A 72,089-nucleotide genomic window follows, 5' to 3' on the forward strand; every position below is an offset into this window, starting at 1 on the left:
CGAAGTTATTTGCGCCAAGAAATTGATTCGCATACCTCGAGAAAATGGTGATCTTCATATTTACGGCGAAAAACCCTCCAGTGGTCTTAAACTTATGTCTTGCGCCGAAGCCCAAAGACTCATGCGGAAGAAGTGTGTTGCATTCTTAGCCCATGTGGTTAAACCTGCTGAAGAGAAGAAGCTTCGCGATATCCCTGTTGTGCGTGATTTCCCTGAAGTTTTTCCTGATGATCTTCCTGGTATCCCTCCCGCTCGTGAAGTCGAGTTCCGTATTGATCTTGTCCCTGGTGCTTCCCCCGTAGCCAAATCTCCTTACCGTCTTGCGCCCGCTGAGATGCAAGAATTGGCAAGTCAACTTCAAGAGTTGACCGCTAAAGGATTCATTCGCCCTAGCTCTTCGCCCTGGGGTGCTCCGGTGTTGTTCGTTAAAAAGAAAGATGGATCGTTTCGCATGTGTATTGATTACCGCGAGTTGAACAAACTCACCATTAAAAACCGGTATCCCTTACCGCGTATTGACGACCTCTTTGATCAACTCCAAGGTGCCTCTTGTTTCTCGAAGATCGATCTCCGCTCTGGCTATCACCAGTTGCGCATCCGCGATGAAGATGTTCCGAAGACTGGTTTTCGAACTCGTTATGGCCATTTTGAATTCTTGGTCATGTCCTTCGGTTTAACCAACGCACCCGCCGTTTTCATGGATCTAATGAATCGGGTGTGTAGGCCTTTCTTGGATAAATTCGTGATTGTGTTTATCGATGATGTTCTGGTGTATTCTAAGACCAAGGCCGAGCATGAGCAACATCTTCGGTTGGTGTTGCAAAAGCTTAGAGCCGAGCAGCTTTATGCTAAGCTTTCCAAGTGTGAATTCTGGTCTGATGAAGTACAGTTTCTTGGTCATGTTGTCAACAAGATGGGTATTCATGTTGACCCATCCAAAATTGAAGCAATCAAGAACTGGATTACGCCATCCTCTCCTTCTGAGATCCGTTCCTTTCTGGGCTTAGCTGGTTACTACCGGCGATTCATTTCGAACTTCTCAAAGATCGCTTTGCCTTTAACAGCTCTGACGCACAAAGGTAAACCGTATATTTGGGGCTCGAAGCAAGAAGAAGCCTTTCTAACGCTCAAACGTTTGTTGTGTGAAGCTCCTGTTCTTGCGCTACCTGAGGGTAATGATGATTTTGTCGTGTATTGCGATGCATCCAACCAAGGTCTCGGTTGTGTTCTTATGCAACGAGGCAAGGTTATCGCTTACGCATCAAGGCAACTTAAGGTTCATGAAAAGAATTATACAACTCACGACCTCGAACTAGGTGCAGTTGTTTTTGCCTTGAAGATCTGGAGACACTACCTTTATGGTACTAAGTGTATCCTCTACACTGACCATAAAAGCCTTCAGCATATCTTTGATCAGAAGGAACTTAACATGAGACAACGCCGATGGAACGAACTCATCAGCGATTACGATTGTGAGATCCGGTATCATCCTGGTAAGGCTAATGTGGTAGCCGATGCGCTCAGCCGAAAACCCTGCCAGCTTAACTGTATCTTGCCGCGCACCCAGCTTCACTTCGCGCCGATTCAAAGCAACCTTGAATCGCGTATTCGTGACGCGCAGCGCGCATCCATCAGTAATGGTAACCTTCGCGCCGAGTTAGCGTGTGGCGCGGAAGCACTCTTTGTCCCTAATCTGAGTGGAATTCTCTGCTACCTCAATCGCATCTGGATTCCCTTTGATGAGAATCTTCGCGCTGATATCCTGAGTGAAGCTCATAAATCTCGATATTCTATTCATCCCGGCGCTGATAAGATGTACAAGGATTTGCGCATAACTTATTGGTGGCCCGGTATGAAGAAGGATATTGCTGTGTTCGTAGCTAAATGTCTGACTTGTTCTAAAGTAAAAGCTGAACACCAACGCCCATCTGGTCTGCTCGAACAACCAGAAATTCCTACGTGGAAATGGGAATGTGTAGCGATGGACTTTATTACCAAGTTACCTTTGACAGCAAGCAAACATGATAGCATTTGGGTAATAGTGGATCGTTTGACTAAGTCTGCTCACTTTCTGCCCATTCGTGAAAACTACCGTGTTGAGCAACTCGCGCAGCTTTATGTCAAGGAAATTGTCTGCCGCCATGGTACTCCTTTGAGCATCATATCCGATCGCGATGGCCGTTTTATATCTCGCTTTTGGAAATCTCTCCAATTTGCGCTAGGAACTCGCTTGGACATGAGTACGGCATATCATCCCCAGACTGACGGTCAGTCTGAGCGAACTATTCAAACTCTTGAGGATATGCTCCGATCTTGTGTTCTTGATTTTGGAGGTAATTGGGATTCGCACCTGCCTTTGATCGAGTTCTCTTATAATAACAGCTATCATTCCAGTATTGGTATGGCCCCATTTGAAGCACTTTACGGTCGTAAGTGCCGCTCCCCGATTTGTTGGAGCGAAGTGGGTGAAACTCAAATCACAGGACCCGAACTTGTTCAAGAGACAACCGATAAAATCGCCAAGATCCGTGATCATCTGCTGACTGCCAGAAGCCGACAGAAGAGTTACGCAGATCGTAGGCGAAAGCCTCTCGAATTTCAAGTTGGTGATCTTGTTCTCCTCAAAGTGTCGCCTTGGAAAGGTGTTGTCCGCTTTGGGAAGAAAGGTAAGCTTGCTCCTCGTTATGTTGGTCCATTCAAGATTCTCGCGCGTGTGGGAAAAGTTGCCTACAGACTTGACCTGCCGCCCGCGCTCAGTAATGTGCATCCAACGTTCCATGTATCCAATCTCAAGAAGTGTTTAGCTGACGAGAACCTTCACATTCCACTTGATGAAGTTCAAGTTGATGAATCTATGCATTTCGTTGAGAAGCCTGTTGAGATTATGGATCGCGAGGTTAAGCAAACCAAGCGCAGTCGTATCCCTATCGTGAAAGTTCGCTGGGAGTCCAAGCGCGGAGCCGAGTTTACATGGGAAAGGGAAGATCAAATGAAGATCAAGTACCCGCACCTGTTCTCTGCGCAACCTACTTCGAGATAAATTTCGGGACGAAATTTCTTAAAGTAGGGGAGACTGTGACATCTGCCCGATCCGACCCGACCCAGGTACCCGTTTCTCTGACCCGATCTCTTTCTTTTATTATTTAATATTTATACTTATATTTTATTTTTAATAATAATAATATATATTTCCTTCCCGCCTCTTTCTCTCTCTTTCTTTCCGCCGTCCCCTCCCTCTTCCTTCTCTCTTTCCGCCTTCTTTTCCCTCTTGTCGCCGTCCCGCCCTTACGCCTTGTTTCCCTTTTTCTTCTAACTCTTTGCTTGTCCTTTGTTCCTTCCCGCCTAAGGTTGTCTGCGCAGCTCCACGCGCCAGACCCCTTACAAGGAATCCTGCGTGAAGACCACCTGTTTCAGCGATACGCGAGATGAACTCTTCTCGCAGCGCGCAAGAATTGTAATTCTTCTCGCAGCGCGCGAAGAACGGAAGTTCTTCCCGCGACGCGCTAAGGATTTGTAGTTCTTCTCGCAGCACGCTAAGAATCGTAGTTCATCCCTCGACGCGCGAAGAATTATAGTTCTTCCCGCGGCGCGCTAGGAATTTTAGTTCCTCCCGCGGCGCGCTAAGAAATGTGATTCTTCCCGCGGCGCGCTTAGAAATGTAGTTCTTTCCGCGACGCGTTAAGGTTGGTTCTGTCTACCTTCGCGCTCGCGCTCTCTTGACCTTCTGTGTCTGCCTTCGCGCCTTAGCCTTCTCGCGCTGAATCCTTCGAGTTTTCTTCTGTTTAAATCTAGCCGTTTGCTTTTGTATTGTCTTATCTTTTGAGCTGTTGACCTAATCTGCTTTATGTCTGAAAAGTTACTTTCGGCGCAGCATGCGCACCAACCCCATTGGTTGGCAGAAAAAGTGACTGACATTATCTTTAGAGATCTGCTTTTCCATGCTTGACCTGTACCTTTTTCTGAACCGCCCATGCTTTTTTTTACTGTTCCCTGACAGCTTTATCTTGCCTCTGCAGCTGCCATATCTTTCCATATCTTTTGCTTGATCCTGTTAAGATCCTTTCCCCTTTTCTAGGGATTATGTCTCCTAGGGTTTCTCTATAAATAATAGTATTATTTTTCCTAACACTACACACACAAAACACTTACTCTCTCCTGTTTTCCTTGCTCTCTCTGCCGCCTCCCTCCTCTCTTGCCTCCGTCTTCCTCCCTGTTCTGCTCTGTTTTCCGGTAATATATTATATATAATAGTTTACTTATTAATTATGCTAACTTATAATCAAGACTTAAAACAAATCATTAAAACAATAATCTTATTTATAGGTTAACTTGTGCTTGTTTAAAGTTGGTTCTTGCTTTATCTTACACCGCATCCTTATCAAGTGAGTAATCTCGTACCTAATCCCTTTTTATTTTTAATGTTTTGGGATGTTCATGTGTTCATACAAACTTAGAGTCTTAAACTTGTTTATGAACTTTAGTCGCGCAGTATCCCATGTGTTGAGGACGTAGACTTGGCTGTTTATTTGTATGTGTGGATCATTAACCGTCTTGTCGGTCTATTCCGCAGTTCTCATGGTACCATTAGATGAACACGGGAGAACTATCGTTTATGATTTTCTCTTTTGTTTGCACATACACAGTTTGTCTTGTTTGTGAGCTCAATTGTGAGCACTGGCAGTCTTATGAATCTTAGAGTTGGTCCCGATCAGATTACACCCTTGTTGAAAACCAGACATACACATGTTGCGCGCAGATTTATTGTTATCTATTATTATCTATTAAACTTGATTTCTCACCAACACGCAAGTGTTTGACGTTTATTTTAACACATGTTCAGGTTTGCAGTAGCTGTTTTGGAGCTTGTGGACACATAGGAAGTTTTCTTTATTTTGGACCTAGATTAAAATGTATCAAGACAAGTTATTGCTGTTCGAATATTTTGATTTATAATATATTGATTTATGTTGGTTTATTTATATCTTATGTATACGTTGCGCATGCGTGAATGAATATATTTATTAAATATTGACACCCAATAGTGTCACGAGTAATGAAACAATATGTGGCGCCCCGATGTATAATCCGCCTTTGGTTGGGGTGTTACAGTCTCCTCATCCAACAGTCATCCCAACGACTCCATTCCTTGGTTCTTACCCAATCACACGCGTGATGGCCATCACGCAAAGTTCCTCCATCAAGCTTGATAAGGTAGTGGCGGCGGTGTTGAAAAACCCATCACAAGTGATGGGTGCTCCATCACGCGGTGCCCCGGGTGCTCTTAGAGTAAAGTGCTATTTTCGTCCTTGAGATTTGGTCATTTGTGCGCGTTTCGTCCAAAAACCTTTTTTTTTTTTGCAACTGGAACCTTGAGGTTTCACGATTCATGCCAATTTCGTCCAAATTGTTAACTCTGTTAATTATGTATCATTAAGTCAGGGGCATTTATGTCTTTATACCTTTTTTTTTAAATTTTATTATTTGTGTATAGAAAAGACAAGTAAATTTATAATAAACAAAGATAAATTAAAAAACTAAATAATATACATATTCCAACACTTCCCCTTCCCTATGTCCACCTGCAAATTCCACAACCTCACTCAATATCACTGTAACTCCGGCGAGTCCATTGGCACCGGCCACATCCACCTTTGCCTTCCTCCGATTCTGTTAAACTACTCAACACCACCATCCAAACAGCCTCTGTTCCTTGGCCGCCATCACCAATTCAATATTTTCAGATCTTCACTAGAATAGGATAAAGGGTTTTTGCCTTAATAATTATCTTCAACCTTCAACCCATGGCGATGGTGGTGAACTGGTTGTGTCAGATCAATAAAGGGTTTTTTCCCTAATAATTCTCGTCGTCGTCTCATTTCTAGGGTTTTGTTGGAAAAAAGAAAGAAGAAACACCATCGATATTCTTTACCATCGATTACAATATCAATCGAGAGTGGGTTCGGAGTGACCGCTGCCGGTGGCAACCACTCATTGCGGCGTTCGATTTGTAACCTATTAAACACCACCGCTGGTCACTACGGATCTAGTAGCGGTGTTAAGTAGGAAGACGGTGGTGGTGTTCGTAGCGATGGGGGTGCGTATGTAGACTGTAGAGAGATGAGAGAGAGAAAAAGAGAAATGTTTTTTTCTTTTTATTATTGTTATTAGTTTTATAGGATTTTATAAAAGAAATTTGAATTTTCTAATACTACAACGATTTTAAATCGATAAGGGTATTTTGGTCTTTTTCAAATAAACTAACAGAAATTTTATATGGAGTTAGTGATTTGAACGAAATTGACATGAATCATGAAACCTCAAGGTTTCAATTGCGAAAAAAAAAGTTTTGAACGAAACTCGTATTAATGATCAAACCTCAAGGACGAAAATGGTACTTTACTCTTGTTATTATAATTGTGATCATATTATTTATTTTTTATTTGAGTTATTGAGTTTATATTTTGAGACCCATTCTTTGCTCGTTCAGGGTACTTGAAGTCTTTGAGATTCTCGAAGACAACCCTTCTAGTGGTAGTGAGCGTCGAAGAGGATGGTTAGAATTTAGGTGGAAAGAGAGGGTTTTTGTTCATGGCGGCGATGTTTGTCTGAGATGGTGGTGGCGGCGCCTGTTGTTGATGGTGGTGGCGGCGTTCATTGTAGATGGTGGTGGTGGGTTGTTGGTGGCGGTGTGTTAGTGGTGGAAGAGTAGTAGAACATAAAGAAATATAAAGTGAGTTTAAGAGATTAGCGTATACGTATATATATTCTTACTAGTTTTTAGCCCGCGTGTTACGCGGGTTTATTCAGTTTGTTTTAATATTATTGTAAATATATAACTTTTTTATATTAGTGAGATTGCATATTTCAACAGAAAAACTCCTTGTATACGACTTGTTTAACTGATGCTAACTGTTCTACCCTTTCTAAGTTCAATGGTTGTTCGGAAAAAAAATACTACTTGTGTAATTAGTAGGGAGGTTCCTTACAATTAATTATACACATTTTAAGAAAGGTTAACATCTACCTTAGGAATTCGTCAAATGCATTCCAGAATGGTGAGTTGTCGTTGACCTAAGCAACACGGGTAATACAAAACCGTGTAATATACACTGGATAAAGTATAAAGGGACTAATAGTCTAATATGTAAGTTTATTAACTAAACAAACTTCCCTACAAACAATACCGCACTTCGGTTTAGGTGTTAAAGTTGTTCAAATACACTTTTAGACTTATTTCACTCTAGACCTTAAAAAAACTAATCATGCAAAATGCTAACAGTTTTGATCATATCACTTTCTTTATGCAACTCCTCATCCTCTGCTTCAGCGTCATCCTCACCCTGAAACACATGATTCAATATTATAAATAACTTAAATATGAAATGCTGATGTCACTGATGATGTAGCTTTGGCTGCTCAAAATTTTACTTTCTTGCTATAAGATACTAAAATAACTAAATATAAACTAAGTTCTATAATAATAATAATAATAATAATAATAATAATACTATCAAAATTAAATATTTTCCTTTCTCAAATTTATAAGTCTTTACTCTGTCATATACCACAAGTAATCCGAATTCCAAAGAATCTCTAGTGACATTAAGCTGGTCCGTATAGTTTTATGGCTCTATGCGGATTTTTCAGATGTTGCCACTTAGCTTCGAGTTTTATTCCTATAATAAGCATTCCAATAAATCTTAAATTTGTTCAAACTTAGTAACAATATCAAATGTCTTCTATCAAACTTACACTTCAAAATTACAAGTTTATCCTTAGGATGATATAAGTTGTTTTCAGTATGTTGAGTATCTGCATCTGTTAATGAACGTACGTTGTTTAAATAAGTAATCCCAAACAGTCCCTAGATATTTTTTTTCTAAGTTGTGGTCATGTTGATGATAACTAAAGGTTTTCCTACGTGAAATGTCCAAAATACCCTTTTTATCAAGAGTATCAAAAAGAATCTTAGCCCATAACATACCAGATTCATGAAGGGGAGCACCATAATCGTAGCTTGTAGTAACAAACGGGTATCCGCGGTCCATCCAAAATTAGTTCCTCCATGATACTGTCAAAATACAAAGTATATTAACTTTTATGCAATATTAATTAACTTAGCAATTGAATACAAAGTCTTCAGCTGATCTATAAAGAACTGCATCTTCATACTTAGTGAACCATTGAACTTGATTCATTCTTTCTTTTTAAACATAAATCAACCAAATAAAAAAAAGATAAATTGTCATCATGTCTAGGGCTTCGGTCCACATCTTTGATTTCTAATTTTTGTTGGGAGAAAAGTAGTCGCCCTAAAACCATTGCAGGTGTTAATCTGTCAATAAAAAACATCTAACTATTGTTACAATTACAACTTATCAAGATTTGATCTCTTTAATAGCATGCACTATATAATATTATTTTTCATTTCATGTATGGATAATGAAAAACCGCCCATGTGCCATTAATAAAGATCCCACTTGAAACCATTCCTCATATCTGATGTCTTCAACCAAAAAACTATATTACAAATATATGCAGCCATTCTTTATTTTTATTTTTTTTGCTTATCAAAAAGCATTCAAAATCTGAATCGCTAACCCACAACAATATCAATTATAGTGCCAAAGTTGATTTAAGCTTATGAAAACAACAACTCACATGAATGGCTCGCATGCATAAACTTCAAAAAGTACATTTGGTCTGATGCATAAAAGAAACAATGAAATTTGGAGTAATATTAGCATTCAACCAATCTTTAATACACACAAAAGTAGTATTTAAAATGTTGTTTTAAATAGAACCCAACATGTTGGGAGTGTCACATAAATAAATATTGAACTAAAAGTGTGAGAAAAAAAAAACCAAAGAAGTACATAAAGTTACCTCAGTCTCATTCCCACAGTAATGCAAACAGCTCGCACACAACTGACCTTTTTTAATCTTGTCTCCAATCTGGAAAATACTTCTCTGTACCTGTCAAACTATCCTCTGGCCCTCTCGTCAGTGATAAAACTTATAACTATAGTTGCACCATCTTTTTCTTGTTGCACTTACCATTGACAAACCTCCAAATCTAATCAAGTTCAACCATAAGTTCAGAAACATCACCCACCAAAAGAAAAGGAATTATAGTTTTATATCGTTGAATATGAGAGGTCATTATTTGTAATTAGATGAGTAAGGCACCTTTAGTGAGCTTATACACAAAAATAAGAAAATTCTCAAAAACACTATAATACGATGAAAAGACCGATATAGTTGATTGTTAAACCAATGTTACACAAATAGAAAAGAAGAATATCCTAGGGTTGCAAACGAAAAAATGATAACATTATTACATAACAAATGACATATGACAACATGGCCCTTAAACGACAACCTAGACACATCAATTAACAATCGAGATCCATCGATTAACATAAAATTATTTCGGCCACAATAGTCACGCAAATATACAACAAACCTTAAATGGTAACCTATACACCATAACAGTAGACTGTAGACAGAATGATCAGGACTTCCTAATGCATTGAGCCACTAACTAACTAATTAACAAAACATAGACAAAAATTGACCTACATTAAGAAACATAAGCTGCGATCAAATCTCAACAAAAAAAATGCCCAATACAGCAAAACATATATATATATATATACATATATACGAAGCAATCAAGCACTTATTATAACAATTATAGTACCTTAGTAATTGTCCTGCCACCTGCAACAACAATTAAAAGGCAGAGACAATTAAAATAAAACCCTAATCAGAATGAAACAGTAATAAATAAATCAGAGACGGACCGGGATCACCATTACATCGGGTAAAGTTACCTCAATTTCATTAATCAACTTCCACGACATAGAGGCGGAGAAGGGACGGACGGAGGTTTTGATGAGAGGGAGTCTTATATAAGATAAGATGGGTATTTGATTACATGTTTGACAAATAATAAAGAGAGCTATTTGAGATGTTATACCCGTGTAATAGTCATTCGGGTCAAATCGGGCTAAATCACAGAGAGCACTCTATTTATAAATGAAGCAATCTGGTTCATTTCCTTAAAGCCAACAGCTCGGAACTGAAAAAACACAGCTGAAACAGTGACAACGCCTCATCCACATAAAATTAAAACAAATATATCTTGGTTGAATTTAACCTTAATCTGATGCTTTAGAAAACACAAAATCAACAATCAACAAAATAGAAATTATTAAACAAAATTCGAATTGAATTAGGGTTTACGTAAGATTAAGTGAGAAAACAAACCATAAACGAACCTTTTTCGGTTAATTGAAGAAGAGTTGATCCCAAATGGCTATTGCAGAGGGCGATTGAGCTTGATGAACAATAATTGATTGGAGACGGGTAAAGTTCCAAATCGAGTGAAGCTAGCACACACACCTTGGGCTGGTTCGGTTCCTTCGAAGAGAGCAGATAGAGCTTGATGATAATTGCAATTGAAGAACAATTTAGGGTTTCATGAAAGGGGAGGAGCGACTGAGAAGCTGAAGAAGGTAGCGGTGGACTGTTTAGAGAGATTATGTGATATAACCCGTTTTGAGATATTTGGATCCAGAACCCCATGTATACCCACGAAATTTAAGGGTTGAATGGGAAGTCTTTATTCATAAATCTGGTGACTTGAAATGAGGTGGGGAGCAATGTAAGATTGACACGTAGGATCTTCTGGTAGGTAATTATATAGATAGTTAGATTTCTTTAGTTTTAATTATATAAATACTTTTCTTTAACATAAATAGATAAAAGATCAATTTACCCTACGTGCGCATTACTTATGGTATGATTTAACGGAAAATAATGTAATGTGCAAGACTTTTAAACAATATTATATAAACGGCCAATTTTAAAGATAAACAACATGCCTTTAAAACTTTTTATAAACATGATTATTTTTGTTTTTAATTTATTATCAACTTGTATAAAAAAAAATTCAACGCGTATAGATTTCCTCCCCTGTATATATCTAATCTAATGGTATGGTTTAGATTATAATTGATATTCAAGATATCTCAAATTCAATTTCAAATGGATATCGAACCTCCTTTACAGCCACTATTCTTCTCCAACAATGGCGGCGTTTCATATTCATCTTCTCCGTCGCCGTCATCGTCACCGTCTACCGTTTTTTGACTACCGATATCTTCAGCATTCATAAGCATTAGAGCCGTAATTTTATTGATAATGACCTTCTGCGCCGTGTGCTACGACTAAACTCTCCGCGGCAACACCTCGTTGCGTACTACGCTTTCGTATCCTAACCACATCGTTCAGGAAAATCGAAACGAAGATGAACTTGCTAGTCATCACGTGATAACTATTGATGACAACGATGAATCACTTGACTGGCTACCGGTAGTCACTTATTCATCAATAATAACCGAAAACAAACCCTGCGGAGACTGTTGTGTAGTTTGTTTAACAAAATTTGAAGCTAAAGACCCTCTCCGACAGCTTCCGTTATGCTGCTGAAGAAGCGTGTATCGACTTACTTGTATACGATCAACGTTCCTCGGGTACGAGTGTGCTATATCACCGATGGTTTTCCGAGATACGAGTTCTTCCACCTACAAAACGAACAGCACCGTGAGCTTACCCCTCAGAAAGGGACAGATGGGTCCTCTTTGGGGTAACCCTCCGGTGTGAGAATCAGGTATTGTAGGAAAAGATAATCAAGATGTGAAAATGAGTAAAGGACTTAGAGTATATTTTCTTGCCTGCCTCCAACTGTGGAGGTGGTGTGGTATTTATAGTATTAGGGTTTCCAATGATTTGGCTCAGACCCAATTAGGGCCTTTTTGGCCTCCTCCTATTGCTTCGCGCCACGTGTACTTAGGACACCTGGTGCTTTTTTATTGATTATTCTCTGACCAATGTATTTCACCTGACCCATGTGTCATCACGTGGTGGCACATGGGCTTTGCTGAGTTGTCCACCCTTCATTGGCAGCTGTCAACATCAGCACATTCTTTATTCCTTAAAAGATACCTTCTGGAAGGTTGCCTGATGAGTACAATCATGGTTGTTCTTATCCTGATTTGGATTAGACTATTGTCTCATTTGTTGTGTGTCGCTTACGCGCGGCCTTTATGCGCCTATCCTGGGGATACGCAAGGTCTTCTCTTTATTCTCACAGATGTTTCATGCGCTTGCGCGTATGTGATATGCGCCACGCGCAGATGTTTCATGCGCTTGCGCGTATGTGATATGCGCCACGCGCAGATGTTTCATGCGCTTGCGCATAGGTTTTGGCTTTGTGTCTTCATGACATCCTGATTCCAAGCCTCTTGTCTATATCTTGTGGGTTGACCCGCCCCGCTCGATGTTAAGGCGGGTGCATACCCCTTCAAGCCCCCCCAGTCTAATGTGTGTCTTGTCTCGCGCGAGCGAGGTAAGATAGATATTAGACTTAATAGTTTGCTTTTTCAATAGGGCTTGTTTTTCTTTTTCTTTTCTTGTTTGCGCGTTGCGCGAAATTCCATCCCTTTGGTTAAAACGAATCGTCAATGCATGTGGTTGGTTGGTGTTGACATGCATCAGAGATAGAGACGTTATGTGTCAGACCTTTCGTGTGCTCGAGGTGCTACAGTGGCCTTTCACGTCTCCTCATGCAGTGTCAGGAACACGTGTCGCGCTTATGTTGGCCTACGCCTGCGAGTGGGGGCGCGTGAGCGTAGATCTGATTATTACTTGTTTCTCTTTCTCTCCCCTGGGCCTATAAAACCAAACCTTTTGAACGGTTTTTTCTTCATCTCCACTGTCATTTTCAGAGCTTTTGCTTATCATTTACATTCCGATTAAAAGCTTTCGTCTTCGTCCCTGAATTTCGTGCTTAAAGTAACCATATTGTTCGATTTGCAATTGTATGTCTGATAACCCAGACACCACAATTTCCCCTAGTAAAGGCCGTGTAAAATCAGTGGTTATGTCTACTTTGAAGAAAACCGGCAAGGGTATTCGGTTGTCGAGGCTTCATCGGAGGAGGGGGGAAAGAATAAAACGGCGAAAAGATGGGACGAGATCCCCTGCAAGTTGAAACAGTCTGAGCTTGATAGTCTCATTGCTTCACAGGGTTTTCTCCCTGAGTATGGTTGTCTGCTCCCGGCAGCCGGGCAGACGGCGGCGGATCCTCCCGCCGGCTATATCTCTTTATATTCTCACTTTTTCACCCGCTGTAATCTTCGTCTTCCGATGACGAGGTTTATAGGTGCGCTCCTCCAATTTTACGGGATTCATATATCTCAAGTCCATCCCTGTGGATTAGTGCGCATGACTCATTTTGAGTTCATGTGCAAAGCTCAGCGCGAGGAGCCCACCCCTCGGCGCTTTCAATTTTTTTATAAGCCGAAAATCCAAGATTCTTAGTTCTCATTCACACCGCGCAGTCAGAAGGTTAAGTGCTGCACTGTTACCTTCAAAAGCCTTCATGACTGGGCTGAAAAATTCTTTTATATCAAGGCTGGTGTTATTCCCATTCGTATGACCATGCGCGCGATTACTTCCGCGCCCGCGGATGATGACGTTCTTAAGAATCCATCTGGCGCGTGGGTTAAAAAATTAACTGCTGAACCATCCCCCGCCAAGAATATTTGCGAGGAAGCGTTGGTGGGGGTTGGTATGAGCAAGAGGTGGACTGACAGCGAGACTGAGCCTGTCATCCATGTTGATGGCTCAGGTGGGTTGTTTGTTCATTGCATTAATTTTGCGCGAGTATAATTCGTTTTGCTGATATCACTTGTCTTGTTTTATGCAGAAAGCAATGAATACATCCACGCCGCCTATGACGAGCATACAGAAGGTGGCTCTGTCGCCCTGAACGCTGGGGAAGTTGCTTTCCCTGATCGCTTCGATGATATGTTCATCCCTGTCGACTTAGAATTTTGCTTTGACAGCGATGCGCCTGGTAAGCCCTTGTATTTGTGTTTAGGCCCTTAGAATACCAAATTTGGTTTTAACATTACTGTTGCGCGTATTGTAGATGCGCTCGCTAATTATGAGTTGGAGCCTGTGGAAGAGGAAGGGGAGGAGGAAGAAGCTGAAGCGCGAAAACTCAAGCGCAAGGCTAAAGGCAAGACTGGCGCAGGGGCCAGTAAAAAAAAAGATGATGCCTCTGTTGCCCATAATCTTCCTCCTACTCAAGTGAAGGGACTTGAGAAAACCAAGGGTTTTACTTCCAAGTTTTCCTCGTCTTCTTTGCCTGAAGGTGTGGGCACTCCCCCAGTCCACACGAGGTATGGTGCTGCCACATCATCTCTGCGCGCGGCGGACAAGGGAAGCGGTGCTGCGCCTGCTGTTTCGTCTTCTCCAACAGGTATACTTTGTTTATATTTTGTGGTTTTATGAGCGTGATTCCGACAGAGTTATTAATGAAGCTTTGTTCGCTCAAATGTTTGTAGAGCCGGCAACGTTGGTGGCTCAACCTCAGGCGCAGCAAGGTGCCAAGGCTATGCCGAAGGTTGTTTTGAAGTCCTCTGTTTTGCCCTCAAAAAGGGGGAAAATGGACTTCATGGCGATGCTTAATTCGCGGACTGCGGTGCGCCAAGGTATTTATTGCGCTTTGATTGTCTGATTTTTTCCTTTAGTTCAAGTCATGAATCATTTCTCCTTGTTGGTTTTTTCATAGGAATTATAGCTGGCACACAAGCTGCTGGTGGCACTGCTAGCGCTGGCGCCGTTAGTTCTGCTCCTGCTCCAACAAGTACTGAATCTCCCCTTATTGGGATCACTAAGGAGCAAGAGACTGTATTTCGCGCTACTCTAACAGCGTCAAGACCTCCCTCACCTCCTCCTGCGCGCAGCCCTCCTCGTGAGACTATTTTTGATTCTTCCAAGTCGCAGGAGAAGAGACCTGTTATAGAGGATGATGAGGAGGTTGATTTTGAAAATTCTGATGGTGGCCGCGTAAGCCCTACAGCGCCACGCAATTTCGTGGCGCAGCCTTCTTCTCATGGGGCAGGCAGGAGCTCATCAGCTGGCGCTAATCTTTCTGCCGGTTCTCCTCAGGTATAAGTTTATTTTGCTCCGCTGTGCAGACTTCCAAGTTAGTGTTTAGATAACTAAAACGTTTCTTTGCGTTGCTTTGTGTTTGTAGGTAGCCGGTCACATATACCGCCCGAGCTGGAGTATCACTGAAGAGAGCTCATTCCAATCCTTGGGCGTATGTGAAGACTTTTGGGCTCACTCTGTTCCTCCAGCTGAAAGGAGGTTTCAAGAGGACCGCGCTCGCGTGGATTTGCTTAATGACCACCTTTTTGCTGGGTCTGTGTTTTTTGCTGCCTCCCAAGAGCTTCGCAATGATTATATAAAGGTACGTGATGCCCTTGCGGAGGCCAAGCAAGAGGCTAAGGTTTCTGCTTAGAATCTTTCTGATGCCCGAGAGAAAGCTGAGAAACTCCAAGCAGAACTTAGCGAGAACCGGGCAAGTTCCAACGCTGCTTTTGTGAAGCGCGGGCTTGAGCTGCAAGATGCGCGGGAGAAACTGCAAGTGGCAGAGGCAGATGTGGCCAAGTACGCGCGTCAAGCGCGTGACCTGGAGTTGGCAGTGGAGGCGCGTGACCAAACTATTGCGCAGGTTAATACTGAAAAATCTTTATTAGAGACTGAGGTTGCGCGCCTGAAGAAAGAGCTCGATGCTGCGCGAGCGGAAAAGAATGAAGCCTTAGCGGCAGCAGCGTCTGACAAAGAAGAGCTAGAACAAGTCAAGGAAACTGTTAAGTTATTAAACTCTCAAATCCCTGCTCTTGAGACGTCTGTTTCTTCCCTCGCGCAGGACCGTCAATGGCTGATTTCACAGGGTGTGACTCGTTGCGCTTATGCCATGAAATACTCAGACGAGTTTCAAACCCTTGTGATGGACTGTAATGCGGCGTCGCGCTTGGTGGGTCGGGCTGAGGGGTTTAAGGATGGTTATGAATATGGCATGCTAAAGAAGAATCCATCCGACTACCCTTATCAGCTCGACGCTGTCTGCGCTGACATGGCTGAGGTGGGGGAGAAGTACTTGAATACTCCAATTCTCATCCTTGAGCAGGTATGTTAACCTTAATGAGTTTACTTGACTTATTTTCATAATCTTTGGTACTTATACTGTTCCTTGTGACTTGCAGATAGCCGCGCTTGCTGACTAGCCCGATCTTGGCGCTTTAAAAAAATTACTTGATGAATGTGAAGGGACTAGTGGCAATGATGATGGCGCGGGCAACGCTACCTCTGCCAGCGGCTCTGGCGTGGCCAAAGGACCTACTCCTGACGCTATCATGACAGAAGACGACTATATTCAAGACGAACAGCTTGATTATGGTCAGTTTGGAGATGGTGAGGAGCGGGTTGCGCCAGATGCTGAGGGAGGGAATAATGATGAGGAAGATGAAGAGGCTGATATTAACTTAGAGACTTGAAAAGCCCCTCTTGTTTTTTTTTAGTTGTGTTTGTAGTTTCTACCTCATCATTTGTAAATTTGTGAACTTCTATATTTTGGAATGAAATTTTGTTTTTCCCTTATTCGCATCTTGCGCATTCCCAATTCATCTCTTTATATTGCATGTGTGTACTTGTTGAATATAAGGTATGCTTACACATTGAAACTTGAACAAGGTTGTAAGGAAATTATTTTTACTTAATCCTTAACAGTTGTCATATTTCAAGTTTTTTTTTTTTTTGATATTCTGAATATGCTGACACGTGCCTTGGCATTTCGTTATTCCTCTTTTGCGCGCCATTATCGTGCATTTATTATAGGGAATTATGAATGAGTTTTTTAGCCTTTACGTGTCAGCATGTGTTACTCTGCTTATATCCATTATGATCCTATGCGCGGCCCCGACTTGAGACCTTAACAACTATGCTTTGGCATGTGTTTTGCCTTAGTTGTGCTTAGGTATTTTTATGGTCCAGCTGCGCAATACGTAGGATGGATGCTATGAGTAATTTGAGCTAAGGCTCATATTATTGGGCTAAGGCCCTGACGTTTTAGAGTTAAAACTCGTTAACGCGTCTGAGCTTGAAGCTCGCGCATGTATGTTTTACTTCGTTTTATTTTTAGTTTGATGTCAATACAATGTTGTCATATTACTCAAAATTAATAAAGGGAAGTGTGAAACATGTATGCAAAAGGTAATAGAACGCATAGAGCGTATCATTATTCATAATGTCTTAAAAAGCCTTGATTACAAACTTGACAACTTTTACATGAAACATTTTCTAAGTTGTGCTGCGTTCCATGTGCACGGGATCTTCTTTCCATTTAAATCTTTTAAAGCGTATGCGCCTTTTCCCAATTCTTCCGAGACTTGATAAGGTCCCTCCCAGTTGGGAGACATCTTTCCCGGGGGTATTGCGCGACTAGCTTCATTGTTCCGAAGGACAAAATCATTCTTCTTGAAGTGGCATTCTTTCACGCGCTGATTGTAGTATTTTTCTAGCTTTTTCTTGTATTTGGTTTCACTGATGATAGCCGCCTCTCTGCGTCCCTCAAGCAAATTGAGATCCAACCTCCTTTCTTGCTCGTTATCCGTATTACTCATCATGAGCACTCTATAGAATGGGCATCCAATCTCTGCTGGAATCATAGCCTCCGTTCCATAGGTTAGGCTGAACTGGGACTCGCCATTGCTGGTTTTGCTTAATGTCCTGTGCGCCCACAGGACATTAGGTAACTCCTCGACCCATGCATGGGACTCTCCCTCCAACCTTTTCTTCAGCCCATTCAGCAAGCTTTGATTCGCGCGTTCACTTGACCATTCCCTTGAGGGTGGTATACTGAAGTGAAGACCTGATTGATGTGCAATTCCTTGAACCAACTGGATATCTTCCTGTCAGTGAATTGTTTGCCATTGTCGCTCACGATTTCCATGGGCAGGCCAAAACGGTATACGATGTGGCTCCAAATAAATTGCTTCATTGCCTCGGCTGTAATTTTTGCCAATGGCTTGGCTTCAACCCATTTTGTGAAATAGTCTACTGCCACTACCAAAAACTTTACTAGCCCTGGCGCTTGTGGTAAGGGACCCACAATATCGATTGCCCACTTGTGGAAAGGCCATGCAGAGGTCACCGGAATCAAGTTGTTCTTTGGCCGCATAGTATTTGGCGCATAGCTCTGACACGCTTTGCATTTTTGAATCTCTTTTAACGCGTCCAAGTACATGCCTGGCCAATAGTAACCTGCGTTCATTGCCTTGGCGATCACCATGCGCGGGCCAGCATGTATTCCACAGATTCCTTCGTGTATCTCTCTGATCACATAGCTTGCTTCCTCAGCGTCTAGGCATTTCATGAGTGGTCCAAGATAAGAGCGTCGATATAACGTACCATCGAGCATTTCGTAATTCTGCGACTTGTGTCTTATCTTCCTCGCCTGTGCGCGATCGTCTGGTAACTTTCCCTCCTTCAAGAATTCCATTATTGGAGTTATCCATGATGAAGGTGTTGTATGAATTACAAGAACAGACTTCGCTCTCACCGACGGGTTGCTCATTACTTCCACCCTGACATCTTTGCCAAAATGATCGAAGCTGGTTGATGCCATCTTGCTTAGCGCGTCGGCAGACTTATTTTCACTGCGCGGAATGTGTATGATTCTGAAAAAGTCAAATTGTTCGGTGAGTTTCTTCGCCTGCTCTAGATATAGAGGCATGGTGTTCTCCTTGGCATCATAAAGGCCATTGACTTGTGCTGCTACCAGGTATGAATCTACATGAGCCTCTAGCTTTTTAACTCCGAACTTGTGCGCGATGCGCAAACCAGCCAGCAGGGCTTCATAATCAGCTTCATTGTTGGTGCTCTTGAAATCCAACCTGATTGCGTAAGTATACTCATGATTTTCTGGATCCACCAGTTTGAGGCCTGCGCCGGACCCTTCGTTGTTTGAAGCTCTATCAGTGAATAATCTCCAAACGTTTTCTTCATTTTGGCTTGCGGAGGGTCTACTTCGCGCTGAGCCTCTTCGACTTTTCCTTCAGGGATTTCTGCGATGAAATCAGCTAAGACTTGTCCCTTGATTGCTGGACGAGGCTTATAGGTGATCGTGTGCTCCCCTAATTCCAGCGCCCATTTTGTCAGCCTTCCTGAGAGCGCGGGACGTCGCAAGACTTGCTGGATGTTGTAATCAGTCAGAACTTCAATAGGATGACCATTGAAATATCTGTGAAGCTTGCGCGACGCATGCGTTAGTGATAAAACTAACTTTTCTATGATGGTGTAGCGCGTCTCAGGATCTGTCAGCACCCGACTTACATAATAAATTGGTGTTTGGATTCCCTTGCGATCCGCCAATAATACTGCGCCAATGGCGCGCTCTCCTGCTGACAGGTACAACGTTATAGTTTCACCAGGTAGTGGAGTTGTGAGCGCAGGCAGATTTCTCAGACATTCTTTTATCTCACTGAAAGCTTGCTCGGCCTCAGGCGTCCACTTGAATTGGCTTTTCTTTAAGCAATTTCTCAGTGTGTTAATAAATGGGGTAGATTTGCTTGCATGGTTTGCTAGGAACCTGTTAATTGATACCAATCTACCATTCAACTTTTGAACTTCCTTCATGGTGGATGGTGAGAGCATGCCGAGGATAGCCTCCACCTTCTCTGGGTTCACCTTGAAACCATCCTTGGTGACCATTACGCCGAGAAATTTCCCTTCTTCAATACCGAATGTGCATTTGCTCGGGTTGAGCTTCATGTTTACTTCCTTTAGGCGCCGAAGGGTTTCTTCGATGTCTTTAAGCATTTGTTTTTCCTCCCTGCTTTTAATCACCAAATCATCCACGTAGACTTCTAAGTTTTTTCCAATCTGCTCGTTGAAAATTGCATCCATGAGTCTTTGGTAAGTGGCTCCTGCATTCTTCAAACCAAAGGGCATTTTTGTGTAACAGAAAACACCCTTGTCAGTTCTGAAAACAGTCTTGTCTTCATCCTGTGGTGCCATTTTAATTTGGTGATAGCCCTTATAGGCATCCAGGAAACATTTGAGCTTAAATGGCACCACAGAGTCCACCTTCATGTCAATGTTTGGGAGGGGGTAACAATCTTTTGGACACGCCTTGTTGAGGTCCTTGAAATCAATGCACATTCTCCATGTCCCATTGCTCTTCTTTACCATCACAGGATTGGCTACCCATGTTTGATATCGTATTGGGCGAATGATATTCGCGCGCAGTAGATCTTCTACTTGCTTATTCATGGCCTTTGTCTTCTCGTCTCCCATGACTCTTTTCTTTTAAGCAATTGGCTCCACGGACTTGAATGTGTTGAGAGAGTGCTGCGCCAGGTCTCGCGGAACCCCAGTCATGTCAGAATGTTGCCACGCGAAGACTGACATATACGTTGTGAGCAATCTTTTCATTCTCACTCTTGTGTCATCTGATATCGTAGCTCCGATTGTGATTGCTTGTTCTGGGAATTTTGGGTTGAGAATCCATTCCTCTGGCGCGTTGTTTGCCACTGGAAGCTTCATTCTCCCCACTCAAGGTATACTTATTACTGCGCATAAATGATCTCGGTACACAAATGTTACTCCTGTTGGTGTTGGGAACCCCAACGCGCCATGCGCTGGTGACGGTATGGCGTTGAATTGGGCAATCGTTCCTCTGCCCAAGATCATACTATGGCATGAAGTGGTGGGCAAGACCAGGAAGTTGACAATTTCAGCTCGCTTGTGCTTCTCATCCCCCATAGTTAGTTCGAATTGTATCTGACCTAGGGGGTGAATAATTTCGTTTGAGACACCCGAGATTGGTGCACTCACAACTTCAAGCCTTGCTTGGTCTGCTGGATCCAACTTCCTGAAACATTGCTCATACATGATATCTGACTCACTACCGGTGTCCACCAGGACTCTTGACACCTCATAATGAGCGATGTGTGCAGTGATGACTAGAGGGCTGCTGATAGATGGGCCTCCTTTGATTCTTGGAAAGATTACTTGTTGCTCGCGCCAATCCCCTTGGATTAGCTCGCTTCTCTTCCTCGATCTTTGCCCTTGCCTTATTCCTTCAGCTACACAGATTCTTTTGAATTTTTTACTGGCTGAGGCTCCGTCTGGTTGTTCGTTCTCTGGTCTTGGATTTTTTACCAGGTGAGCCAACTTGCCTGATTTCACATCTTTTTCGATCGCATCCTTCAAATGATGGCATGCATCAGTGTTGTTCCCTGTGGATTTGTGAAACTCACAATATTTGCCACTGTTCGGTGGTCCCTTATGGAGTAATGGCCTGGGGTTTTTAAACTGGACATTCTCTGTGCTTAACACTTGCGAAGGCGTTTTGGTGATGGGAGTCCATATTCTTGGTAGAGGTCTGTTAGGCTCTCTGCCGCCTTCCTTCTTGTCACCTTCTCCGCGATTAAGAATGTCTTTTTGGGGTTGGGGTGAACTTTGTTGCGCTTGCTTTTCTGTAGGAGAATAATTGGTTTGTTGCAACCTGGACCATACGGAGTTTTGTTTGAGCCTCTTTTCATTGTTGCGTGGTGCTTCTGTTTGATGCCCTTTATCTCTTGCTCTGTCTTGGGCAATTTTTTTTTCATTTCGCGCGAAGACTCGCGATGCTTCCATAAGCTTAGCCCAAGTGGTTGGCATGCCTTCTCTGCTCACGAGAGCTCTGCGGAGTTGATCACTGCGCGCACCTTGTATAAAGGCCACGCGCAAGAGTTGTTCAGTGATGCCTCCAATTGCAAGAGATTCCTGGTTGAAACGAGTTATGTAGTCTTCAATGGTTTCATCATTCCTGCGTACGCAGTGCATGATGTCATCGGGGTCGCGCGTGTGTCTGCGCTGCTGTACAAAGTGAGCCTGGAACTTTTCCAATAGCTCTTCGAACTCATCGATTTGTCCTGTCGGCAAGCTTTCGAACCAGACACGCGCTGCGCCCGTGAGGCAGCGAGCAAACATGTGACACCATGTTGGCATCGTCCAGCTTTCTAAGTTTCCAGTGTTATAAAAACCTTGTAAGAAATCATCTGGATCTGTTGTACCATCGTACTTGCCTAAACCACTTGGCATCTTGGTTTTGTGTTGAATGGGAGCCTTCGAAATGCGCTCAGCGAACTTTGAATGTTTTACCAAGATGGCTGGCCTATATGGTGTGGTTACGTCCACTTGCTCTTTCGCTTGTGGGTTGTATGGTGTGTATAAATCCATATCAGCTTTGGCTCCAGGTGCTATGTGCGTGTGAGCGCGAAGCTGTGAACCTCCTGCATGAGTATCTCGCGTCTTCTTCATGCTATGCACCTCTTCCTCATCACTAATATCAGCTTGTTCGATGTGAACAGAATGACCGTCTTCCAGCGCGCGCGTCTTTTTTGTTGTTCCCTGAATGGTTTGTTTATCAAATGCGAGCCTTTGTGTTAAATCGGCTAACTTTTTGTGTTTTACCAACTCATTGTATTTGTCCATTAAACGCCGTTGTTCGTTTATGAGCCATTCTTTAGGGTCATTGGTTTCAACTTCCGGGCCCATTGGTCCTTTTTGTTTTGCACCAGTCAGATTTTGGAACGTGAGATCGTCTGGGGGAGTTTCAGTTTGACTATAAGGTGTTGTGTTGAAGGGATGGTTACTGGTGGTGCGCGCAGTGTCACGCGGCGCCCTCAGAACCTGATGTCCCTCATTAACATCCTCAAGCTCATTATCCTCCAGAACTTGATCATTGTTTCGAACACCGGAAACCATGGTGAAGAGAAAATTGATGAAATAGTAGTTTTGTTGCCGTTGTAACAGGTGATGGCGCCAATGAAGAAGCGTGTATGGACTTACTTGTATACTATCAACGTTCCTCGGGTACGAGTGTGCTATATCACCGATGGTTTTCCGAGATACGAGTTCTTCCACCTACAAAACGAACAACACCGTGAGCTTACCCCTCAGAAAGGGACAGAGGGGTCCTCTTTGGGGTAACCATCCGGTGTGAGAATCAGGTATTGTAGGAGAAGATAATCAAGTTGTGAAAATGAGTAAAGGACTTAGAGTATATTTTCTTGCCTGCCTCCAACTGTGGAGGTGGTGTGGTATTTATAGTATTAGGGTTTCCAATGATTGGGCTCAGACCCAATTAGAGCCTTTTTGGCCTCCTCCTATTGCTTCGCGCCATGTGTACTTAGGACACCTGGTGCTTTTTTATTGATTATTCTCTGACCAAGGTATTTCACCTGACCCATGTGCCATCACGTGGTGGCACATGGGCTTTGCTGAGTTGTCCACCCTTCATTGGCAGCTGTCAACATCAGCACATTCTTTATTCCTTAAAAGATACATTCTGGAAGGTTGCCTGATGAGTACAATCATGGTTGTCCTTATCCTGATTTGGATTAGACTATTGTCTCATTTGTTGTGTGTCGCTTACGCGCGGCCTTTATGCGCCTATGCCGGGGATGCGCAAGGTCTTCTCTTTATTCTCACAGATGTTTCATGCGCTTACGCGTATGTGATATGCGCCATGCGTTTCACGTGGAATGCATTGATCCGTGGATAAAATCTAACCCCACAGGTCCGCTCTGCCGGTCGACTATAAACCCTAGCGAAGCCGATATTATGAACATGATAATATCTGCCACTCTCAACCGAGAATCTACGATTAACCCTAGTGAAGCCGACAATATGAACATAATATCTGCCGCTCTCAACCGAGAATGAGGTTGAGATCGGAACTATTAGCGCGTATTCAGTAGGTTCGTATGATCGAGTACGTAGTGGTCGAATTTTTCATGTGATTATCAGAGGTATAATTGTAAATTCACGATCCTTAATGCCTAGGTACAACTGTACAAGTTAGTATAGTATTAGCTTATTGAGTTATACTTGCATTGAATTTGAAAGAATCTAATTTTATTATATTGCATTTGTTTGATTAATGTTATAAATCATGGTGTTATAGTCCTGCTTTTCATATTGCTTGTTACAAAATATAAGTTGCATGGTGTTGCCTTTGCTATTGTGTTAGCTATTTTTGTTTGGTACCATACTAACAAAAGACCATTGTAAAGTAAAACATTTTTGTTTGATGCAACTTATTAAATGCAAAGAAGCCATATATATGTATCATCCTTCTTTGTCTTACTCCTACTGCTTTCATTGTTCAACATCAAGAACCGAATAATCATCCTTGTTTCAATGAAAACCATCAATCAAACTAATTATTACACTTTCTAAACGATTTTTATCTAGCTATATAGATAGTAAGGATTTAATAGAGTTTTGGAGAGGGGGTATGTGAGTTAGAAAATAATAAAAATATGAAAGATCAATTACATATCATTTTACTATTTGGAACATATCAGCAGCAAGAAAAAGAGTGCATGACGCTTTGGGAGCATAAATCATGAAATTCTTCATTGTTTTCTTATATATATATATATATATATATGGAGAGAATAATGAGAGAACTTTATTTTATGAAGAGAACTAGAGAACTAATAATGAAATATTTTTAATTTAATTAAAAAAAATTTTATTTTTTTTTCTTTCATCCTTCTTATATGTTATTATTCTTCACCACAAAAAAATAAAAAAATTAACATTGTAATGCATATATGCAATACATCGACTTTTTTTATAACGCATATGTGCAATAGTGTGCATTTTGATATTTGAAATAGTGTTGAATAACATATATATAGTCGTTTGTATTGTATATTTGCAATAGTGTTATATTATATAAAAAAATTAAAAAAAAATCGATATAGTGCATATGTGCATTAGTGCTATGTTACATATATGCGATAGTGTGTTTTGCATACAATTAGTAGTGTTGTATTTCATTATATTCAATAGTGTGTATTAGATAATGTATTTGTATTGTATTACATGCAATAAAACACTATTATATATATACAATACACATTAATGCACACACGCATTACATCGACGGTTTTTTTTAAGAAACAATATCATCTTACTAGAAGGAGGAAAGAACAAAATCATAAAACATTTTTTTAAAATAGTTAAAAATAATTCTTTATTAGTTCTCTAGTTCTCTCTAGATCCCACCCATATGTGTATATATATATATATATATATATATATATATATATATATATATATATATATATATATATATATATGGGATGGTTATTTTGAGAACTATGGTGAATTTTAAGAACTTTAAGAACTTAAATTTGAGCCACATATTTAATTAAATGATATGAAATATGTGGCTGAGATTGAATTTGATTAAAAAATGAAGCAGGAGAGAGAATAAGTATTTTTGATAATTACACAAGTTTAAACGTTAGTTACACGTGTGTAAAAAGTCGATTCGGTGAGTAAAAAAATACCGTAATTTTTTGTACATCACTTACACTTACGTATTACACATGTGTAAAAAAATTTCAAAAAAAAAATTGTTATGTTGAGTTCTTTCGAGTTCTTAAAACTCAAAGTGGTTCTCAAAAGAAATCAATCACACACACACACACACACACACACACACACATATATATGGTAAGGATCCTAAGAGAACCCTTTGTAAATTGAGAACTTTGAGAACAATTTTGGATCACTAAAAACACCTTTAAAAAATATTAAAAAAAATCATAAAACAAAAAATAATAAAAATTTTAAAAAGGTAAAAAAACAAAATTCTTATATTTCATTCCGGTTTCATTAAAAAAATAAAAAAAATGAAAAAAATAAAAAAAATAAAAAAAAACCGTCGTATTATACACATATGTATAGTTTTATATAATCTTTAGTTACGTAATATACACATATATACAGTATCATTTATCTTAAATTATACACATGTGTACAAAAAAATCATGTAAATGTACAATGTATATAGTATACATATGTGTATATAATTTATCTAAACCGAGTCTTTTTTTTATGAAACCGGGATGATAAAATAAGAATTTTGGTTTTTTTTACTTTTTTGATTTTTGTGTTTTTTTTTATTTTATGATTTTTTTTTATTTTTGGGTTTTTTGTGGTCCAAAATGGTTCTCATAGTTCTCAATTTCAAAAAGGTTCTCTCATGATCCTGATCCTATATATATATATATATATATATATATATATATATATATATATATATATATATGTATGTATGGGATGGTTCAAGAAAGAAATGATATTATTGCAAAAAATGTGATAAATGAATATGGATCACTAGTTTTGTTTTAAATTTTAAATGCTTAAAGCTAAATAAAGAAAATATTAATTATTCTCTTTCTTCAATTAATATAACTAATAAACCATAATATTTATCTATTTAATTAATATAACTAATTAAATTATTATAATTAGAAAATATTAAGAACTCATTTATTTTTATAACTTACTTTTTGTTTCTTAAATTTTTATTCTATACAAGTATAATTTATTCATATATTAAAATTTCTTTCTATCCAAAACTAATTTCTTCCAACTCTATATATTAATATCCATCAACACATACTATTTTACCTATACTCAATCTTTTTTTTTCAATAACCATCAACATGTCTTGGAAAACCTTTGATTTAAATGAGAAGGTAAATAGAATAAAGCAAATTACTGGATCATCCGTGGAATATTTCCAGATCACTAAAAGCAAATTAAACTCGTCGTTGGCCGACGTCGGCAACTCAAGAACAACCGAGAATGACTACGACCAGTGCGACATTAAAAAATGGAGCGAAGGATTTGGTGGCATGCCATACGCCAGAGACAGGGCCGGCCCAACCATTTTGGTGGCCCAGGGCGAGTAAAAAATCCGGTGGCTTTTTCTTAAAAAAATTGGATTCTTATTTTTCAAAATTTTATATATTCCGTTTCACTTTCAATTAAATAAACAGTTATTTAGATACTCTCATTTATAACATAAACTAGTACACATGATTTGTTTATTAAAATAAATCAACCATAATGTAAATATATTGAAACATGTTGTGAATGTAACTTCACTGTAGAATACTAACACACACATTGGTCATTCTCAACATGGTCGTTTACAATAATAATACACATATATCATCTTAATTTCAAGAAAAGAAACAAACATGATAAATACGATAATGTTGAAGTTAAACTCGAAGTAAGTTCTCATTTTCTTGACTTAATCATTAATTTAAGTTTAGTTGAAATACCAAAAAAAAGTTATTAAACTAATCTTTGTTGTGAGAAAAATAAGATATTGTTAGACGACAATAGATTTTTTATATGCAATTTTGGCCTATTTAACATGTTTCAATGATTGGGGTTAGATCTAAAACGAAATCTCAATCTTTGAAAACAAGGGGAATCGAACATCGGTAAATGAAAAGACAAAACAAGCCAGAACATTTCCGCCGCAGCAAAGCAATAATTTGTCTAAAACAATCAAGTAAAAGTAATACATCTATACATATATAGATTTTGTTTTAAAAAATGAAGGCCTTAAAAAATTAGGGGTCCAAAGCCCTAGCTTTGGATGGTTAGTCATTTGGGCCGGCCTTGGCCGGAGACGGAAACGTCGATCTAGGGCATAATCTGGATATAGATAACGGGTTAGAGGATACGTTCTCAAACCCTTTCTCTATTTTCAATTGTTCATTTATTTGTCCAGTAGTATTAAAAGAATTAAATGCCAACCCTCATGATTCTGACAAAAGCTTAACTTTCTTTTGAACAACAAGAAGTTTTATTCAAATAAAAGGAACCTCCAGCAGGTAGCTGGATAAATTTCAAAAACATTACACAAGTTAGAAAATAAAAAAACTACAACCAACCCTTATCCAACCTTTAAACCATAAAACAAGAAAGATGAGATTCTTTCCAAACCGACCAAACCAATTTTTATGTGTTGATCTATACTTTATCCAACCAAAGAGATCATCATAATCTCATCCACTATAAACTGAGTAGAAAGAATCCTTTTTCGAAGATTCGAGCGCTTTGATTTTTCTAAATAAACCAGATAGTGGATAAAATAATGGAATGCAAAAGACGCATGCCTTCTTTGTCTCCGGGTTCCTTAGAAACCTGTAATAGTTGCTCGAAAGTGTTTAAACTTGTTAAAGACCATCGACACCAAAGAAAGATCGCCTTCCACACCTCTTTTGTTATTGGGAATTCAAGAAAAACATGTACAGTGGATTCCTCCATTGAATTTCACATTGAGCAAACAGAAGGTATCGAGTTCAACCCTCTTGCAATTAAATTTACCGCAACCAGGATCCTATTTTGCAAAAGTCTCCAAATAAATGATCAGCCATGCATCTTCTTAGGCTTTGCACCGATAATATGCCCGAGGAATTCTTTAACCATTTCCAACCGTCATCCTTGCCATGGTGAAAAGAAAACCAAACAACCATCTCTTTCAAATCCTCAATATCAATCAAATTTTCCTGTGACAGATTCAATGTAGACCAAGCGCAAACTAAATTGACCACTCCCTTACCATTCACACACACTCTATCATTAACAAGACATCCTTTAATAGCCTCCAACTTATAGAGATCAGGAAAAACTTCTTTTAAGGAGAACCTACATAACCATGCATCCAACCAGAATCTAGTATGGTTTGTTAGGGCATGAATTTTATGTTGAGGATCCATTATTCTTGACTGTCTTGTGGATAAATTATCCTTGAGATATGTTTCAGGTTTTGAAGGATTAAGGATCCTTGGTATTATTTATTTACTAATGATTGTATTTGAATGGTGTTGTGTTAGCCAGATATAACGACTTTGTGACTTGGTCTACCTTAAATTCGCTACTGGAAGCTCCCAGCACGTGGTCAATGAACGTTAGAGGAGTTGTGGAAGAGTGGCGAATAGATAGGGATTATTATTAATTGTAATTTCCATTATAAACATTGAGATAACGATCGATTAGAAGCACGTGTATTCACACACACTCATAGCAGAACTCATAATTCTCTCTAAACATTAGCATTCGTTGTAACATTGATCGTAATCTCCAAAACACTTGTAACCTTTTTGTGATTAATAAATTGGTGATCGGCAAGTTGTCATCACCCGGGGTTTTTTTCTTTTGATCAAAATAAGATCAAAGGGTTTTCCTCGCAATAAATCACGTTGTTCATTTCATTTTCATTCATACAATCGTTGTTATTAGCATAGCACTATACCTCACTTTTACGGATTTGGATACATTATCCTTGGCAGATTTTTATCCAAAACAATTTAGCGTCCACCGTGGGGCGATTGGTGCTATAATCCAGATTATTTCCTATCAATATTCAACCTTTCATACCCATATCACCATCAATGGCCTCTCAATCAACCTCTGCTTCATCAACCATGCCATCTTCGGTTCCTCTCTCATCAAGAACTTTACCACCGATGCCTCCTCCAATCACGGAAGCACCTAGGGCTACTGCTGCTGGAAACAAGACGAAACTACAAATCTTCCAGAGCTCTAAAACCACTGCTGCCACCTCGGTGGTCAATACTAACAGTAATGTTTCATCTATGTTTTCGCAGGTTAAAGCATACATGGAGCAGCAGAACAAGACTAACCAAGGATCCTTAGGGAGATTGAGGATCTCAAGAAGACTAAGAGGCCAGCGGAGGAACACACTCCCTTGATGCCTAGGATATTGGATTTCACCACTCCAGGATCCTTGGCTCAGTGCACACAAGGATCATCTATCCTTCAGCAGGGGTCCATGGGTCAACAGATTCAAGGATCCTCATTGTTTCAGCCAGGATCATCTATCCTTCAACAGGGGTCCATGGGTCAATAGATTCAAGGATCCTCATTGTTTCAGCCAGGATCATCTATCCTTCAACAGGGGTCCATGGGTCAGCTAACTCAAGGATCCTCATACTTCCAACAAGGATCATATGTTCTTCAACCAGGATCCTCTGGGGTATATCACCAAGGATTCTATAATTGCCAGCCTTAAGGATCCTTCTTTCAGAATCAAGTATCCTTAGGATTTCAACATCAACGATCCTCCGAGGTTTATGAAGGAGATTTTATCCCCATGCGGACTATCGCATCGGGTGGCCCAACTCCTGTAGCAGATGCTTCCTACCTCAGTCAATCTTCTGGAATGTCGTCGTTCACGCAACAAAGAAGTAACTTGTATGATCCTATATCCTTATATGCTAATCGTGGTTCCATGCAGGATGCAGGTATTAACCAAGCTATGGCCAAGGAACTACAAAAGCTCAAGGATATGATATCCAGCGTACCATGGGTGGTCCTGATATACCAGAAGGGAGCCACAATTTATCCAGATTTTCTCCACCTATCTATGATGTTGAGATCCCTAAAAGATTTCAGACCTCCAACATGAAGACTTATGATGCGACCACTGATCCTGAAGAGCACGTTGCCCAATACAGGGAGAGGATGGAGATTAATCCAATTCCCGAGAGACTCAAGGAGGCTTGTCTATGCAAGGGTTTTGGATCCACACTGACAAGATCTGCACTCAAATGGCTGCTAAGTCTTCCTCCATTTTCTGTTACTTCATTTTCTCATTTAGTTAACTTGTTCAACAGTCAATTTTCCTGTAGTAAGAAATTTGAGAAGTTAACTAGTGATTTATACCGAGTTATCCAACCTGGTGATGAATCCCTTAGGAATTTTGTTACGAGGTTTGGCAGGGAAGCTCTAGAAATCCCTAATCTTGGCATGGCTACTGCTGTTGAAGCATTCAAGATGGGACTTCAGAGGGGCTCCCCATTTTATGATGATCTTGTGATGACTCCATGCAGGACCTTAGATGAAGTCAGGAACAGGGCACTAAGATTCATTCGGTTAGAAGATGATAAGAGGATCCAAGATCGATTAAGGGGTCAAACAAAGCAAGAATCCCCTGACAAGAATAAAGGATCCTCATACAAAAACAACCCCAAGCCGTACACCAACTTCAACAATCAAAATGTACGAGCAGTCGAATAAGGAGATGATGATGAAGACTATTCCTATATCTTAAATTATTGTTTCTCCGTAGATACCCATGGCTTGATTTGTGCCGTGAAGGATCTAAGGGAGAAAGCAAGGTGGCCCTGAAAGAACGAAAAATCAACCACCTTCAGAGACAAGTCAAAATGGTGCGCCTTCCACGAATATTTTGGCCACATGACGGACGATTGCATCAGCTTAAGGAGGGAAATTGGATACCTCCTGAGCAAGGGCCACTTCAAAGAGCTTTTAGGGAGAAAAAATTCCAAGATCCAGGATCCTGAAGATCTTCCACAAAAAGCAACACCACCACCACCAGATGCGCACGTGATCAACTTCATCTCCAGAGGCGCAGACATATTTCGAACTTCCTCTCCTACAGCAAAGATCCTCACCGAGGAGACCGAATTGTATAGTGGGGAAGGACCGATAATTCCCACTACTTCAATAACTGACAGGAGGATCTTCTTTGATCAAGAAGATAATACGAGTATCCAGGATCCTCATCCAGATGCACGCATGATCAACTTCATCTCCGGAGGATCAGACATATGCGACACTTCCTTCTCTGCAGCTAAGAGGCTCGCCAAGGAGATCAAATTGGATAACGGGGAACAACCAGTTATCTCCACCACCTTGACGACTGATAAAAGGATCTTCTTCAATGAAGAAGATAAATCAAACATTCAGGATCCTCACTATGACGGTTTGATATTTACTTTATTTATTACTAACCATTATGTACGCAGGTCCTAATAGACGGTGGAAGCTCGGTCAATATCATCCAACATGATGTTCTCCAGAAGATGAACATACCAGACTCGGAGATCATCCCGAGAACATCGGTGCTAGTTGGTTTCAGTGGAGAAACCAAGAAGACATTAGGGGACATCAACCTCCTGATATACATTGAAGGGTTAAATTCTTATTAAAGATATTGTGTTATCGATAACCTTTCTTGTTGCAATGTTATTTTGGGCAGGCCATGGTTGCATGGAACGAAGGAGGTGGCCTCTGCTTACCATTAATGCATTAAGTTGCCGACCCCTTGGGGAGTTGTAAGGATAGATGGTGATCAGGTGGAAGCCAAGAACTATTATTCTTCATCTATGAAGCCAACAGCCAAACAGACGATAGCATAGCAACCACAGCAGCATCCTAGGAACGTGCTGGAGGCTCGGGAGAAAGACATAAAAGAAGTATCCTTGGATCCCGAGGATCCAGATGTGAAAGTGTTCTTAGGATCCAGTATCCTTAGCGAAATCGAGGAGGGTATAGTATCCTTCGTAAAGCGAAGAAAATCCACGTTTGCCTTCAAACATTCAGACATGACAGGTATTTCTAAGGAGGTAATTACTCATAAATTAGGCCTTGATTTATCAGTTAAACCCATCCATCAAAAGCGAAGAAAATTCGCTCCTGAGAGGAACGCGATCGTACAAGAGGAGGTTGAAAAACTTCTTAAGGCCGGTATGATCATAGAGGTTAAGTATCCTTGATGGTTAGCTAATGTGGTTGTTGTTTCTAAAAAAATGGAAAGTGGAGGGTGTGTGTCGATTTTACTGATTTAAACAAGGAATGCCCCAAAGATCCTTTCCCATTGCCACATATAGACTCCATGGTGGATGCAACGACAGGTCATGAGATGCTAACCTTTATGGATGCTTCTTCTGGATTTCAACAAATTCAGACGGAACCATCTGACCAAGAGGATACAACATTCATGACCCCTACCGGCATATCCTGTTATATTGCTATGCCTTTTGGACTAAGAAATGCAGGGGCAACATATCAAAGACTGGTGAATTTGATGTTCAAGGATCAATTGGGCAAAACCATGGAAGTCTACATAGATGACATGGTGGTGAAATCGAAGAAAGATGAGGATCTCAGAGATCTCGAAGAAGCGTTCAACATCCTGGATTAGTTCAATATGAAACTAAATCCATCAAAATGCCATTTTGGCGTTAAGGCTGGAAAGTTGCTAGGGTACATGGTCACCAAGAGAGGAATAGAGGCAAGCCCGGAGCAGATAGAAGCCATTATCAACCTAAAATCTCCTGTAAATGCTAAAGATGTCCAGAGGCTGACAGGAAGAATAGCCGCGCTCAATAGGTTCATTTCCAGATCCTCAGAGAAATGCAAGGATTTCTACGACATTCTTAGAAAGAATAAGAAGTTCGAATGGACGGAGAGGCATGAGGCTGCTCTAAGAGCCTTAAAGGATTACTTATCCTTAGCACCAGCTCTGATGAAGCCTGTGGATGGAGAATCCTTATATCTCTACCTAGTTGTGTCAGGTAATGCTGTAAGTGCCGTCCTTGTGAAGGATCATGAAGGTGAACAGCACCCCGTCTATTATGTAAGTAAGAGTCTTTTAGATGCAGAAGCCAGGTATTCTCATTTAAAGAAATTAATTCTTGCACTTATTATGGCTTCTACTTAATTGAGACATTACTGTTAGGCCACGATTTTTATACTGAGAATCCTTTATCCCTAACTGTCTTATGGATAGTTTATCCTTGAAATGTATGTCAGGATATAAAGGATCGATGATCCTCGGTATTGTTTGTTTACTAATGATTGCGTTTAGTATGGTGATATGTTAGACATGTATATCAAGTTTAAGACCAATTTGCATCAATTATCCTCACGGGACATTCTATAGCTGGAACATGGATCTAGGATCCTAATTCAACATAGTTGATTATGGACGAACTCTCTAGAAGATTGAAGCTTAAATATCATCAACGGCTGTGTGACTCATTCTTCCGCTTATTTCGCTACAGGGTGGCAATTGGCACGTGGTCAAAGGTGTAACATCCCCAAATTTTTGATCCAAATTTGACAACTTAGGAAAGTTGAGAGATCAAAAATAATATTAAAGACAAGTCATGGGAAAATATTAAATAAGGAAATATAAGAAAAATAAGGAAATAAAAATATTTCCTAAGTTAAGTTTAGTTACATGAAAGAAATTCCATCCCTTATTGGAAGATGTAAGAAAGTGGAAGCATTCCACAAAGGTATAAATAAGGAAGATGGACTCCATCCCACATGGAAAGTGGTAAAGAAATGAAATATCTTTATAAGGAAGAGATTTTCCATAGTAATATTATTTTATGAATATCATGCACCAAGTGGTCCTAGAAGAGGGTGCGTAGCACCCGACGCGCACGCGCACAGCGCTCGGGCGAGGACGAGGACGATGGCAAAGGGCGTTGGGCGCAATGTGGCGCTTTGATGGCGCACTTTGCACTTCGCACGCTCGCATCGCCGCGAGCCGCTTTAAGAGCCGCCTTAGTATTTTAGACAACGAGAATTAGACTAGAAATGACATGCTATCAAAGACCAGGGACTAAAAGTGAAAAATATTATTCGGGGACCCATCGCGCTACGCGATGAGTCCATAGAGACGGCCATCGCGATACGCTATGGGTCGTGATGACTCAGGGACACGTGTCACACTCTGGTGACACGTGGCAGCAGGCCGGGACAGGTGGCAGACGTGCCAGGCCACGTGGCGACACGTGTCACATGTGTCAGACCACGTGGCGACACGTGGCAACGTCTGATAACATGTGTCATCGCGATACGCGATGACCATGAGAAAGGGCCCATCGAGTATCGCGATGGGACCCGAAATCAGCTATAAAAGGGGAGACCATGGACTCATTCCCTCACACCTCCCACACACTCTCTCTAGATTTACACTCTCTCTACCTCGGTTTGCGTGCAGACACCGTTTTGCGTGCCACCAACCCGACAAATATCACCTCGTAATCCGTGCCAAATACCCGGTGTTTTCCTCGAAGCGCATGCCACTCAAAGTAAGTGCACGACCCGTGACCAAAAATTGCCTCGATTTGCGTGCCAAGAAAGGTGGATCAAGAACGCCTCGATATACGTGCATAGAGTAGAAGTGCTGCCCGTATAAGCTTAGGAATATATAACTCCGAATACCCGTGCGAGGTAAGGGGTTCTGCCTAAGTTATCATTTTGTTATTATTATAAATGGCTTAGACCATAGTCGAAGTTATAGCCAAACCTTAATTACGATTAAGAATCATATAGCTTTTCTTAAGTGAAGGTTATAGTCAAAATAAGTACTTCTTTATGATTAAAAAATATAAATCAAGAGATTATAGTTAAAGAAATTAATGTTTCTTATTGAAGAAGGAACTCAGTATAGACGTTTCTTCTTGAAGAAAAAATGTAGCATATGATTGGTAAATAAAGAAAGGGATTAAAGGTCCAAAATGTTTTATAAATGATTTTATCAAGGTTAACGCTATACAAAAACAAACTAGAGTTCTGAAGCTAGATCGATGATCTAGTTATATATACAAAATGTTATTCTCGTACTATAGGTCCGAGGTAACAAATCAAGAGACAGAATCAGAAAACAGGAATCAGTAACAGAAACTGATTACAAACAAAAAAGGTGAATACGCCCCAAACCTTTTATGATGAGTCTGAATGTTTGCATAGGATTTACAAATCCTTAAAAACTTTGTGTACAATAATAAGAAACGGACACTCTGATTAAGATTATACATGTGTCTGGATCCAAACATACATGGTGACTCGGCATTTCCCCGAGGCCATCCATATCATCAACATGCCTCTGAAGGTCTACGGGACTGTTCAGAGAAATGATATTGTGTATATAATTAATTTTACATGGTACTTAGGGTAATTTGATCCCAATTTAGTTGGGTGCCTAATGAGTAGTCAGAAAAGGTATTATTGTTGGTTTCACAAAGGTATTGAAAAGAAGATTTTAGAGTCAGCGTTATTCACCAGCTTTGTGCTGACGTATTTTCCCCCATGTTACAGGGAAACAAGAAAGGTTAGAATATACAAGCAAGGAGGAATAGAAGATTGGAGTTATAGTCATTAGATGCTATTTGGTGGCTCAGATATTTTATTTCAAAATATTACGAAGAGTTATGTTTTTCAAATAAATGTATTTGAAACATTAAACGGGTATTTTAACCCGAGAGTTTAATAAGTTTTCAAAGTAATAAAATTTTATTTAAAGACTTCCGCTGAAATAGAACCCGCAACTCTGATGTATTTACAAAAGTGGTACCAACTATTGGTCACACGCCTAGGCCCTAAAGTGGGGTGTGACAAAAGGTCGTGGAGCGGCTAGGTGGAAGACTTCCGGATAGATAGGAAATGTTGTTATTGATATTTTCTTATTTAATCGAGTAATGATCGAATAGAAAAGACACTTGTACTCTCACAAACACTAGAGCAGATTCAATAATTCTCTCTATACACTAGTTTACATTGTAATATCGATCATATACTCCACAGACACTTGTAACCCCCTTTTATTTATCAATATAATCGACGGTGATAGTTTTCACCGTCCGAGGGTTTTTTGTGCCGGAGACCACGATAATCATATACTCATCGACCAAAGGTTACCTTGTTGATCCTTGAGTGAAGTGACTTGACCAAAGATTAGTTTATTAATCCTTGACCGACGTCATTTCTTCAAAGATTACCTTGATAAGTTTTGATCGAAGTAAGACTATCTTGGTTAAGGGCTTTTTCCCTTGTGATCAAATCACGGTGTTCATCTCTATTTTGTTCATATAATCGCTGTTATCACTTTAGCACTAAACTCACATAACAGATTTGGATACATTATCCTTAACAGATTTTTGTCCAAAACAATTTGGTGCCCACCGTGGGGAAATTGGTGCTATAATCCGAATTATTCCTATCAATTTACAATTTTTCATACCCATATCACTTGCTATGGCCTTTCAATCCACCTCTGCTTCATCAACTATGCCGTCTTCGGTTTCTCTCTCCTCAAGGACTTTGCCACCGATGCCTCCGCCAATCACGGGAGCACCGAAGGCTGCTATTTCTGGGAGCAAGACACAAATACCAGTCTCCCAGAGCTCAAGAACAACCGCTACTACTTCGGCGGTAAACTCTAACAATGATGTGTCATATATGTTTTCGCGGGTTAAATCATACATGGAGCAGCAGAACAAGACTAACCAGAGGATCCTTCGTGAGATAGAAGATCTCAGGAAGAATAAGAGGCCAGCAGAAGATCTCACTCCCCTGATCCCTGGGATGCTGGATTTCACCAGTCCGGGATCCATGGCTCAGCTTTCGCAAGGATCTTCACTCTTTCAGTCAGGATCACATATCCTTCAACAAGGGTCCATGGGTCAGCCGGCTCAAGGATCCTCAACGTTTCAGCCAGGATCCTCTATCCTGCAACCAAGATCCATGGGTCAACCGACTAAAGGATCCTCAATATTTCAGCCAGGATCATCCATCCTTCAACAAGGGTCCATGGGTCAGCAGGCTCAAGGATCCTCAATCTTTCAGTCAGGATCACATATCCTTCAACAAGGATCTATGGGTCCTCAGGTTCAAGGGTACTTGGACTCCCAGCAAGGACAGTCTAGCTTCAACCACGGGTCAATGGGTCAACCAATGCTGAGTTCCTCGATGTTCCAAACGGGATCAGGGATGCTTCCGCCAGGATCTTCTGGGTTTCCTTATCAAGGATCCTTCTTTCAAGATCCAGGATCCTTTGGATCCCAACATCAACGTTTTTCCGAAGTCCATGATGGGGACATAATCCCTATGCAGACCATAGCTTCTGGAGGACCCACTCCGATTGCAGACTCCTCTTATCCCAGATACCCGTCCGGAATACTAAACTCCACCCAGCAGAGAGGTAACTGGTACGATCCTATAACTTTAGATACTAACCGTGGTTCGATGCAGGATGCAGGTATCAACCAGGCAATGGCCAAGGAGTTACAAAAACTCAAGGATATGATATCCAGTGTCCCGGGAGTGATACGTCCAATTCCTGAGATACCGGAGGGAAGTCACAAATTATCCAGATTCGCTCCGCCTATTTGTGATGCTGAAATCCCGAAGCGGTTCCAAACTCCCAACATGAAGACGTATGATGGGAGCACCGATCCAGAGGAACATGTTGCCCAGTATAGGGAAATGATGGAAATCAATCCTGTTCCTGAAAGACTCAAGGAGGCATGCTTTTGTAAAGGATTTGGAGCCACACTAACAGGAGCTGCACTAAAATGGCTGTTAAGTCTCCCCCCTTTTCTTGGTTACATCTTTCTCTCATTTAGTTAATTTGTTTAACACTCAATTTTCCTGTAGTCGGAAATTTGAGAGGTTAACTAGTGATTTATATCGTGTTGTTCAACCTAGTGATGAGTCCCTTAGGGATTTCATGACCAGGTTCGGCAAGGAAGCTCTAGAAATCCCAAACCTTGATATGACGACTGCTGTTGAAGCATTCAATATGGGAATTCAAAAGAGCTCCCCTTTTTATGATGATTTAGTGATGACTCCGTGCAGGACATTAGACGAAGTTAGAAACAGGGCATTAAGATACATCCGATTAGAGGAAGATAAGAAGATCCAGGATCGTCTCGGGGGACAAATGAAACATGAGACTCCCGAAAAGAATAAAGGATCCTGGAATAGGAGCAACAATTCGAAGCCGTACGCCAAGTCCAACAATTAGAACGTACGGGCAGTTGAAGAGGGAGATGACGATGAAGATTACCCTTGTATCTCCGACTATTGCTTCTCTGTAGATACTGATGGCTTGATCTGTGCCATGAAGGATCTGGGATAAAAAGCAAGATGGCCCCGAAAAAATGAGAAGGTAATGGGCTTCAAAGATAAGTCTAAGTGGTGCGCCTTCCACGAAGATTTTGGTCACGCGACAGACGAGTGCATCGGCTTAAGGAAAGAGATTGGATACCTCCTGAGCAAGGGTCACTTTAAAGAACTCTTGGGAAGGATGAAATCCAAGATCCAGGATCCTGAAGACCTTCCACAAAAAGAAACACCACCGCCACCGGATGCTCATGTGATCAACTTTGTCTCCAGGGACTACGAATTATTTCGAGATTCCTGTACCATAGAAGAAAGTCCCGTAGAAGAATTCGAGTTGGATGATGAGAGAAGACCGCTCATCCCCACTACTCGGGTGACTGTTCATAGAGTCTTTTTCAATTCAAGGATCCAGGATCCTCAACAAAACAAGACGGATGTGTCAGCAGTTAATTTCATTTCGGGAGGTTAAGACATATGTGGAACTTCTTTCTCTGCAGCAAAAAGATTCGCCAAAGAGATCAAGATGGATAACAGAGATCATCCAATAGTCTCAACCACATTAACAACAGACAAGAGAATCTTTTTCGATGAGGAAGACAAGCTGAGCATCCAAGATCCTCACCATGACGGTTTGATTATTACATTATTTATCTCTAACCATTATGTACGCAGGATCCTAGTGGACGGGGGCAGCTCGGTCAACATTATCCAACATGATGTACTCAAGAAGATGAACATCCCGGATTCAGAAATCATTCCTAGAACATCGGTGCTAGTCGGTTTCAGTGGTGAAACCAAGAAAACAATGGGGGACATCAACCTCCCAGTTTATATCGAAGGATTAAATTCATATAAAAAATTTTGTGTTATAGATAACCTTTCCTGTTGCAATGTTATTTTAGGTAGGCCTTGGCTCCATGGAATGAAGGCTGTAGCTTCAACTTATCACCAATGCATCAAGCTAGCTACTCCTTGGGGAGTTGTAAAGATAGTGGGTGACCAAGCGGAGGCTAAGAACTATTACTCTTCATCAATGAAGTCAACAGCCAAACCAACTATAGCATAGCAACTACAGCAACATCCTAGGGACGTGATGGAAGCTCGGGAGAAAGACCTTAAAGAAGTATCATTGGACCCCGAAGATCCAGAAATAAAGGTGTTCCTAGGATCCAGTCCCCCAGTAAGATCGAGGAGGATACAATATCCTTCTAAGGACGAAGAAAATCTACCTTTGCCTTCAAGCACTCGGACATGACAGGTATTTCAAAAGAGGTAATCACCCGTAAACTCGGCCTAGATTTAACTTTTAAACCCATCCATCAGAAGCGAAGAAAATTCGCTCCTGAGAGGAACAAGATCATACAAGAAGAAGTTGAAAAACCTCTTAAGGCCGGTATGATAAGAGAGGTTCAATATCCTAGATGGCTAGCTAATGTGGTCATTGTTTCAAAAAAGAATGGAAAGTGGAGGGTGTGTGTCGATTTTACGGATTTAAACAATGCATGCCCCAAGGATCCTTTCCCATTACCACATATAGATTCCATGGTGGATGCAACGGCTGGACATGAAATGCTCACCTTTATGGATGCTTCCTCTGGATTCCAACAAATTCAGATGGAACCATTTGATCAAGAGGATACAGCATTCATGAATCCAACCGGCATATATTGTTATACTGCTATGCCGTTCGGACTAAGAAATGCAGGAGCAACGTACCAAAGACTAGTCAACATGATGTTCAAGGACCAATTGGGCAAGACCATGGAGGTATACATAGATGATATGGTGGTGAAGTTGAAGAAAGTAGAGGATCACCTCGGGGACCTTGAGGAAGCATTCAATATCCTTGACCATTATAACATGAAACTGAATCCATCCAAATGCCACTTTGGTGTTAAGGCTGGAAAGTTTATGGGATATATGGTCACAAAGAGAGGAATTGAAGCAAGACCGGAGCAGATCGAAGCCATTATCAATTTCAAGTCTCCTGCAAATGCCAAAGATGTCTAGAGACTCACTTGAAGAATAGCAGCCTTGAATAGATTCATCTCAAGATCCTCCGAGAAGTGCAAAGACTTCTACGATATCCTTAGGAAGAATAAGAAATTTGAGTGGACAGAGAAGCATGAAGCTGCGCTTGCAGCCTTAAAGGATTACTTATCCTCAGCTCCAGCTCTAATGAAGCCCGTGGATGGAGAATCCTTGTATCTATATCTTGTTGTCTCAGGAAACGCAGTGAGTGCCGTCTTGGTAAAGGATCACGAAGGTGAACAACATCCTGTTTACTATGTAAGTAAAAGTCTTCTAGATGCGGAAGCCAGGTATTCTCATCTAGAAAAATTAATTCTTGCACTTATTATGGCTTCTACTAAATTGAGACATTATTTTGAAACTCATCCTTTTATCTTGAGAACTAATTATCCTGTAAAGAATGTTCTTAGAAAACCAGAGTTGTCAGGTAGAATGGCTAAGTGGGCTATAAAATTAAGTGCATATGATATCCAATACGAGCCAAGAACATCAATCAACTCTCAAGCACTAGCGGATTTTGTGGATGATTTCACTAGTGATCTTCAAAAAGAAGCTGACTTGGAAGTCCAACAACGGGAAAAGACCAAGGATCCTTGGATACTCTTCACATATGGAGCATCCAACGTAAGAGGAACAAGATTAGGGATCCTACTGAAATCGCCACAAGGGGACATATTACCCCAATCCATAGCTTGTGAGTTCCAGGCAACAATCAATGAAGCAGAGTACGAGGCTTTAATCGCAGGTTTGCAATTAGCCAAAAGCATGGGGATCAGGTATCTTCAAGTTTATGTAGATTCCTTATTAATAACTAACCACTTTAATGGCTCGTATGTTGTTAAAGGTGAGAAACTAATGAAATATTTAGATGTTGTGAAGGAATTATCAAAATCCTTTGAGATATTTAGTATTACACAGGTACCGAGGGAAGAGAACGATGAGGCAGACGCCTTAGAAAACTTAGCCTTATCTCTAAAGATTCCTAAGGATTTGAAAATCCCCATAATCCACATTCTCGCGCCAGCAATAGGAGAACAGGAAGTTGGGGAAATAACAAAAGATAAAGAAATCGTTCTCTGGGATCCTTTATCCTCAAACAATAAAGGATCATGGATCCATCCTATCAAGAACTATATTCAGACTGGAGAAATTCCAGCCACAGAAAATCCCAAGTCTTTCAAGCTCAAGGTATCCCAATATATTTTATTAGATAATATGGTATATAGAAAATCTCTTGCAGGTCCATATCTGAGATGCATCGAGGATCCTGAGATCCAAGAAGTACTTAAGGATTTTCACGAAGGAGATTGCGGCAATCACACAAGTGGAAGAGCGTTAATTTCCAGGATACTCAGAACTGGATACTTCTGGCCGACAATTAAGATGGATGCAGTGGAGTATTCAAAGAAGTGTGATGCTTGCCAAAGACACGCGAACATCCTTCATCAACTAGCGGAACCTCTATATCCTATATCCTCCTCATGGCCTTTCATGAAATCGGGTATGGATATTGTAGGCAAACTGCCAAAAGCACCAGGTGGAAAAGTCTTTATGCTTGCTATGACTGACTACTTCTCCAAATGGATTGAGGCAGAAGCATTTGTACAAGACCGAGAAAGGGAAGTAATATCTTTCATTAAACGAAATATTATAACTAGATTTGGTATTCCCGCTGAAATTGTTTGTGACAATGGTTCCCAGTTTATCAGGAAAAGAACCACTAACTTTTGTGACAGTTGGGGCATCAAAATGATTACTTCCACTCCAGTTCACCCTCAAGCTAATGGTCAAGCAGAGTCTAGCAACAAGATCATCATCAACAATCTAAAGAAGAAGCTAGGATCTAAGAAGGGAAAATGGGCTGAAGAACTTCCTTATGTTCTTTGGGCAGACAGGACTACACCCAAAAATGCAACAGGACAAACACCCTTCTCTTTGGTGTTTGGATCAGAAGCTGTTATTCCTACAGAAATGCTGGTTCCTACAGCAAGAACAAGCATCCGTGATCCTGAAGCCAATGAAGAAATCCTTCTTGAAGACTTGGATACTATAGAAGAACTCAGAGACCTAGCAAGAATCAGAATGGCGGCTTATCAACAAAGGGTAGGTGGGGCATATAACAAAAATATCAGAATTAGAAGGTTTCAAGAAGGAGATCTAGTATTGAGGAAAGCCTTCCAAAACACAACAAATCCGGCTGATGGGATAATAGCGCCCAAATGAGAAGGACCTTATCAAATTGAGTCGGAAGCAGGAAAGGGGGCATATCATTTGCTCACAATGGAAGGCAACAGGTTACCAAGAGCTTGGAATGCCATTCACCTCAAGAAATATTTTTTCTAATCAGGATCCGCTATCCTGAGAGGATATATTATCTAGAAAAAGGATCAAGGATCCTTAAAGCGGTAACATCTTTCTGATCTATTATTCTATCTGAATTATTATTATTAATTTAAGGATAATGTATTCTTAACATTTTATCTTTTCCAAGTTTTGAGTAACCATGCAGGATTGTAACGAGTCATTTGATGTTCAAGAGGTTGGCCACCTCTCCGTTGCATTTAAGGTACTTTACTATTTCCCTTGGCCTTGCCCACGTTTGGATATGACCCCCGATGGTCATATCCCCTAAGGTTTAAAGGTTTTCACCATTCTCACGATCGCCAGTTGCGCACGCTATCCAACGTATAGTTCGGGGCAGTGGGACCAGTACAAGCTTAGTGGCTGACAATTTCGTTGTCTCCGGCTATATGGAGGATTCTACGAATTATAGTAGACGTACCATACCTCCAGTTTATAACGTTTTCACGTTATCTCACGTTTGGGCTAAATCCCGGTTTGGGCGAGACCCCATTTAACATCCGTATCTTTGGGCTTGTCCCCAGTTGGGCTTGTCCCCAGATTACACGGGCTTGTCCCCAGATTACACGGGCTTGTCCCCAGTTGCACGGGCTTGTCCCCAAAATATTTGTTAGGCTTGTCCCCAGTTTAACGGGTTTGACCCCAATTAATAACATGAATTATTTGCAGCAAATTTTCTAAGTTCTTACTAAAAATCAAGAAACTAAGGATTCCGGATCCTAAAGCTACTCTTGTGAGGAACATTAAGAGTTCAATACCTCTGGTAACTTAGGTCTATATAGACCTTCTGGTATGATCTTTATTGATTAACTTAAGTTTGATATTTATTATAACTTTGGATATTCCGGTTAGAAAGGCTAATCTTTTAAAAATAGTTATTTGATTACTGAAGTCTTTAGCTAATTTCCAGATACTTTATCCTAAAATATTCCTTATATAAATTTTATTGATTAATTAAGGATATTCTATTCTATAAGATTTTTAAATATCTTATATCCTAAAAATCTATTATTCAAGATTATTTACCAAACTGTCAACAATGCTAAACTTCTATGCAACAACTTTCTGAAAATAAAAACAGGTAGATAGTCAAAAGATTTATATATTAATTAAAATAAGCCACAAGGACTTATCCAAAATTCTTAACCCGGATTTCACCATACGAAAAGATGGACCATCCATCCGGGTTAAGTAAGAGTTACTAACAGTTTAAAAGTGCAGGAAAATTAAAAACAGGGGCAACAAAGGCTTCATCCCCACAAACAGAGGATCCCTCCACCTTTGTCACCCCCGCAGATTGTCATAAGGATCATAGATCCTTTATCCTAAATACTATTGTTTATTACAGACCATAGAAATTGTTCATAAAAACATCAACACCAAATAAAAAAGTGGGCTCGGGCCTTGTCTTTAATATCCTTCATCGCCCACTCAAGCTGCATCTTCAACCGCAGCATCACCTTCCCCCTTGCCAGCTTCAACCGCCTCCATAACGCCACTGGTCCCAGCCTCGATGTTCTCGACCATTTCTTCTTCATCCTCACCACCAGGATCATCAAGAGCGACCTTCCACTTCTCCACATCCCAGGCCGACTTGTCGAAAGCAGGATCACCGGCCTCCTTCGCCATCTTGATCCGCGCCTGGAATACCGACCTGGCAGCCCACACTTTAGCTTCATCAGTTGCTTGCTCCACTGCCTCTTGACGCTGGGTTTCGGCTAAGGATAGCTGATCCTCCAGTTGCTTCTTCTCCTTGGAAAGTTGGGCCATTACCTTGTCCTTAGAAACACAGCTTTCCCTAACCCGGACATTTTCTCGCTCATCTGGAGGATGGTCTTTTCATAATGGTCCCTCATAGCAATCACAGCCTACCAACAAATTTCATGTCAAAATCGGGACGATATTGGATCCTGAATCGCTAAAGGAGAAAATACGGTACACTTACAGAGCAGACAATGTCACAGTGAGTCTCGGGTTCAGAGGATCTTTTTCTTTTGGAAGCTGCTGATTTGGCCCTGGTCGTGGCGGTCTTGGCCTCGGAGCTAGTGCCAGCCTTTGAAGTCTCCTTCTTGACAACAGGAGAAGTGACCATACAGTCAATGTCATCAAGGGAGAATTTGAGAGCGGACTTTCCAGACTTCTTGGTGCCTGTAGAAGGGAAATCAACAGATAAGTATTCTACTTTATTTTACTTACTTTAAAATGATTAACTTACTTGACATGTTTGAACTAGAGGAGATATCGCAAAAACCTTCAACAAACCGAGCTTGAAAAGTCCTAACCTCAGTATCCAGTGCAAGGAACCGTTTTGCCTTTCTTCTGTTCCAGGTAGCTTTCTCAATGAAGTGAAGTTCTCAACTGCAGACAACAGAAAAGAATAAGTCTTAAAACTGAAGAATAAAGGATCCTGCTATTCCTTAAGGATCCAGGATCCTACCCTTCGTGACCCACGTGGAAGGAAGATCAGTCCCCCCTGGTATCGAGTCGTGTTTAACGAAGAAAAATTGGTTCTTCCACACGGAATCGTTTAGCGTGGCTTTTAAAATCGGATGAGGCTGTCGGGGCTTAGATTTGAAGATAAAACGAGCAGAACCGAAGGTAGTGAGGGTATACAAATATGACAACTCCGGAAGGCCAAAAATGATTTTTTCCTCCTTGATGATTCTCTCGATAGTGCTAAGAACCCTCCAGATCATCGGCATAGCTTGTATGTAAGATATGCTGGTAGAATCGAAAAAACTTTGGGTAAAGGCGGAAAAGGGTATTTATAGCCGATAAGAAAGGGAGTTGCCGGAAAGCAGACCCAGACCTTGGAGTAAGTATCGCATCTAATGCTGGATTCATAGGGTCGGAACATAGTTTCTGGAGGAAATAATGTATGAAAACTGTCAACCTCGGGATCCGTGAGCTTACAAATTTCAGAAGATGGGTTGGAAAGCAAACCTTGGGGTTCCATTTCGACCAATTCGGAACCACCGGATGAATGTTCGGAAGGTTTAGAAAGGGCCGGAGAAGAAGAAGAAGCGGCGGACATGATTAAAGAAAATAGTAAGCAAGGGCTAGAAGAATACCTGATGCGTCGGAGAAGGTGTATATAATCAAAGATATAGGGCGGCATATATAGACGGTTATAATTAACCTTGGGGGCTAAATGGTAAATTTTCTGGCAAACCGTCCCATCATGCAGTTTTCACAGTGATTTTGAATTTCAAAATGACAGTTGTGCTCCACTGTCACCCACCATTTTGGGGGCAATTGTTAGGCCATGATTTTTATACTGAGGATCCTTTATCCCTAACTATCTTATGGATAGTTTATCCTTGAAATGTATGTCAGGATATAAAGGATCGATGATCCTCGGTATTGTTTGTTTACTAATGATTGTGTTTAGTATGGTGATATGTTAGACAGGTATATCAAGTTTAAGACCAATGTGCATCAATTATCCTCACGGGACATTCTATAGCTGGAACATGGATCTAGGATCCTAATTCAACATAGCTGATTATGGACGAACTCTCTAGAAGATTGAAGCTTAAATATCATCAACGGCCGTGTGACTCATTCTTCCGCTTATTTCGCTACTGGGTGGCAATTGGCACGTGGTCAAAGGTCGTGGAGCGGCTAGGTGGAAGACTTCCGGATAGATAGGAAATGTTGTTATTGATATTTTCTTTTTAATCGAGTAATGATCGAATAGAAAAGACACATGTACTCTCACACACACTAGAGCAGATTCAATAATTCTCTCTATACACTAGTTTACATTGTAATATCGATAATATACTCCACAGACACTTGTAACCCCCTTTTATTTATCAATATAATCGACGGTGATAGTTTTCACCGTCCGAGGGTTTTTTGTGCCGGAGACCACGATAATCATATACTCATCGACCAAAGGTTACCTTGTTCATCCTTGAGTGAAGTGACTTGACCAAAGATTAGTTTATTAATCCTTGACCGACGTCATTTCTTCAAAGATTACCTCAATAAGTTTTTACCGAAGTAAGACTATCTTGGTTGAGGGCTTTTTCCCTCGTGATCAAATCACGGTGTTCATCTCTATTTCGTTCATATAATTGTTGTTATCACTTTAGCACTAAACCTCACATAACAGATTTTGATACATTATCCTTAACAGATTTTTGTCCAAAACAATTACTTTGAAAAACATACTATTATTTTGGGAACTAATTATCCTGTTAAGAATGTCCTTAGAAAACCAGAATTGTCAGAAAGGATGGCTAAATGGGTTGTAAAGATGAGCGCGTATGATATTCAGTATGAACCAAGAACAGCCATTAAGTCACAAGCACTCGCAGACTTTCTGGCTAATTTCAGTAGTGATATGGAAAAAGAAGCTGATTTGGAGGTTCAACAACAAGAGGAAACCAAGGATCCTTGGATCCTCTTTACGGATGGAGCCTCCAACGTAAGAGGAACAGGATTAGGTATCCTACTGAAATCGCCACAGGGGGACATATTACCCCAGTCTATAGCTGGTGAGTTCCAAGCAACGAACAATGAAGCAGACTATGAAGCTCTGATCGCAGGTTTGCAATTAGCCAAAAGCATGAGTGTTTTGGATAAAAATCTGCTTAGGATAATGTATCCAAATTCGTAAAAGTGAGGTATAGTGCTAACACGATAACAGTGAATGTATAAATGAAATCTTGATGAACACAGCGATGTGATTACGACGGAAAAAACCCTTGATTATGATAATCTTACTTTGGTCAAAAATTAACAACGTAATCTTTGGTCGAATTGCTTCGGTCAAAGATTAACAACGTAATCTTTGGTTGGATTGGTACGTGATTATAATAATCTCTGGCACAAAAAACCCCCGGACGGTGAAAACTATCACCGTCAACTTTATTAATGATAAAAAGGTGGTTACAAGTGTTATGGAGTTGTTGATCAACGAATGCTATGTGTGTGATTACAGATATCTTAGCAGCTAGAATACGTGTGTTTGTGTGTCCTCTAATGTTGATCATAACTCGATATATAAAGAAAAGTTATAAAATAACTAACTAACAACTAAGTCCTACTTATCCGCCATCATTCCTCTACTCTTCCAACGTTCGTTTGACCACGTGCGAGCAGCTTCCAATAGCGAGATTTAAGGTAGACCAAGTCCTTTAGCCGTTACTTCTGTTGAATAATAGCCTACACATATAAGACAATTGTTAACAATATTAACCTCCAAGGATCCTTGATCTTCAACATGGTCCTGGAGCTCTTCGGGAGGATAACTGATCCAGACATATCTTCAAGGATAATATATCCTCAGCAGAGAAAATATCAGCCCTAACAATTGCCCCCAAAATGGCGGGTGATAGTGGAACACAACTGTCATTTTGAAATTCAAACTTCTGCAAAAACTGGATGATGGGACAGTTTTGCCAGAAATATTTACCATTTGGCCCTCGAGTTAATGATAACCGCCTATATATGCCGTCCTATATCTTGGTTATAATCGTACACTCAAGCGACACATCAGGTATCATTCTCTTTCTTTTCTTATTCTCTTTAACGATGTCCACTGTTTCGTCTTCTTCTTCTTTGCCTCCTTCTAAACCTTCCGAGAAATCTTCCGATGACTCTGAGTTATCGGATATGGAGCCACAATGCCTCATAGCCAACCCTTTTATCGAGATTTGCATTTCATGGATCCCGAAGTTGACAAATTCCATTCGTTGTTTCCACCGAAACCCTATTCCGACCATATGAATACAGCGTCCGCTGTGATATATACTCCAAAATCTGGGTGTGTTTTCTAGCTTGTCCGTTCCTTATCGGCTACAGTTATCCGTTTCCCCCCTTCACTCAAAGCTTCTTCGATTCCACCGCCATATCCTATATACAGGCTATGCCTATGGTTTTGAGGGTCCTTAGCACCATAGAAAGGATTATTGAAGATGAGAAAATCGATTTCGACCTTCAAGAATTGTCCCATCTTTACACACGAACTACCCACGGTCTTGCCCGATTCATTTTAAAATCCAAGCCTCGACAACCCCACCCGATATTGAAAGTCACCATAAACGATTCCTTATGGAGGAATCAGTTTTTCTTTGTAAAACGTGACTCCATACCTTGGGGAAATGACCTTCCTTCAAAGTGGGTTAGAAAGGGTAGGATCATGGATCCTTATAAAATAGTAGGATCCTTGATGCTTTAACTTTAACTCTGAATCTTCTTTTTGTTTGCAGTGGACAACTTTGCTTCTTTGGCGAAATTACCTGGCACAGAGGAAAAAAAATGGTTCCTAGCACAAGATACCGAAATTAGAACATTTCAAGCCCGATTCATCGAAGCTTTCTGCGAGATCTCCTCGGATTCGAATATGTCAAGTAAGTTTATTGAAAATATTTAAATAAATAACACTGTATAGAGTACTTATCTGTTGACCGGATTTATGTAGGTGCTAAGAAGTCTTAAAATTCTGCTAGCAAGTTCTCTCTAGAAGATATCGACAGCATGCTCACTCCTCCAGATGTTAAGAAGGAAATCCTCAAGACGGCCACCAGTTCCGAACCCAAGACTGCAACGACTAGAGCTAAGTCCGCTGCTTCCAAGAGAAAGAGGTCCTCCGATCCTGAAACCCATTATGATATGGTCCTCTCTGTAAGTGTTTTGTCTCCTGAAATATTGAATTTAAGGATCCAATATCCTACTTATCCTGATTATACGGTTGTCCACAGGCTATGAATGCCTTTAAAGAGCATTATGAAAATATCGTAGGTCAGATGAGTGATAATCTATCTGCGTTAGGGAATGCGGTGGTCAACAAGGACAAGGCTTTGGCCCAGCTCAAGAAGCAGCTCGAGGATCAGGTATCCATAGCAGAACCCAGCGCCAAGAGGAAGTCAAGCAAGAGACGGAAGATGCCAAGATGTGGGCTGCCAGGTCAGTGCTTCAAGCTAGGATTAAAATGGCGACGGAGGCCGGTGATCCCGCTTTTGATAAGACAACCTGGAACGTGCAGAAGTGGAAGGCTAGCTTGGCGGCTCTTGTTGGTGATGAGGATACATAGATGGCTGAAGAGGATGTTGCTGGAACGAGCGGGGTTAAATATGTGACTGAAGGTGGTGAAGGAACAGGTGCTATTGAGGGTGAAGATGCAGCATAAGTGGGCGATGAAGGATACAGAAGACAAGGCCCGAGCCTACTTTTTTATTTTGTGTTGGTATTTTTCTGAACAATAACTTTGGTTTGTAATAGACAGTAGTAACTAGGGTAAATGATTCATGATCCTTAAGACAATTTGCGGGGGTGACAAAGGTGGATGGATCCTCTGTTTATGGGGATGAAACCTTTGATGCCCCAGTTTTTAACTTTCCTTCACTCATGAACACTTAGTAGTACTCACTTAACCCGGGTGGATGGTCCATCTTTTGCAAGGTGAAGTCCGGGCTTAAGAATTTTGGATATGCTTTAATAATATAAAACTTTTAACTATCTGCCTGTTATTTATTTTAATAGTTTGTTTGATATAACTTTAGCATTATTGATAGTTTTGAAAAATAATCTTGAGTAAAAGATTTTAGGATAAAATATCATTATGAAAATTATTTATTATAAAATATTCTTAAAGAACAAACTCTAGGATAAAGTATCCTTAAAAATTGGTAAAAGCTTTTATAATAGATTATCCTTAAAGGAACAACCCTTTAAATTGAAACATCCAAAATTATTGCAACTAAGACAATATAAATTCATTAACAGAAACCATACCAGAAGGTCTAGGTAGACCTAAGTTACCATAAGTATTGAACCTTCAATGATCTTTGAGGTATTAATATTAGGATTTTGAACCCATAGAACTTTGTCTTCATGATGAACTTAGAAAATCTGTTGCATACAATTTATAATTTTAACTAGGATCAAACCCATTAAGCTGGGGACAAGCCCAAATAATAAATTGAGGACAAGCCCGTGTAATCTGGAGACAAGCCCGAAACTGGGACAAGCCCAAACGTGAGTTAAATTGGGGACAAGCCCAAAACTGGGGACAAGCCCAAATACGGATGTTAACTGGGGACTTGCCCAACCCGGGATTTAGCCCAAACGAAGATAACGTGAAAACGTTATAAACCGGTGGTATGGTACGTCTACCATAATTCGTAGGATCCTCCATATAGCCGAAAACAACGAAATTGTCATGCACTAAGTGTGTACTAGTCCCGTTGCCCCGGACTATACGTTGGATAACGTGCACTCCAGGCGAGAGTGTAGAAACTCTATTTATAAGAAAGGTGAAAACCTTTAAACCTTAGAGGACATGACCATCGGGGGTCATATCCAAACGTGGGCTAGGCCAAGAGAAATAGGATAATACCTCGAATGTAAAGGAGAGGTGGCCAACCTCTTGGTTGTTACAAATCTTATTAATATCCAACATTGATACTTAAAACTTGGAAGAAACAATGTGTTAAGAATATATTATCCTGGAATTAATAATAGGAAATTGAAAGAATAAGTAATCAGATAGATATTACCGATTTCGGGGATCCTTGATCCTCTAAGGATAACATATCCTCACAGGATACCATATCCTGATCAGAAAAAATATTTCTTGAGGTGGATAGCATTTCATGCTCTTGGTAATTTGTTGCCTTCCATTGCGAGCAAATGATATGCCCCCTTTCCGGCTTCCGACTCGATCTGATAAGGTCCTTCCCATTTGGGTGCCAACTTTCCATCAGCCGGATTGGTAGTATTTTGGAAGGCTTTCCTCAAAACTAAATCTTCTTCTTGAAATCTTCTGATTCTAATATTCTTGTTGTATGCCCCAGCTACCCTTTGTTGATAAGCTTCCATTCTGATCTTGGCTAGGTCTCTGAGTTCTTCTACAGTATCCAAGTCTTCAAGAAGGGTTTCTTCATTGGCTTCAAGATCACGGATGCTTGTTCTTGCTGTAGGAACCACCATCTCTGTTGGGATTACTGCTTCTGATCCAAATACCAATGAAAAGGGTGTTTGGCCTGTTGCATTCTTGGGTGTTGTCCTGTCGGCCCAAAGAACATATGGTAGTTCCTCGGCCCACTTCCCCTTCTTGGATCCTAGTTTCTTCTTATAAATTTGCTGGTGAGAGAACATGAATGATTGGAATCTTCGTGTCTACTGGAATTTTCAGAGATGAGGCTAAATTTGCCAGAGCATCTGCCCAGGCATTTTCTTTTCTTGGTACCTGTACAATGCTGAATAATTCGAAGGATTTTGCTAATTCCTTCACAACATCTAGATATTTGATTAATTTTTCTCCTTTAACACCATATGAGCCATTAAAGTGGTTAGCAATCAATAATGAATCTATATATACTTGAAGATACCTGATCCTCATGCACTTAGCTAATTGCAAACCTGCTATCAAAGCCTCGTACTCTGCCTCATTGTTTGTTGCTTGGAACTCACAGGCTATAGACTGGGGTAATATGTCCCCCTGTGGCGATTTCAGTAGGATCCCTAATATTGTTCCTCTTTCATTAGAAGCGCCATCGGTGAAGAGTATCCAAGGATCCTTAGTCTTCTCTAGTTGTTGGACCTCCAAGTCAGCTTCTTTTTGTAGGTCACTAGTGAAATCAGCCACAAACTCTGCTAGTGCTTGAGACTTGATTGTTGTTCTTGGCTCGTATTGAATATCATATGCACTCAGTTTCACAGCCCACTTGGCCATTCTACCTGATAATTCTGGCTTTCTAAGGACATTCTTAACAGGATAATTAGTTCTCAAAATAATAGTATGAGTTTCAAAGTAATGTCTCAATTTAGTAGAATCCATAATAAGTGCAAGAATTAATTTTTCTAAATGAGAATACATGGTTTCTACATCTAGAAAACTTTTACTTACATAATAGACGGGATGTTGTTCACCTTCGTGATCCTTTACTAAGACGGCACTTACTGCATTTCCCGAGACGGCCAAATATAGATATAAGGATTCTCCATCCACAGGCTTCATTAGAGCTGGAGCTGAGGATAAGTAACCCTCCAAGGCTGTAAGCGCAGCCTCATGCTTTTCCGTCCATTCAAAATTCTTATTCTTTCTAAGGATTTCGTAGAAATCTTTGCACTTCTCGGAGGATCTTGAGATGAACCTATTGAGAGCGGCTATCCTTCCGGTGAGCCTTTGGACATCCTTTGCGTTTACAGGAGACTTCAAATTGAGGATGACTTCAATCTGCTCGGGGCTTGCTTCAATTCCTCTTTTAGTAACTATATATCCCAGAAATTTTCCAGCCTTAACACCAAAATGGGATTTTAACGGGTTCAATTTCATGTTATATTGGTCAAGGATATTGAATGCTTCCTCGAGGTCTCTAAGGTGATTCTTAGATTTCTTCGACTTTACCACCATATCATCTATGTATACCTCCATAGTCTTACACAACTAATCCTTGAACATCATTTTGACTAATCTTTGGTATGTTGCCCTTGCATTTCTTAGTCCGAATGGCATAGCAGTATAACAGTATATGCCGGTAGGAGTCGTGAATGTTGTATCCTCTTGATCAGATGGTTCCGTCTAAATTTGTTGAAATCCAGAGGAAGTATCCATAAAGGTAAGAATTTCATGTCCTACCGTTGCATCCACCATGGAATCTATATGTGGTATTGGGAAAGGATCCTTGGGGCATGCCTTGTTTAAATCGATAAAATCGACACACACCCTCCACTTTCCATTCTTTTTTTAAACAACGACCACATTAGCTAGCCATCAAGGATATTGAACCTCTCTGATCATACCGGCCTTAAGAAGTTTTTCAACTTCTTCTTGTATGATCTTGTTCCTTTCAGGAGCGAATTTTCTTCGCTTCTGACGGACGGGTTTAATAGATAAATCAAGGCCTAATTTATGAGTAATTACCTCTCTTGAAATACCTGTCATGTCTGAGTGCTTGAAGGCAAAGGTAGATTTTCTTCGCGCTAAGAAGGATACTAAATCCTCCTCAATTTTACTGGGGATACTGGATCCTAGGAACACCTTTACCTCTGGATCCTCGGGGTCCAATTATACTTCTTTAAGGTCTTTCTCTCGAGCTTCCAGCAAGTCCGTAGGATGTTTCTCTGGTTGCTATGCTATAGTTTGTTTTGTTGTTGGCTTCATTGACGAAGAATAATAGTTCTTGGCCTCCGCTTGATCACCAACTATTTTCACAACTCCCCATGGAGTAGGTAGTTTTATGCATTGGTGATAAGTTGAGGCCACTGCCTTCATTCCATGTAGCCAGGGCCTACCTAAGATACCGTTGCAACAAGAAAGGTTATCAATAACACAAAAAATTTTATATGAATTTAACCGTTCAATATAAATTGGGAGGTTGATGTCCCCCAATGTTTTCTTGGTTTCTCCACTGAAACCGACTAGCACTGATGTTCTAGGAATGATCTCCGAATCTGGTATGTTCATCTTCTTGAGAACATCATGCTGGATAATGTTGACCGAGCTCCCACCGTCCACTAGGATCCTACGTACATAATGGTTAGCTATAAATAAAGTAATAATCAAACCGTCATGATGAGGATCCTGGATGTTTATCTTGTCTTCTTCATCGAAGAAGATCCTTTTGTCCATTTTTAGGGTGGTTGATACTATTGGTCGGTCTCCGTTATCCATCTTGATTTCTTTGTCAAGTCTTCTCACTGCAGAAAAAGAAGTTCCACAAATGTCTGAACCTCCAGAGATAAAATTGACCATTCGCACATGCCAGCTCATCCTTGTGAGGATCCTGGATCCTTGAGTCGAAGAAGATTCTCTGATCAGTCACTCAAGTAGTGGGGATAAGCGGTCTTCTTTCATTGTCCAGCTTGAATTCTTCTGCGGGCTTTTCTTCTATAGCACAAGAATCTTGAAACATTTCGTAGTCTTTGGAGACAAAGTTGATCATATGAGCGTCTGGTGGTGATGGTGTTGCTTTTTGTGGAAGATCTTCAAGATCCTGGATCTTGAATTTCTTCCTTCCCAAGAGTTCTTTAAAGTGACCCTTGCTTAGGAGGTATCCAATTTCCCTCCTCAACCCAATGCACTCGTCTGTCATGTGGCCAAAATCTTCGTGAAAGGCACACCATTTAGACTTGTCTTTGAAGGTGGTCATCTTCTCATTCTTCTAGGGCCACCTTGTTTTTTCTCCTAGATCCTTCATGGCACAAATCAAGCCATGGGTATCTACGGAGAAACAATACTCGGAGATGCAGGGATAATCTTCATCGTCATCTCCTTCTTCGACTGCTCGTACGTTTTGATTGTTGAATTTGTTGTACGACTTTGTGTTGTTGTTCCTGTATGAAGATCCTTTATTCTTGTCAGGGGATTCTTGCTTGAATTGAGCCCCCAATCTTTCTTGGATCCTTTTATCATCTTCCAGCTGTATAAATCTCAACGCTCTGTTCCTTACTTCATCTAGAGACCTGGAAGGAGTCATCACAAGATCATCATAAAAGGGAGAGCCCCTCTGAAGTCCCATATTGAAGGCTTCAACAACAGTAGCCATGTCAAGATTAGGAATTTCCAGAGCTTCCCTGCCGAACCTCGTAACCAAATCTCTAAGGGATTCATCACTTGGTTGGATAACTCGATAAAGATCACTAGTTAACTTCTCAAATTTCCTGCTACAGGAGAATTGACTGTTGAACAAGTTAACTAAGTGCGAAATAGAAGTAATTGAAAAGGGAGGAAGACTTAGCAGCCATTTCAATGCTGATCCTGTCAGTGTTGATCCAAAGCCTTTGCACATGCAAGCTTCTTTGAGCCTCTCAGGAATGGGGTTGATCCCCATCCTTTCTCTGTATTGTGCCACGTGCTCTTCAGGATCGTGGATCCATCGTAAGTCTTCATGTTGGGGGGTTTGGAATCGCTTCGGAATTTCAGCATCATAGATAGGTGGAGCAAATCTAGATAACTTATGGCTTCCATCAGATATCTCGGGGATTGGTCATATGACCCCGGGAACACTGGATATCATATCGTTGAGCTTCTGTAGCTCCTTGGCCATTGCTTGGTTAATGCCTGCAACCTGCATGGAACCACGGTTAGCATCAAAGGATAAAGGATCATGCAAATGACCTCTTTGTTGGGCGAAAGTTGGCATCTCGGATGAGTATCTGGGATAAGAAGAGTCAGCAATAAGAGTAGGGCCACCCGACGCGATAGTCTGCATGGGAATGAAGTCTCCTTCATGGACTTTAGAGGATCGTTGATGTTGAAATCCTAAGGATCCTTGATTCTGAAAGAAGGATCCTCGAGGTTGAGAATTATAGGATCCTTGGTGAAATAAGCCAGAGGATCCTGGTGGAATGATGGATAATCCCTGCTGGAACAATGAGGATCCTTGAGCCTGTTGACCCATGGACCCCTGTTGAAGGATTGATGATCCTGACTGAAACAGTGAGGATCCTTGAGCATGTTGACCCATAGACCCTTGTTGAAGGATATATGATCCTGGCTGAAACAGTGAGGATCCTTGAGCCAGTTGACCCATGGACCCTTGTTGAAGGATAGATGATCCTAGCTGAAACAGTGAGGATCCTTGAGCCTGTTGACCCATGGACCCTTTTTGAAGGATAGATGATCCTGGCTGAAACAGTGAGAATCCTTGAGCCTGTTGACCCATGGACCCTTGTTGAAGGATAGATGATCCTTGCGAGAACTGAGCCATGGATCCTGGACTGGTGAAATCCAGCATCCTGGGCATCAGAGGAGTGTGATCCTCTGTTGGCCTCTTAGTCTTCTTGAGATCTTCTATCTCACGAAGGATCCTCTGGTTGGTCTTGTTCTGCTGCTCCATATATGTTTTAACCTGCGAAAATATAGATGAAACATCATTGTTAGTATTAACTACCGGCGCAGCAGCAACGGTCTTTGAGCTCTGGAAGACTGATAGTTGCGTCTTGCTTCCAGTAGCAGCAGTCCGTTGTGCTCCCGTGATTGGTGGAGGCATCGGTGGCAAAGTCCTTGATGAGAGAGGAACCGAAGATGGCATAGTTGATGAAGCAGAGGTTGATTGAGAGGCCATTGATAGTGATATAGGTATGAAAAGATCGAAAATTGAAGGGAGTAATATGGATTATAGCACCAATTGCCCCACGAAGGGTGCCAAATTGTTTTGGATAAAAATCTGCTTAGGATAATGTATCCAAATTCGTAAAAGTGAGGAAAAGTGCTAACACGATAACAGTGAATGTATAAATGAAATCTTGATGAACACAGCGATGTGATTACGAGGGAAAAAACCCTTGATTATGATAATCTTACTTCGGTCAAAAATTAACAACGTAATATTTGGTCGAATTGCTTCGGTCAAATATTAACAACGTAATCTTTGGTCGGATTGGTAAGTGATTATAATAATCTCCGGCACAAAAAAACCCCGGACGGTGAAAACTATCACCGTCAACTTTATTAATGATAAAAAGGTGGTTACAAGTGTTGTGGAGTTGTTGATCAACTAATGCTATGTATGTGATTATAGATATCTTAGCAGCTAGAATACTTGTGTATGTGTGTCCTCTAATGTTGATCACAACTCGATATATAAAGAAAAGTTACAAAATAACTAACTAACAACTAAGTCCTACTTATCCGCCATCATTCCTATACTCTTCCAACGTTCATTTGACCACGTGCGAGCAGCTTCCAAAAGCGAGATTTAAGGTAGACCAAGTCCTTTAGCCGTTACTGCTGTTGAATAATAGTCTGCACATATAAGACAATTGTTAACAATATTAACCTTTGAGGATCCTTGATCTTCAACATGGTCCTGGAGCTCTTCAGGAGGATAATTGATCCAGACATATCTTCAAGGATAATATATCCTCAGCAAAGAAAATATCAGCCCTAACAATGAGGATCAGGTATCTTCAAGTATATATAGATTCTTTGTTAATAGCTAACCACTTTAACGGCTCATATGCTGTTAAAGGTGATAAACTAATCAAATATCTAGATGTGGTGAGGGAACTAGCAAAATCCTTCGAATCATTTAGCATAGTGCAGGTACCAAGGGAAGAAAATGTTGGGGCATATGCCTTGGCAAATTTAGCCTCATCTTTGAAGATTCCGGAAGACATGAAGATCCCAATCATTCAGATTCTCTCGCCAGCAATAGGAGAACAAGAAGTTGGGGAGATAACGAATGACAAAGAGATTGTACTTTGGGATCCATTATCCTCGAGTAATCAAGGATCATGGATCCACCCAATCAAGAAGTACATTCAAACTGGAGAGATTCCAACCATGGAGAATCCCAAATCTTTCAAACTCAAGGTATCACAATACATTTTGTTACATGATATGCTATATAGGAAATCTCTTGCAGGTCCATACTTGAGATGCATTGAGGATCCTGAGATCCAAGAGATGCTCAAGGACTTTCACGAAGGAGATTGTGGCAACCACACAGGGGGAAGAGCACTATTTTCAGGATACTGAGAACTGGATACTTTTGGCCTACAATGAAGAAGGATGCAATGGAGTATTCAAAGAAATGTGATGCTTTCCAAAGACATGCAAACATCCTTCATCAGCCAGCAGAACCTATGTATCCTATATCCTCTTCATGGCCTTTCATGAAATGGGGTATGGATATTGTAGGCAAGCTACCAAAGGCATCAGGTGGAAAGGTCTTTATGCTTTCTATGACTGACTACTTCTCCAAATGGATCGAAGCAGAAGAATTTGTGCAAGTCCGAGAGAGGAAAGTTGTATCCTTTATTAAACGAAATATTATAACAAGATTTGGTATCCCTTCTGAAACTGTTTGTGACAATGGTTCCCAGTTTATCAGGAAAAGAACCACTAACTTTTGTGACAGTTGGCGCATCAATATGATTACTTCCACGCCGGTTCATCCTAAAGCCAATGGTCAAGCGGAGTCTAGCAACAAGATTATCATCAAAAATTTGAAGAAGAAATTAGGATCCAAGAAAGGCAAGTGGGCAGAAGAACTTCCTTATGTTCTTTGGGCGGACATGACAACGCCAAAGAATGCAATAGATCAAACACCTTTTTCATTGGTGTTTAGCTCCAAAGCAGTAATTCCTACAGAAATGGTGGTCCCTACATCCAGAACAAGCATCCGTGATCCTAAAGCAACGAAGAAATCCTTTTCGAAGACTTGGATACTGTTGAAGAACTCAGAGACCTAGCCAAGATCAGAATGGCAGCTTATCAACAAAGGGTAGTTGGGACATACAACAAAAATATAAGGATCAGAAGATTTCAAGAAGGATACTTAGTAGTGAGGAAAGCCTTTCAAAATACAACCAATCCGGCTGATGGGAAGTTAGCACCCAAATGGGAAGGTCCTTATTTGATTGAGTCTGAGGCAGGAAAGGGGGCATATCATTTGCTCACTATGGAAGGAAACAGGTTACCAAGAGCATGAAATGCTATCCACCTCAAGAAGTACTTCTTCTGATCAGGATCAAATATCCTTTGAGGATCCATTATCCTTAAAGGATCAAGGATCCTAAAATTGGTAATATCTATCTGATCACTTATTATTTTCAAATTCTTATTATTAATTCAAGGATAATATATTCTTAACATTTATTTCTTCCAAGTTTTAAGTAACAATGCAGGGTTCTAATAATATGTTTGATGATCAAGAGGTTGGCCACCTCTCCTTCACATTTAAGGTATTCTATTATTTCCCTTGGCCTAGCCCACGATTGGGTATGACCCTCGATGGTCATATCCCCTAAGGTTTAAAGGTTTTCACCTTTCTCACGAATTAGAGTTTCTACACTCTCGCCTGTAGCGCACGTTATCCAACGTATAGTCCGGGGAAGCGGGACCAGTACACGCTTAGTGGCCGAAAATTTCGTTGTCGTCGGCTATATGGAGGATCCTACGATTTATTGGTAGACGTACCATATCACCCGTTTATAACATTTTCATGTTATCTAACGTTTGGGCTAAATCCCGGTTTGGGCGAGTCCCCAGTTAACATCCGTATATTGGGCCAGTCCCCAGTTTGGGCTTGTCCCCGTTTTTTGGGCTTGTCCCCGGTTTTTGGGCTTGTCCCCGGTTTGGGCTTGTCCTAGTTCACGGGCTTGTCCCCAGTTTATTATTTGGGCTTGTCCCCAGCTTAACGGGTTTAACCCCAATTAATATTATATGCTCTTTGCAACAGATGTTATAATCCAGTAACAAGAATCAAGACTTATGGATTCAAAATCCTTAGATTATTTCTATTAGGATCACAGAAGGTACTGTACTTAGGGTAACTTAGGTCTACTAAGACCTTGTGGTATGATTTCTATTTTTAAATTTTTATTGTTTTAGCTAGAATGATTTTAAATATATGTTGTTTAAAGATTTGACATTCTTGAATTATCCCTCTAAGGATACTCTATCCTAAAATTTTGTTTCAATTATTTTTAAGAATACTTTATCCTAAAATTTTGTTTCAATTATTTTTAAGGATACTCTATCCTAAAATTTTGTTTCAATTATTTTTAAGGATATTCTATCCTAAAATTTTTACTCAAGATTATTTCTTAAACATTCAACCAGACTAAATCTATATCAAAAAAACTTTCAAAATAACGAGTAACAAACAGATAATTAAAAGTTTTACATTATTAAACATAATTCACTTGGACTTATCTAAATCCTTAACCCAGATTTCACCATGCAAAAGATGGACCATCCACCCGGGTTAAGTAAGTAGTACTAATTGTTCATAAGTGCAAGAAAATAAAGAACAGAGGCACCAAAGGTTTCATCCCCACAAACAGAGAATCCATCCACCTTTGCTACCCCCGAAAATTGTCTTAAGGATCATGGATCATTTACCCTAGTTACTACTGTCTATTACAAAACATAACCATTGTTTATAAAAACATCATTAAACAAAATAAAGAAAACGGGCTCGGGCCTTGTCTTCTATATCCTTCATCGCCCATTTACGCGGCTGCTTCACCCTCCGCGGTCGCTTCCTTTCCTTCTTCAGCCTCCTCTGCATCCTTCACCCCACTCACACCTGCTCCGCTCGCATCATGTTGGTGCAGGATGTCAGTAGTTCAGTATCTCATGTTTATTTGTGTATGTAATCATTTAAACTGTTTGTTTTTTTTTTTAACGTGCTAAGTTAGGTTTGGGTTTAAGCGAACTTGGGGAAGTGAAGTTATGAAAACTTTGCCTAGCATGTTAGGCGAAGTTGTCGAGGTTTATAAATACCTCAACTTCGGCTTTTGTGTTTAAGTTTTAATGAACGATTTGTTTTGGTGATCTTTAGTATCACGTGTTGGTACTTGCAATATATCAAGTTTTACAGTATAATCTTGGGTGTTTACATATATATTCAACGTATTAATCGTCTCGACACTCGTATCGTATACGTGGGGATTCCGCACCCACGTACTATGAGATACTCCTGTGTAGATCCGGCTGGGAACCTACAATTGGTATCAGAGCATTTTGTTTGTGATTGTGTGGTTTGGGATTATCACATGGGTGTTAAGATTGTTTCATGAGACCATTCGCGGAACGAGTTTACATTGAAATACCTCGTTTTGTCAATCTCTCCTCATTACTCATCAATTAAACCTTCAAGTCACCCTCGCATCCCTTGATATTGTCCTAACCAAACCTGCAAAATCCTCTTGTTCTTTAGGCGAAGTTGCCGTCTCCAACTCTAAGGTTTTTTTTTTTGGCGAGCATATAGGGTTTCAGCGTAGTTGTGAAGGTGCGAAGTTAAGTGGCAGCGAAGTTAAGTGTCAGGCGAAGTTAACAGTCAGACGAAGTTACCAGGTAGCGAAGTTATATTAACTTCGCTATTAGTGATTTTAAACCAGAATCTCATTTCTGATCTTTAAATTACAATTCTTTTAACTATGACCTCGATTAACATCACAGAACTGGTAAAGATGGAGGTAGAAGCTGGTTCAGCAACTAAAGCCCCAAAATTGCTTAAAGGTACTGATTTCGTTGCATGGAAGGATCGGTTTGAACAATATGTGAAGTATCAGAACACTAAGATGTGGGTTTGCATTCAAGACGGGTATATTCCTCCAACATCCATGTTTGAAGGTCGTGAACAGATTAAGAAGTACAGTAAGATGGAAGATGTTGAAAAGAAAATGTATAAGGCAGAGAGTAAAGCGCATGCAGCTATAACAATGGCACTTCCACAAGAGATTCTTCATACCTTCAAGAAATACAAAACTGCTAGAGAGCTATGGGAAGCACTAGAAAATAGATATGAAGGAAATGTTGGGATACGTACCTCCAAGACAAATTTGCTAAAAACCCAATTCTCTATATTCAAGTATCTGAATAACGAATCACTTGATGACATCATCACACGATATTATCATCTGATGACCGAGCTGAATAACTACTCAACTGAATACAAGGAAGAAGAGATAGTAGAAAAGCTTCTTGATGCTCTCCCACCAAAATGGGAGATATACACTGTTCTGATGAGAGAAGATAAGGACTTTGATAAGATGGATTTGGAGACGGTGGTAAATAAGTTACGAAATTTTGAACTAAACATGGCTAGAAAGGAGACACCAACTGATCAGGTTCAGGATCCGGGAATGTATGGTGCGAAAGTCACTCCAAACTCAAGTTCAAAATCAGAATCCACTGCCTACTACTCAAAGGGGGAATCAAACTCCACTCCAGATGGTCATGTGATTCTCAATATGGATGGTGATGTATGTTTCATAGAAAGAGGTAGTAATTCCTCAAAACCTCAAACTACAACTGGTAATTTCTCATCCAATACTCCAAGCAATAACTACTCACAAATGCCCATGAGTGTAAAATCAGCTGAACAACAGTTTGCTCTCTATGCATCCTTCATTGCATCTTATGAGAATTACATCAAAGGTACAGTAGTCGACCCTGCAACTTTGGATGAAGACTATGATCAGATCGATGCTGATGATCTGGAAGAGATGGATCTGCAGTGGCAGATGGCTATGATAGTCAGAATGGTAAAGAGATTTATGAAGAAAACGGGTAGAAAGTTTGTTGGAGAAAGACCAGGGTTTGATAAGTCAAAGGTTCGCTGTTATAACTGTCAACAAAATGGTCATTTTTCTAAGGAATGTACAAATGAAAGAGTCGAACGGAGTCAGAACAGGCCTGCTCAACAGAATGGGGGTGGTAGTGAAAATAGGGCTATGGTATCTCAATAGAACGGTGGATACAACTGGAATATACAAGTTGAAGAGGTGTTCGTACAGGTAAATTTGGTAAACATTGAAACTGGAGGAAGTGAGAATGAGATGGGGGAAGATCAAGCATACATGGCAGAAATGAACGATCAGCTCTCTGAGGTAAGTTCTGAACTTCATTGTGAACAATGTGAAAACCTATCTGATCAATTGAAAACATTAACTGATCAGTTTGTTAGTTTGGACACATAATTTAAAAACTTAAAAGAAGATCATCACTATTCTAAAACTAAAGAAAATAGTTACTCGGTAAAAATAAAAGCTAGCGAAAAGGACATCAGAAGTCTTAAAGCCACTCTAGCTGAAAAAATACAAGTAATTGATCTTAGTTATGAAGTTTTAGAAGAAAAGACCAAACTAATTGCTGAAAAGAATAAACATATAGCTGATTACCAGGTAAAAGTGGTGGAACTGAATAGAAAAATTGAACTATTTAGAAATTCTTCCAATATGTTAGATCACAATTTAGAAGTTTTCCGTTCAGAACTTACAGAAACTATCCTCAAACTGACTTTGGACAATCAAGGTACTGGATGCCGGATAACAGATTTACTCAACCCAAGACCAGAAGGTCTTGGGTCCCCAGATTTTAATCTATCTCTTTAATTGTGCAGGAACAGTCAAACAGGGCTGTAAACAATATGTGGGTGGTTAACAGTGGCTGTTCCCGGCACATGACTAGTAACAAGAAATTGTTACGTGACTGGAAATCTGTTCAAGGAGGAAGGGTTAGTTTCGCTGGAGAGAGTGGAGGAAGAATTAGTGGTATTGGAACTGTGACGAATGGAAGAATAAAGTTACAAAAGGCGAATTTTGTGGAAGAGTTGAAGCATAACTTGCTGAGTGTATCTCAGATTTGTGACAAAGAATACGTGGTGCATTTTACTAAAGATGAAGCACTAGTACTTTATCCTGGCTTCAAGATACCAGAGACATGGGTTGTGATGAAAGCTCCAAGAGAAAAGAACACATATGTGATGGATATGAGATCAACCGAGATAGCAACAGAAGAATCATGTCTCCTGTCAAAAGCAACAGAATCTGAGTCAGAACTGTGGCACCGAAGAATGGGACATATTCATCTTTGCAAGATGAATTACATTGTCAAGAACGGGTTGGTACTTGGGGTTCCCTTGAAGAATTTTAACTTTGAAGATCAATGCATGTCGTGCAAGAAAGGAAAGCAACACAAAAAGCCTCATCACTCCAAGAAGGTTAACTCAATTTTCAGCACCCTAGACCTACTTCACATGGATCTATTTGGTCCTGTGAATGTAAAGAGTCTAGGAGGAACTTCATACTGTTTGGTTGTAACCAATGATTACTCTCGATACTCATGGGTGTATTTTCTGAAGACAAAGGATGAGACAGTACAGTTGGTAATTAACTTGATTACCAAGATGGAAAATATTGTTGGGAGGAAGGTTAAGTAAATCAGGAGTGATAATGGTACAGAATTCAAGAACTATAAGATGGAGATGTTTTGTCTATAGAAAGGGATAGAGCATCAGTACAATGCATCATATACTCCACAGCAAAATGGAGTAGCTGAAAGGAAGAATAGAACTCTAATCGAAGGTGCCAGGACCATGCTGGCAGATGCTAAACTTCCCGTGGTGTTCTGGGCTGAGGCTGTGGCTACAGCTTGTTATATCCTTAATCGTGTTTTAACTGTTAAAAGATTAAATAAAACCTGTTATGAACTTATGCATGGTAGAAAGCCAAACTTGAAAGGTCTTGAACCTTTTGGGTCCCCATGTTCGATATTAAAGACTAACTCTAAATTTGGTGAGAAAGCTGACGAAGGTATCTTAGTCGGCTATGTTGTTGGGACACCCAACAGAAGAGTCTTTAATCTATCGAACAGCAAGGTTGAAGTGGTCTGTAACACTGACATTACTAGTTACAAATCACCAAGGCCTAGCATGGGACCGGAAGAGGCTTTCGACTATGATAAGCTATTCAAATATTTTAATGTGCCTTACTTGGATTTTGCAGACATTGATGAGAAAATGGCCTCACAGATACTGTATGACGAGGAGGAGACCATTATGCAATGTCCACAATATGATGAAAATCATCCAACCTTATCAAATGCAGTCGAAACTCCTGCTGTCTCGAATGAAGATGAATTCTACAATCCATTTCACACTCAACCTCAGTCTCACACTGATGAACTTGCATCAAATCTTGAGAATGATCTGGAAGTCGGTCCGGTCCAGTCCACCAAAATTTACAAGAATCATCCCTTAGAAAATGTGATCGGTAATCCTTATGATGGTGTACGTACTAGAAGAAGTTTGGATGAACACACATGTTTTTATGCAAGCATTAAAGACACGGGTATTATAAATGAATGCTTGTACACCTGCTTCATCCGCCAGATTGAACCAAAGAATTATCAAATGGCACTGAAGGATAGCTCATGGGTTGAATCCATGCAGGAAGAACTGGCTCAGCTTGAGAAGATGGAAGTATAGCAATTAGTTGAAAAACCGCAATAAGTGAACGCTATCGGTACAAAGTGGGTTTTTAAGTGCAAGAGAGATGAGAAGGGAATTATCATATGCAACAAGGCAAGATTAGTAGTGAAAGGGTTTAATCAGCAGGAAGGAATCGATTACAACGAAGTGTTTGCTCCTGTGGCAAGATTGGAGGTAATTCGACTGTTTCTGGAATTTGCTGCACACAAAGAGATGAAAGTGTTCCAATTAGATGTGAAAAGTGCCTTTCTTAATGGTAAAGTCGATGAGGTGGTGTATGTTGAACAACCTCCGGGTTTCCCTGGCCCAGATTTTCCTGATCATGTGTACAAACTGAGCAAAGCACTATATGGTTTACATCAGGCACCTCGTGCCTGGTACGCAACACTGTCAGATTACTTGCTAGATAATGGGTTCGAGAGAGGAAAGATTGATACTACATTGTTTGTCAAGAGAAAAGGGGGAGATTTTCTACTCGTTCAGGTTTATGTGGACGACATCATTTTTGCTGCCTCAAGAGTTGCTATGTGTCAAGAATTTGAAACAGTCGTGAAGAAGAGGTTTGAGATGAGCGCCATGGGCGAATTAACTTTCTTTTTGGGATTGCAGGTAGATCAAAAGAAAGATGGCATGTTTATTCATCAAACGAAATATGTCCATGATGTGCTCAAACGCTTCAAGATGGATGATAGTACCCTATTTGACACTCCAATATGCGTCAATCACAAACTGGGTGCTGATTTTGATGGTGATGATGAAGTGGATCCCACCCAATATCGGGCAATCATAGATTCCTTAATGTATCTAACTGCTTCTAGACCTGACATTATATTTGCAGTTTGTCTTTGTGCTTGTTTTCAGGCAAACCCGAGGGAATCCCACATGAAGGGAGTGAAGAGAATCTTGCGGTATCTCAAAGGAAAGCCTAAGTTGGGACTATGGTACACGAAAGGGGGAGAACTGGATTTGGTAGCTTACACCGATTCTGACTATGGAGGTTGCAATCAGAACAGGAAGTCAACAACCGGTGGATGTCAGTTTCTAGGAGGAAGATTGGTGTCGTGGAAGTGCAAGAAGCAGACCTCTGTAGCCATTTCCACCTACGAAGCAGAGTACATGGCAGCATCAAACTGCTGCTCCCAGGTTTTATGGATACAACAACAAATGCGCGATTATGGTCTGAATTTCACTCAAACTCCTATTTGCATTGATAACACTGCTGCTATCTCAGTAACTAACAATCCCGTTAAACACAGTAAAACTAAACATATTGACATACGTCATCATTTTATATGGGATTGTGCTGAGAAGAAATTAATTGCTCTTGAAAAGGTTGATTCACTGGATAATTTTGCCGATCTTTTAACTAAAGCGTTTGACCGATCCCGTTTTCAAAATCTTGTTGAGCTTAATGGGATGATCAATCCCGAGTAACCTTATTTTCAGTTTTATCCTAAAAAGAAAAAAAGAAAAAAAAACCATCACTATTGCTTAAAATTATGTCGGTTGCTCAAGTTTGAAGGACATATCCAAGGATATGTTTGGTCCTTACTTCTACGTGTAGATTATAAGGATAGCCATTAACCAGATGACTGAAAGTGACCGGGGCGGTTTATGATTGGTTTTTATTCTTTCGCTTAAAATTAGTCGTTCATACTTAGTTAGAAGGACACATACTTGTATGTGGTCGGTCCGGGTGATCCATTGGATCTTCAGGATAGCTGTTTGTCTAAAGACTTTGACTTGATCGGGGCGCTAGAATTTAAATTTTTTTTTTGGGAGTTGATATAATTTTTCAAGTCTATAACTTCGTAAGAAGTTTCAATACGGTGTTTAAAATGAAAATTGATCCAACCTTGGAAAGTGATAGATAAACTGATTTTGTGTGCCTAACTGGTGAAGTTATTAGGCCTAAAAGACTCTAGAACAGTCATTGTATGTTATGGTAGCTTTCTATGGTGCGTAAAAGTAGAAGTGATACAAACTAAATATTCTCGATTTAATATGGAGAATCATTCTGAGTTGTGCATGTCTCCATATACATCTTTCCGAATGATAGGCAGAAAAGTGATTACCCAGTCATACACGAGCCCGTGAGTGTTCTGATTCCAGCGAAGATAATGTTAAGTACCTGCAGTGATCCAGATTCGGGACTTGCAGTTGTCTTCAATTTGAAGTTGTATTAATAAAAAAAAAAAAAAAAAAAAAAAAAAAAAAAAAAAAAAAAAACTCTAGTTATGACTATTAAGCCTTTTGAAGCTTATTTTATTACAAATATCTAAAAAGAGGCAAGAACGAATATTTCAAAGTATGAGAAAGAAGGGAAGAAGACTCCAAAGATCGAAGTGTGCTTATTGATTAATCAGACACTACGGGTCGAAGTCAACTCGGGGTGACTTGGGGAAAGCCAAATACGCTTTGAGAATAGATAGGAGGCATCACAATCTCTCATGTGATGTCCATCTAAATTTTGAGCTTAATTGAACCTAATCCGTATCACAGAAGCGATGAAAACCATATTAAGTTTTATACCTGCCTACAACCTGCTTCTTTATGTCATAATACCGCTGAACATGGATCTGAGTGACAGCTGCTTAATTAGTATGATTCCTATTCGGATCTTTTCTAAAACATGCAGGTTCTCGTCAAGACTGAAATTTGATCCCGTTTATTCTATTATTCTATATTTTTTTTATATATTTTTGGTATTATGGTTAGACTTTTATTCTTTTGGTTACTTGGTCCTTTGATCGTTAAGTTTAAATCTTTTCGGAGAACTTTAAAGCGAAGTTGACCTTGGTCAACTTTATATGTTTCTGTTCATAAGTCATAAACAGGCGAACTTATTTTAATGGCGAAATTAATTGGTGAGCAAAATAGGCAAAGTTGACCACGCGTTGACTGAGCGAAGTTGATTTTGGGTGAAGTTAGCCCAACTTCGCCTCTGGGGTTTCTCTAAACTATATAAAGCAAAGCGGTGGTCAATCTGGTCAATTTATTTTCAAACTCATCCTCGGCGAACTTATCCAACTAAATCATAAACCTTAATAATCTGTTTGTCGTCTGTATTAAAGGTCCGTAGCATCATTGTGTCTCATAATTTCATTTTATTGGTTGTTAATCTGATCTACAAGGAACGGTATTGGACTCGTCTTTCTGGAAACCCTATCAACACACGGTTGATCGATTGGAGGATATGTTAGTGATAATAAATCATCCATCATCTTCAGCGCATGCTTATCCTCCTTCGATCTTTCTCTTATCTCACCGTGTTTTGATGAATCACTTGTTTGATGTCTTTGTTGAACAGGGGCGGTGTTAGGGTACGGCGAAGTTGATCTTAACTTCGCCCTTCTTTTAAGACTTGTCATTTTTGTTCCTTATGTTCAATATGTGTAACTTTGGTTAGGTAGTGTTGAACCTGGTATATTTGATTTCTTCTAACCCAGCAAAGTTCTTTACCCAGCGAAGTTATCAACCTCGACACAACATAACTTCTCTACTGGTAACGGCGAATTATGACTTGTTGTAGCACTGATCTAACTTGACTCGTTTTGTTGTGCAGATATGGCTGCTGTGGCAGGTGCTGGTGGCGCTGGTGGTGATGAAGGTGGAGATAATAACCGACAGTTCTTTCCGGGTCACAACATGTATATTACTTTGGATCCGGATGCTCGTGGTATAGACGACAATCGTAAGATCATTTCATTTCTCGTTCGCTCGCATATCTTTCACGCTATCACGACTAATCTTCCCATTTCACTACCATATATTGAAGACTTTTGGAGAACCGTTGAATATGACTGTAGGGTTGATCCTCCGGTTATGCGTGCTACAGTTAACAATCAAGTGGTACAATTCTCGGCCGACCAAATAAGGGTAGCTTTACAGTTTGGGGTTGAAACTACTGACGATCCAACTGAATGTCCGGCCACTTTCAGAGATGGTGCGTTTCTCCGTATGGGGAATTCAGGTCCATTGGGAGACTCTCAGAGGAGAAAAGGATTTTTGTTAGATCAGTGGCGGTTCCTTATGCATGTGATGATAATATGCATGTCTGGTCGTAAAGCTGGTACAGATGGTATGGGTGTGACGATGCAATCGGCTATGACTACTTTAACCTACAACAAGCCCTATAGTTTCAGCCAGATGATATTTTATGAGATTGATCATCAGAGACGTGTAGTGGCTCGAGAAAGGTTTTTGATGTATCCGAGATTTTTACAGATGATTTTCAATCATGTGGCTCCAAATTTGCCACTACGACGTCCGATTTCTTTCGTAGAGAGTGTGTCTAAGAGAATTTTTGCACATTGTCGTTCTTCGAGTGCACGTAGCAGGGAAGAGTTACGTCTTAGGCACACAGCTTTATTTGGGTACTTAGTGAATCCTGCCTATGTTGCTCCACCAGGTGATGAATTTCTTGATCCGGCACCTCAACAGGATAATGTTCCTCAACCACCTCCAGTGGTTCAACCACCACCCGTGGTACAGCAAGCACCGCCTGCTGATCCTGTTGACGCTCCGGAAGAACATGTTGATCTTGAAGTTGCCTTTGTAGGGCAAGGGTTCTTTGACATGGAGCAGATTCATCCAGCTGCTTAAGTTCAAGTCACAGTAGCTGAGGCGTCTGGGGTAAATGTTTCCATGGTCGCTACATCGGTGGCTGATTCTGAGAGGACTGACTCTGACTCCTCTACTAATGATATCTTCGAAGCCCAACAAATCCTTGCCAGAAAAGAAAGAATCCATCGCAAGCGACAGAAAGACTCAGATGATAGTGAATCTGATTATGAAGAGGATTTATATCGGATGGTACGAAGATCAAAGAAGGCAAGAGTTGGTGAAAGTTCGAGAGTTGATGAAAGTTCGAGGGTTGTTCGTTTTTCTCCACCCTCGTTATCAGGTATGACTATGGTTCCTGCTTCTTCGACTGTCACAGTGCCGATAACCTCAAGTGTTCTTTTGGTGACCACGTCGTCATCATTTGGTACTCCTCCAACCACGTTTCAGTTTACAGCGCCAAAGATAGTTTCCTTGCCACCTCCTACTCTTACTCCATCGTAGGTTGTTGCTAGATTTGTTGAGTCGACGTTGGTTGCTACAACGGGGTTACCTGTCACAATACCACCCGCGGTTACTTTTCAATCTACCTCAGATATACAAGCTAGTTTGGGAATTCCTCCATCGTATGCTCAAGATATTTCTCACATGCGGTTTGATTTTGATGCTACTTTGTCTGATTCTGAAAGGATAGCGGCTCTTGAACGGGTAGTTGCTGAACAGTCAAGAATCAATCTCATCCAGACTCAAGCTATCCAGCGACTTGTGGCAGATAATCAGATACAGTCGTCCCTCCTTGTTGAACACGGTAAACTATTTGATGCTCTTAAACAGTTCTTAGCATCTCAGGGGGAGACGAGGTGCAAGGGTGATGAGTTGAGAACCAAGAAGAGGCAAGACAGAGACGATGATCCCAATGCATCGAAAGGTGCAGGTGGTGAGTTTCTAAGAACTGAACAAGCTCTTGGGACTTCCACATCTCAGGGGGAGTCTGCTGGTACATCAGGTGGTACAGGTAGTGAGAATATGGTGGTTGTGGATGATGAGGAAGTGTTAGGAAACGATGATGATTTAGTCGATGATATGATAACAATTGATGAGATTGAAAAGATTGGTGAACAGATAGAGATTGATAGTGACATAGAAGAAGGGGATATTGTTGATGATGGTGTAGAGCATGATATTCCGAATGTTGATAAGGTGAACTTGAGTCAAGATGCAAATGCGTCAGATGAGTCTGAGTGGGAAGAACTGCCGAGATGGAAAGAAGGCTGTGCTCAGTGGTTCTTCAAGACTAAGAAGCCCATGGTCCCAACAATGTTAAAGAAGAGTTACAATATAAAGGGCTACGCTGAGTCAAAGAAAGGTATCATTTGCTGGCTGTATGACGAACAGTTGAAGTTGTTTGTGATTAAGCGTTATGATGGGATTCAGTACTTTAAAAAGGCTTTGAGATCTCTCAACACCTTGCCTGAGTGTGAGGTGAAAGATTTGGCAAATTTGAGGTTGATTAATCGAAGTGATGACAATTTTGCAAGATGGGTTGGAAGGATTGTGTGGAAAGAAAGTGTGAAAGAGAAAAAGTTCGAGTTGTTGAAACCTCAGAAAGGAAAATTGGTTGAAGATAAGGAACGGGAAGCCGATATTTTGTTTGAAAGAGGTACCAATTAAAATGATGCCCAAGGATGTGCTAAAGGATCTCAAGTGGTGGTACGTTGGCTGCAAGACAGCGGAAGCTGTTATGGAAGATGAGGATGAACAGGAGATTATGAGAGTGTATGATCCCATGCACTTGGTAAATTTGTCTCAAGCTTATTTGCAGGTACTAAATGATAAGAAGATATTCTACATTCCTGCGTGGAAGGATGAAGCCAAGAAGTACCAGAGGGTGGTCTCTGTCTGTGTGAGACAGGGCATTCATGCTTGAAGACGGTGGGTACGATATTTTTCAATTACAAGACA

This window comes from Bidens hawaiensis, unplaced genomic scaffold (genome assembly GCF_021521415.1).
Source record: "Bidens hawaiensis isolate Kalapana, Puna unplaced genomic scaffold, B.hawaiensis_p1.1 tig00025348_1, whole genome shotgun sequence".
NCBI lineage: Eukaryota > Viridiplantae > Streptophyta > Magnoliopsida > Asterales > Asteraceae > Bidens > Bidens hawaiensis.